Genomic DNA, 72089 nt, shown 5'->3' on the forward strand with positions numbered 1-72089 from the left:
ATGTCACTCCAAGGTTTCTTAGGAATAGTAATAGGTGTATAGAAACTAGTATTTTGACTTACTCCTTTTACAACTTGAAAAACTCCACAACTCTTTACAAACTTCTGTACATCCTTATACATTTGAGGCGAATAATACTTTTCCTTCAACAAACTCAATGTCTTATCAATTCCCAAATGTCCAACCAATCCACCACTGTGCTTTTTCTTAATAAGATTCAATCTCATAGAACTCTTAGGAATACACAACTGAATACCCTTAAAAAACATACCTTCTTGAATAAAATACTCATCAAACTTATTTGGTTGTTCTATCAAACTAGGTGCTCTGCACTCTCTCTACATCTCAGAAAAATCAAGATCAGTATCATATAACTCCTTCATCTCATCAAAACCAAGAACTTCAACCTTCATCTCAGTCAACAAAGAATTTCTTCTACTCTATGCATCAACAAATATATTAGTGACTCCACTCCTATGCTTAATCACAAATGTAAAACTCTACAAATACTCAATCCATTTCATATGTCTTTGATTTAGCTTATGTTGACTTCCCAAGTACTGCAAAGCTTTATGATTAGTATAAAACACAAACTCCTTAGGAATCAAATAATGTCTCCACTTCTTCAATTCTTGGACAACAGCATAAAACTCTTGATCATACATAGAATACTTCCTTTTAGCATCATTCAACTTATCACTAAAGAAAGCAACAGGTTTACCTTATTGAATCAATATAGCTCCTATTGTACTACCACTTACATCACATTCAACGTGGAATACCTTATTGGAATCAAGAAATGCTAATGTGGGTAACTCAATAACCTTTTGTTTCAAAGTCTCAAAACTATTATTAGGTCCATGTGTCCACTTGAATTCTTATTTATCTCCTCTCATTGTCTCAATCATAGAATTACAAACACAACTAAAATTCCTTATAAATTTTCTGTTAAAACTACCCAAACCATGAAATTTTCTTACCTCACCCACATTCTTAGGTGTAGGCCACTCCAAAATTTATTTAACCTTCTTAGGGTCCATCTTCAAACCATTAGAAATCCCAAACACACAATCTCCCCTTGCATAAAAGAACACTTCTTTAAATTAATCATCAACTTTTCCTCTTTTAATCTCTACAATACTTGTCTAACATTCTCAAGATGTTCTTCCTTAGTCTTACTAAATATTAGAATATCATCCAAGTAAACAATCATAATCTTACCCAAGAAGCACTTCAAAATTTTATTCATCAACCTCATGAAAGTACTAGGTGCATTAGTCAAACCAAAAGGCATTACCAACCATTCATACAAACCATCTGTTGTCTTAAAAGTGGTCTTCCATTCATCACCTTCTCTGATTTTGATCTAATGATAGCCACTCTTCAAATCAATCTTGGTAAAATACTTTGCTCCACTCAAACAATCCATCATGTCACCCATCCTCAGCATAGGAAACCTATATTTCACCATGATCTTGTTAATAGCTCTAGAATCAATACACATTCTTTAGTCTCCATTCTTCTTAGGTGCTAATATAGCAGGTACAACACATGGACTCAAACTTTCTCTTTTCAAACTTTTCTCCAATAGCTCATGTACTTTTCTGTTAAGTTCTTCATTCTTAGTAGGTGTCAATCTATATGGTGCTTTATTCGAGAAATTAGCTCCAAGAATCTGATCCATACAATGACTTATACTTCTCATTGGAGGTAAACCATTAGGTATATCCTCTTGAACAATTTCCTTATACTCATTCAATAATTCTACAATTTCTACTGGCACTCAGTCAATACTACCAGGCTTTGTTGTCACTCGGTTACATTTGACTAGCACTCGATTAACACTATTTTCGGATACTCAGTTGCTACTGGCACAACTCGGTATCCTAGGGATTATAGAAAAAAAAACTTGATTATTCTTCATTTCCTTTTCAAATTGCTTTCCATTAACCATGCAAATTCTCACAATAGTACACTTAATCTCATCTGGACTTTCAATCAAAGGCAACAATATTTTCTTTTTCTCATTCATCCAAATAGTATATTGATTCAATCTTCCATCATGCATAGAATATATATCATATTGCCAAGGTCTAGCCAACAGAATATGACAACAATCCATAGGCATAATGTCACACAAAACTTCATCAAAATAATGTCCAATTTTGAACTTTACAATACATTGTTTACTTACCAATATATTATGCTCATCTTTGATCCATCAAACATGATAAGGTTTAGGATGCTCCAACCTCTGCAACTATAAATTTATCCATAGTATCCACTTGCACAAAACTTATCTCATCTTGAATTCTAGATCTTAATCCACTTATGTATCTTACAATTTTTTCAACATCATCATCCACATGTCTAGATCTGATGTCCAATCTATAGAATTCCTTAGTATACTCCTTCACAATCATGTCTCTTTGTCTCAAATTCTACATCTTTCTCAACAAACTAACTTGGTAATCAACAGGAAGAAACATGTTCTTTACCTTTTTCACATCTTCAACCAAGTCCTAATATTTTCCTTTCCTATCCTTTGTCTATCATTTTGTAATGCTCCCACTACAGTGAGGCATGTCCTTTCAATCTTGTAACTAAAATTTTCACCATCCTATTATTAGGAGTGTTTTCATACTCAAAGAACTTTACCATTTTAGAGATCCAATCTAGCAAAACTTTGGTATCCAATTTCCCATCATAAGGAACAACTTCTATAGCATGCTTAGAATTTTCCCTAGACAACACTCTCAACAACCTTGTGTCATCTTGATCATCTTCAGGTTTTGGATTAGGGTTTGGTGTTGTTGTTTCATCATCACTCACATCATCAAAATGTGCTCCTCTTCTCTGGGTTGTCTCTACATCATCTAATCTAGCTACAATTTGTCTTAACGTATCCAACATGACATTGTCAATATTTCCTCTACCTCAAACCATCTTTACAATGAGGTTCCTGCAAGATCGTAACCCTCTACAAGTTATAGGTCGAAGCCATAGATCTACGACTCTACAACACAAATTCACATAGGGTTCTACACAATCCAATCTCTACAAGGATGAACCTCTGCTTTGATACCACCTTATGCAGGGAGGGAAGAGATAATGAGGGCCAAAGGCATACTCAGCTATCCAAACCACATACGAAAGCTAAACACAGTGGAAACAAACACCAAAATACAACAAACTCAAGAGATAGAGGAACAAGTACTTTCATATATTCATCAAAGATATCAAATACATGCCCACCTGTAAGGCCTTCTAGGTTATGACCACATTACAATCAAATTCAAACTTCAAAGATCAAACTTCACATCTTAGCTTTCTTTTTCTCCTACTACACTTCTACCTTCTAAGACCTTATATCCTAAAGCTCTACCAAAGATCTCTTTAAATACATGCACGACCACAAGTCAACCTATTGCAAAACAACCAAAATAAACTCTCATATTAAATGTTAGAACAAGCCACAAGTCAGCGCTTAGAAAAAACATATCACAAAATAAAATTCAAAGGTTGGCTCCAACAAGAAACTACACACAGACAACTCAGTAAACAAAGACCAAGAAAAATGCTGCAACTCGGCGAACTTAGTAATGCTTAGCAACCAAAGATACTTGACATCCAAACAAGCTTGATAGCCAAAGGAACTTGACACCCAAACAAATGCCAAAAGATAACTCAAAAACCAAGGAGATCTCAGAAACCAAAGAATGCTCAACAACCATAGGATGACTCAAAAACCAAAGAACAGTTAATGACCAAAGGATAACATGGTCGCAACTATGAACTCAACAACCACTATGAATTTGGAACTAGTTAAGAAACTTGGAAGCAACAAGAAAGAAGTAAAATATACATGATAGTAGTGCAAACTAGGATGCTCTTGCATTAAATCTGGTGCTCAAGCTTCAACAATGGATGAATTTGATAGATGCATGGAAATTCGAGTATTGCCAAATAGCGTTTTGAAATTAATTAGCTCTCAAACTGATATAAAATTCTACTCAGAAGATGGATGATATGTAAGGAGCAAAGGGTTTAACATATAGGCACTTGGGTGAGGAGGAGATAAGAATTTTAGATAGATAGTAAACTAGGTAAGGTGTGAGATAGACTTGAGCTGACTGAGATAAGTGGAGGAGATGGACTTCTACATTTAAAAATGGATGAGGGAAATGTGGCATGAGAGTGGACTTGGGCTTGAGTCAGAGGGAATAAATCATGTCTTAATTTATGTAAGAGATATGGAGAGAGATTTTAGACATAGAAGAAGAGGTGATGTGTTTTATTTAAGGTCGGTGAGGTGGACTAGTTAACTGGATGATGTGGGAGGTGGATGGATTTGTTAAAGAAAAGGTTGGTGGGTGAGCGTAATTAAATAAATAAATTTATTTAATTAAAATAAGAATTATTGTTGCGTGAGATTTAATTAAATAATTGATTTATTTAATTAAAAGAGGAATATTTGGTGTATGAAATTTAATTAAATGAATGGATCATTTAATTTAAAGAAGAATTATTGGTGCATGGGATTTAACTAAATAAATGAATTATTTAATTGAAAGATGAATATTTGGTGCATGAATTCAATTTGGGTAACTGTTGGTTTAGAGGATGAGTTAGCTTGTGTGGGTGGAGTGATTTAATTAATTAAATAGAGAGGGGTTATGGAGATTGCATTAAATGGGTTTTTCATTTATTTAATTTAATAGAGGAAGAGGGATTTTATATATAATAAAGTAAACTATTGGTTGTCTATTAATTTATTAATTAGGCTATAATTAATTAATTAAATTAATTAATTGTGGGATAGTACTAAAATAATTTAATTTTTAATATTAAATCAATATATACTTTAGAAGATGACTAAATTTGATTATGAATATATGTAGTTAGATTTAGGTGTCTACAAGTGGGTTTTCAGAAATAAGATGAATAAAGAAGGTGAGGTTGTGAGAAACAAAGTAAGATTGGGATGTAAAGGATATACACAATAAGAAGGTATAGACAATGAAGAAACATTTGGACATGTTGCAAGAATTGAAGCAGTAAAAATGTTCTTGGCTTATGCAGCAAGTAAGAAATACAAAGTGTATTAGATGGATGTGAAGTCAACATTTTTGAATGGGGAACTTGAAGAAAGAAGAGACATGGTATGCAAGTTGAAGAAAACATTGTATGGACTAAAGAAAGCACCTAGAAATTGGTATGCAAGGGTGGACAAGTATTTGGAAAAATTGATATTTGCTAAAGGTACTGCAGACAGTAACTTATATTTGAAAGAATTTGAGAATGGCTTGTTGATTATTGTGATATTTGTGGATGATATCTTTGGAGGCAATGATGAAGCAAGTGAAAAATTTTATAATAAAATAAAGAATGAATTTGAGATGAGCATGATTGGTGAGATGAAATATTTCTTAGGTTTATAGATTGTGTAGAATAGTGATAGTATTTTCCTATTTTAGACTAAGTATTTGAAAGACTTGTTGGAGAGATTTGGCTTGGAAAGTTGTAAGCCTTTTGGTAGATCTGATAATTGGTCACAACTTATTTGGAAAAGATGAGACACCTACATTTGAGAAGAAGTACAAATCCATGAGTAGAGGTTTGCAGTATCTTACTCAAATAAGATCAAATATAGAAAATGTAGTTAGTATAGTAACAAGATTTCAAGAAGATCCTAATGAATCACACTATGTAGCAATAAAAAGGATATTTAAATATTTAAAGGGTAGACCTAATTTTAGGTTGTGGTATGATAGATCAAATGATTTTACTCTATGTTCATATAGTGATGTAGATTGGGCAGGCAATATGGATGACAGAAAGAGTACAAGTGGTGGAGCATTTTTCCTTGGAGGAAGATTGGTTTCTTGGTTGAGCAAGAAACAAGATTATATTTCACAAAATATAGTAGAAGAAGAGTATGTAGCAGCAACAAACAATTGTAATCATATCATGTGGATTAAAAAGATGCTGAAGGATATTGGGATAGAGTTTTCAAAACCTATTATCATACATTGTGATAACACAAGTACAATGAGTGTGTCTAAGAATCATGTGTTATATTCTAAGACAAAGCATATATTGATTAAGTATCATGTTCAGAGAGAGAAATTTGCAAAGAAAGAAATCATATTAGAGTATTTTAATACAAAAGAATAGATTGCATATATCTTTATGAATCCTTTTCCTAAGGATACATTTGAGTATTTGTGAGGTATTCTTGGGGTTATGCCCCTACCTACTTCAGATTAGATGATGTAGAGATTGCATAAGTCCAATGGTACATAACACTATTGTTTATCTGGATTGAATGTTAATGCTTCCTAAATGGGGGAGTATCTATGGTTGAGCAGAGTCATCAAGGACTATTGGTAGCTAGTATGATGCAATGTCTTTGGAAACTTGAGTTGTTTGAAGACTTTGAGCATTTGATTGACATAATGATACCTTTTCATTGATGTCAATGGGGGAGAGAATGCATGAAAAACATCTCCTATGAATGAGGGAGAATGAGTGCATATGAAAACATATTTTGATGTTATGGAGGAGATGTATAATCAAATTGAGTTATATCAATGGGGGAGAAGTTTAGATTTGATTGATGAAGAGGATTTGAAAAGATGAGAGTAACAACAAATACAACAACAAAGATGAATAGTATTCATAGACTTAGATGTTTTTCATCTATGTTGCCATCAATGCCAAAGGGGGAGATTGTTAGCATGAAAGTTGATGGTATTCCTTTGAGGGAGTATCTTAAGCATTGCCGAAACATTTGGGAGATTGACACGTTGCATTCATGATGGTATTTTTCATTGATTTCAGCATAGTATTATTGTTAGAATGGAGTTGTCATTGCACCAATAGATAGATCTATCAATTCCCAATACAACCACTCAACTTATAGTACATAGGAGGCAGTTAAGCCCTTCTCATGAATCCCAAGGGGAGCATTGAACAAATTTCCAACAATCTCCCCCTCAGCGTTACCCAAGGGTCTAAGGATTCAAACCTGTGACCAAGATCTGATACCACTTGTTAGAAGGGGGTTGTCATTAAACCAAAAGATCGATATATCAATTCCCAATACAACCACCCAACGTATAGTACACAAGAGGCATTTAAGCCCTTTCATGAATCCTAAGGGGAGCGCTAAACAAATTTCCAACAATTATTTCTATAAAGACTAACATAATAGAAGATAGAGAATGAAGTCGTATAGACTAAGTATTGATGATGAAGTCGAGTGCAGTTGAGGATATTTTGTATAGTATGTCTTGATGATGTGGACAAGTGTGCATGTAGAATTCAAAGACATGTGAAAGTTATTTGTGATTTACAGAAGCCAATGTGTAGATAGAGTACTTAAGAAGTGGTTTGTGGTGTTTGGATTGTATCTCTTGATAGGGATAGAATCGTGATGAGCGAGGGTAGACAGTTATAGTAGACAACCTGATGATGATGTCAGTGAGAAAGAAATTAGAGGTTGCACGTATGAAAATATGTAATTACTGTGAGCCGACGGTATTTTGTAATTGTGAAAAGATGTAGTTAAATGTATCATTTTAATGATATCCTATTGTAATTAGTTGAGACAACCTCAAGGCCAACACAGTGAATTGTTTTGAGGACATGATATAAAGGAAAGTTAATTTTCTTGTGATGATAGATGTATCTATATGAGTTGTAAGAAAACTTTTATTGGATATGAGAAGTTCGTAAATGCAAGTGAGTAATCAAAGGGATCAACATGATATGAATTTGAAGTTTTGGTATTGAGATCTGAGAAGTATTTGGTGTGGTATTGGCATAGAAAGAGGGTAGAGAAAGAGTTTGAATTGTGGAGATCAACTTCATTTCTATTATTTTGAAAGGAATAATACAAAAGCTAGTTGGACAGTGAGTTTGTTGGTCTTTCTCCTGAAGTTATTGGACACAAATTCAAAGTCTCCTAATAGGGACTACTATGTATTGAATGTATTTCATTGGCTCCTAATAGAGTATTTCCTCTTACAAGGAACTTACATATTAGTACATCATTTTGTGAGCACCATCCCCACTAGGGTTTTCCCTCTAATCAAGGATTTCTCTAGTTAACATATCTGGTGTTATTGTGTATGTGTGTCTTCTTATGGTTGTTGGTTATATTGTTCATATGTTTAAGGTTTAATAAGGTTGATAAAATTTATATTGATCTGATAACTGATTCAACCTCCCCCCCCACAATTATCTTGGTGGACTTTACTTTCTAGCAAGGGGGGTACATATTTTGAAGTTTTGGAATGTCAAGTTTTGATCATGACAATTTTTTTTTGCAACTAATGCCAAAGGGGGAGATTGTTGACCCTAAAGGAAAATCTAGTATTGTCAATGAGTGAAAAACACTTAGTCATTTACAAGGCATAGGTGGTTGGTCATCACTGCGACTGAGCCACTCTATACAGGTTGAGCTATGTAAAGGAGAAGTATGAATATTTAGTTATTGTCGAGTAGTATTTACTGCCAAGAAAACTAAGTGTCATCAAGTACTCTAGTGGTTGTTGAGTTGTTCAAGTGGCAATATATAAGCCAAGTGATATAGATGTCAAGAAGAAAAGTAGAAGCAGTAAATAACATTAGCCGAGGAATAGCAAGAAGAACTAGTATGCATCAAGTGTTAGGAAGTTGTTAGTCCCAAGTAGCACAATTTTGTATAAATGTTTGGAATGACAGAAACATTGATGTAAATGTTTTTTCTAAGAGGGAAATGTGTTCTAAATATTGATGAGTTAATAAAGGAGTTAATTACATATGTAATTGAGGATCATTAATCCCTATGTAAGGTGACCAACCAATCAAAAAAATAAGACTAAGAAGAAAAAATGATGAATATAGATCATTAGTTGAGATCTAGAAGCTTCACCAAACAACTATTTCAGAGGTTTTTAGATATAATTCTTGTTTCTTGTGAGTTAGAAGTTTGGATGCAAAGCTGAAGGTGAATTTCGTGAAGTCAAGTGTTAAGGAGTAGTAAAGCGACTAAGAAATATAGAGAGGAGATAAAGCATATCTATCATAGAGAGATGATATCAGATTGTATAGAGGTGATTTGTCATAAGAATTCAAAGTGCATAGTAAAGGATCTAGGTACTGATACATTTTCACATGTGTTTCAGAATAAATCTCTTAACAAAGTGGTCCTAACAGACTAATGTAAATCTCCTAACAGAGTGCTCACTTAATTGTGTAGTTAAAATCCATCAAGGTAGACTAAATAAGTCTTACAAGCTCTTAATAGGGAAGATCCCTCATAAGGTAGATCATCATAAGTGATCAAACTTTGTAGCCCTAATAGGCACACTTTATTGCTAAACTAGTGAAGATTTTGTGGGTGTCATCCCCATTGCACTTTTACATTCACCTAGGAGGGTTTTTGTGTTACCATCTTTTTGTCATGTATTAATTTGTTATGTACATGTTTTATTCATGTTATTAGATGTTAGATCTGATAGTACATGTTGATATATGATGTTGCATGCAAAAGTTCAAGGTTAAGGCAAAGATTCGTGTGGTGACTTAAATGTGGATGCAATTTATATTTGAAGTAGAAAATTTTTTGAAGATCTTGATTCACCCCCACCCCCCCCTCAACATCTTACTTCCCCTAATATATTTCCAATGGGAAATTCCTCTGACACAGTTAGAAGAGATAGCATTGGCAAGAAAATACCCAAAACCTTCAACAACCATAAGATATAAAGCCTGAGCCAAAGGATATCTGTTATGGATAGATTGAAAGAGACCAATGGCATTAGATTATCGACCATTGATAGTGATATAGGCTAAACTATCCCTAAATAGAATTTCAACCAATTGAAGAAAGACAAGACCAAATCTAGGGGCTCGAAGCATCACAAGAGTGAATGGCCATTCAATGTGGTCATAAGCTAGCTTTTTTAAAGTCAATTTTGATTAAAAAAAGGGTTTGCTTCCTAAACCTACAAGCCCATTTCATACCTTCCCAAATGAAAATGATGTTCTCAAGAATATATCTAGATTTGATGATTCCAATTTTCTCTGGGCACACAATCAAAGGCAAGAGGTGTTGAATCTTGAGAGCCAAGGCCTTAGCTATGATCTCGTAGGAGACAATCAACAAGGTAATGGGCTCCCAATTATAAATGGCTTCTAGATTGTCGACTTTAGGTATGAATTTGATATTACCTTTATTAATAATATTGTTAAGGGATTTGAAATGAAAGGCTTCAAGGTAGACTTAATGCAAATCTGGCCCAATGAAATCCCAAAATGATTTATAAATTTGCAAGGGAAGCCATCACACCTAGGGGCCTTGTCATCTTCCATAGAGAAGATGACTTCCTTAAGTTCACTGAGGGAAAGCATTTGGCCAAAGAAAGCATGTTGCTCAACTGAAAGCTAGTTCAGAGTCACAAGTTTTGGTCATGACACTTTTTTTTTGCAACTAATGCCAAAGGGGGAGATTGTTGACCCTAAAGGAAATCTAGTATTGTCAATGAGTGAAATAAACTTAGTCATTTACAAGGCATAGGTGGTTGGTCATCACTGTGATTGAGCCACTCTATACAATTTGAGCTATGTAAAGGAGAAGTATGACTATTTAGTTATTGTTGAGTAGTATTTACTACCAAGAAAACTAAGTGTCATCAAGTACTCTAGTGGTTGTTGAGTTGTTCAAGTGGCAATATATAAGCCAAGTGATATAGATGTCAAGAAGAATAGTAGAAGCAGTAAATAACATTAGCCGAGGAATAGCAGGAAGAACTAGTATGCATCAAGTGTTAGGAAGTTGTTAGTCCCAAGTAGCACAATTTTGTATAAATATTTTGAATGACAGAAACATTGATGTAAATGTTTTTTCTAAGAGGGAAATGTGTTCTAAATATTGATGAGTTAATAAAGGAGTTAATTACACATGTAATTGAGGATCATTAATCCCTATGTAAGGTGACCAACCAATAAAAAAAATAAGACTAAGCAGAAAAAATGATGAATATAGATCATTAGTTGAGATCTACAAGCTTAACCAAACAACTATTTAAGAGGTTTTTAGATATAATTCTTGTTTCTTGTGAGTTAGAAGTTTGGATGCAAAGCTGAAGGTGAATTTTGTGAAGTCAAGTGTTAAGGAGTAGTAAAGCAACTGAGAAATATAGAGAGGAGATAAAGCATATCTATCATAGAGAGATGATATCAGATTGTATAGAGGTGATTTGTCATAAGAATTAAAAGTGTATACCAAAGGATCTAGGTACAGATACATTTTCACATGTGTTTTAGAATAAATCTCTTAACAGATTGGTCCTAACAAACTAATGTAAATCTTCTAACAGAGTGCTCATTTAATTGTGTAGTTAAAATGCATTAGTCAAGGTAGACTAAATAAGTCTTACAAGCTCTTAATAGGGAAGACCCCTCATAAGGTAGATCATCATAAGTGATCAAACTTTGTAGCCCTAATAGGCACACTTTATTGCTGAACTAGTGAAGATTTTGTGGGTGTCATCCCCATTGCACTTTTACATTCACCTAGGAGGGTTTTTGTGTTACCATCTTTTTGTCATGTATTAATTTTTTACTTACATGTTTTATTCATGTTATTAGATGTTAGATCTGATAGTACATGTTGATATATGATGTTGCATGCAAAAGTTCATGGTTAGCAAAGATGCGTGTGGTGACTTAAATGTGGATGCAATTTATATTTGAAGTAGCAAATTTTTTGAAGATCTTCATTCACCCCCACACCCCCCCCTCAACATCTTACTTTCCCTATTAGATTTCCAATGGGAAATTCCTCTGACAAAGTTAGAGGAGATAGCATTGGCAAGAAAATACCCAAAACCTTCAACAACCATAAGATATAAAGCCTGAGCCAAAGGATATCTGTTATGGATAGATCGAAAGAGACTAATGGCATTAGATTATTGACCATTTATAGTGATATAGGATAAAGTATCCCTAAATAGAATTTCAACCAATTGAAGAAAGACAAGACCAAATCTAGGGGCCCGAAGCATCACAAGAGTGAATGGCCATTCAATGTGGTCATAAGCTAGCTTTTTCAAAGTCAATTTTGATTAAAAAAAGGGTTTTCTTCCTAAACCTACAAGCCCATTTCATACCTTCCCAAATGAAAATGATGTTCTCAAGAATATATCTAGATGTGATGATTCCAATTTTCTTTGGGCACACAATCAAAGGCAAGAGGTGTTGAATCTTGAGAGCCAAGGCCTTAGCTATGATCTTGTAGGAGACAATCAACAAGGTAATGGGCCCCCAATTATAAATGGCTTCTAGATTGTCGACTTTAGGTATGAATTTGATATTACCTTTGTTAATAATATTGTTGAGGGATTTGAAATGGAAGGCTTCAAGGTAGACTTAATGCAAATCTAGCCCAATGAAATCCCAAAATGATTTATAAATTTGCAAGGGAAGCCATCACACCTAGGGGCCTTGTCATCTTCCATAGAGAAGATGACTTCCTTAAGTTCACTGAGGGAAAGCATTTGGCCAAAGAAAGCATGTTGCTCAACTGCAAGCTGGTCTAGAGTCACAATAGTGCATTCCTTCAAGGCTTGGTCTCTTTAAATTGAATTTCCTTGTGCTATAAACACCTTCTCATAGTGTTAGACAAAACCTTGAAGAATGTCAGGAAGCTGAGAGAAGATCTGATGGCCTTCCTTAATCTTTTAATCCCTAAAGAGGTATGACAAGATCAATAGGCTTGGAAGAATTCCTCAGAAGCTTTTAGTCTCCAACTTCAAGCGAGTGGAGACAACCTTTGATCTAAGCAACCTTGGCAACATAGTTGTCAACAATATACTTTTGGTGGTAGAGATTAGCAAGTCAAATTTGTAAGTTTGAATCAAATAGAATCAAGGCTAGGACCTCAAAAGTTGCACAAAAATATTTGGTGGTGGTGTCATAGGACCGCCTGTGGTACAAAGCAAGTTGTATGTCATAGATGCAGATAAATCTTATCATAGAGGGTCTAAGTTCTAAACACGTGAATGTGAGCCATAGTGGTATTGTGACCTAGGAATGACATGTTAAGGAAAAATTATATCTTACAAGGACACCTCTAAGTTATTTTCCAAGTGATAGTAAATAGGATGGGCTAGTGGTCTAACAATGTCACATCATGTAGAGAAATGATGAGTAATTCACTATATTAAAAAAAAAAGGAAAAAGATTGTGCATATATCATTGCACGATCAAGAATCTTAAAAATCCTATTGGAGTCAACTCTAAATTTAGACCAAATATGCCTAATTTATTGCACATGTAGTACTAGGATTCTTTTTCCCATGTTGTCCATAGAAAAGGTAAAATCCCATCATTATTAGAGGCCAACTCAACTATATTGAAGTCCCCATACACTACCCAAGTGGCCAATGGAAGAGAATCTGCCATCTAGTGCCATAGATATGATCTTTTAATGACATCATTGGGAGCATAAATATTAACTATACCAAACGAATGATTATTGAAGGATATAAAATCCAAACAATTCACTCCATGAGGTCAGAACCATGAGAAATAAATAAAGAAGTTAACAAGGGGAAAGGAAAGTTATCACACCACCTCATCCAGCTTCATGCTGGCAAGAAAAAACTACATTGTTTGGCTAAATAACTCGGCAAGCAACATTGGGCAAAAACCCTAAAGATTTTACTTCTTAAAGACACAAAATATCCAAGTTACCAAGTTGACATCTGGTCTCTCACACATAGTATTTTCAAGGAAGTTCTATGAGACCCCCCACATTCTATGAGAGGAAATTCATGACAAAATTTCTTACATGTCATCTTCATCCCCCAAAGGGGATAAATTGTTGTGAAAGAAAGACTGGTGGTGAAGGTAGGAGCAGAATATCCACTGAGGATGATTATCTTCTTCTTAGACTCACCATCAGGATCCTCTCCTCGGCTATGAGGTCTTCACAAAGGCTAATAAAAATCATGGAAACTACATGTGGAGTGTGGAACCAAGTAATCCAAGAGACTCTTGCAAACATCATCCCCTATCCAATAGGGTTTGAAATGGGTGGAGGCTCAAGAGCCATCACCGATCTGGAGCACTCACAGAAGTCACTAGAATAATCTCTAGTGAAGGTTGGAAGGATGAAGATGATGAGTATTTAGAAGGCAAGGAAGTTTTAACCTTGCAAACAATTGTTGTCCATTCATCTTTTTTACCATTCTTAGCAGTCTTAGCCTACGTGTGTTTGTTAGGAGTTAGCTTGCGAGGCACAACTAGTAATAAATCCTTGATCTTATGCTGAGTTGATTCACGCTAATAATAAGTGTTTAGCATATTCAAATTAAAAACCTTCTAGGTGAAGGTATGGGCTTCAACCTAGATGTCAATAGTTTCTTTAAGGTCACAAGAAATGTCAACTTCAATGCAGGCCCTCCTTTGAGGATGAGTGTTGAAAAACATTTTAGGCTCCATGCACACCACCCTACCAAGGGTTTGGGTAATGTCATGGATAAACGGCCAACATGGCACAGGGAGACTTGAGAGCTCAAACCATATAGGAACCTTCAATTTCTTGTCATCTGTGAAGTAAAATCTCAAGACTAGTGTTAGAAAAGTGTCATGAAGACCTAACTATCTAGGTCCCATGGTTGAAAATTGCATCGGCTTGGAAAGGGTTAGCAAATTGAAACATTAAAAAACCCTTAGTGAGGTTTTGAATGCCTTCAGGTTGGACCCCATGAGGAGTCTAGGCTTTGGAAACCATTCTTTGAGCATGCTTTCAAGAGGGGTCCACAAAGTATCCTATCAAAGTATGCTTCTCTGACCAGTTACAAGCATTATCAAAATCCTAAATGTTAAGACAATATCAAGGGGGCCTTACCTTGTGAAACACTTTTGGAATAAACTTGCGGGGGTGTTTGTTTGATGGAGGCACCATGAGAATTCATCACAACAACTCCAACACCAAAATCAACTGGGCTAAAGTTAGTTGGAGCCATTATAAAAACCCCTAATGATCCTAAAATACATAGAGATGAATAAAGAAGGAAAGTCATACTGCATGCAAAACCCTAGCAGAGTGTTTTCCATCATTCTTTTCTTTTTCTTTCCATTTGGGTTCTTGCCCAAAATTTATCTTTATTTGTATAAGATATAATGGTTTACATATGTACTTGGTGGTGTAGATCTTTTTTTTTCTTTCTTGATTAGGGGCATGAGTTTGGTTGGTTTGTTTAGATTATCTTTCCATTTGTGGAGATAATTATTTTGGCATGGTCATTCTCAACTTGTACATTTTCTCAATGAGTGGTTGTGTTAGAGGTGGGATTATTGGTCTTTTTTATTCTAAGACTAGTTAAGTTTGTTGACAACTTATACATTATAATTTCCTTAATTAAATATTAATAAACTAATGTATAATTACTAATATAATAAACAAATAGTGAGAAATAAATATTGTTAGAAGAAAAATAAATAGTATTAGAAGATTTCTTTAAAAGGGACATGTAATGTATAATAAATGAAAAATAAGCTTTCATAATAAACGCTATAAGCAAAAGGATCCCTCATTAATTGGAGACTGGACTCAATTTTATCTAGAGCTATGTCAAACCTTTGACAAGATCACAATCAGTCATAAAAATTGGGAGGGCAATCAAAGAGCAGATGAATTAGCTAATATAGGTATAGAAGTAGATAAGACATAAATATAGGGACTCCATATGAATTAGAGATGGTTTAGATTTTTTAGAATTTTAACCATAGTTTAAATCTCATTATCTTGGGGAAGATCCAAGGGTCTTTTTTTCAGCTTTTACCCACTACCTACACCTCACATCCCGAAATAGTATGATTGTATAGACATATTTATTATGGAAGATGGTGTTGGAGTTTGAAAAAATGAGTTTCAGGTGTATTAAGAGGTTTTGGAATCATCCAGTTTGGACTTGATGGACATTTAGAATGACAGGGAGCCTTTTTCCCCCCATTTTATGCGAATAGAGTAACATAGGTTTATTACTGATGTATTTTTATATAGCTAAGATAGAAAAACACCCTTCAATGTAACAAACCAATTATCATGTTGCTTAAGATATGTTTTCTCAGTCAAGGATTGACTACTTCACTTTATTAGATGTATTTTCTGATGATTTAGATGTATATTTCATTTTTGTTTAAGAAAATACTTTTATCACTTTATATTTTGTTTCTATGCCCTTTATGTATTCATGTTTCATAACTTCTCAAAGCTTTATATTTAACATAAATACAAGGTATAGTGCTTAGATTATAGATAGATCTTGATTAGAGGCAAAAAAAAGAAGGGCGGTATGAGGAACAACCTAGAAAGAAGGCAGAAAATTGTAACTTGGGACTAAAAACTAATTATCCAGATGTGTCTATGTACTTTATGATGTATCTATTGAGAATGACAAGTCCGTATGGTGGTTTTTCACTATACTATGAGATATTGTACTTGTACGATGAAAAATCGTACATTTCATTCCACCATATGGTGAAGGGTCTGTCATGACTTGATATTGTAGTATGCCTGGTAGTGAAGCAGGTATACCGAAGGAATTGATTGGATGTTGAAGGTGTCTGAGTGATCGAAGACATCTGCATCACCGAAGGGATTCGTGTGACTGAAGCATCCACATGACCGAAGGCATCCATGTGACAGAAGGCATTCGCATGACTGAAGCATCCGTGTGACTGAAGAATTTGCATGACCAAAGGTATATGTGTGACTAAAGGAATCTGCATGATTGAAGGTGTCCACATATTGAAGGCATTCACATGACTGAAGGCGTATGCATCACCCAAGGCATCTGCATCACCGAAGGTGTGTGATCGATGGCATCCATGTAACCGAAGGCATCCACATCACTGCTACACAACTGTCACCAAAGGTGTCCAAGTGACTAGAAGCATCTGAATCACTAGAGACATTTGATACCTAAAGGAGTGACCATTGAACATATGATTGACCATTGGATGGATGAGTTCCAAGGTTGCCAATAACCATTTTTTCTTGCCAATTAATACACTAATTTCCATAATGAGTTATATAATGTATGAATGTCTAATGGATTCATGAGGGTAATATTGGCTGAAATGGTGAAAGTCAGGTTGATTGTAATAAAATTTGAGCCTGTGAGCTTGTCTAGAAACCAAAGTTTGTTGTATGTAATTTTTTTTTACTATAATATAAATTTTCTCAGGGGTTTTTGGGTGGTAGATTTCACCCGAAAAGGTTTCCCACATTAAATTTGGTCTCTTGTGTTTATCTTGTGTGCATATTGTTTTTCAATGTTCTTGTTTTTTGTGTGCATCTCAATGTTCTAAATTAGCTATGAAATCTTTCTTATTTCCCCTATAAATTGATATTAGGAAGGTGTTTTCGCACGTTGCTTTCCTTACAAATGGTATTAGAGCCTAGGTTATCCTTATCGGATAAGGTTGTTTTCTATGTCAATTTTGTTGTAGTGGGAGTTGGGAAAGCGTTTATCTAGTAATTGAGATGGTGGGTATAGGGAGAGTAGAGATTGAAAAGTTCAATGGCACAAACTTTGAGTTGTAGAAACTTAAAGTTGAGGATATATTGGTTGACCAAGATTTGTGGATTGCTATATCTAGTAACAAGTCTTTGGGTATGAAGCCTAAAGATTGGGATCTAGCATATCCAAAGGCCAAAGGACTGATTAGGTTGTGTCTTGTGGATTATGTTCTATTGAATGTTCATGAGGAGGAAATTGTGCATTCTTTGTGGAAGAAGTTGGGAGATATCTATCAGGGAAAATCCTTGGTAAACAAGTTCTTCCTAAGAAAGAAGTTGTACTCTTTGAAGATGGATGGAGGAATGACTATGGAAGATCATTTAATCACGTTCAATATAGTGATTGCACAACTAACATCTATTGGTGTATCTGTTAGTGAAGAAGAGCGTTGCATGCTACTACTGTGCTCTTTGCTTGATTCATGGGATCATCTTGTGATGGCCATTAGAAGTACTACCACCCAATTTAAAATGGATGAAGTGGTTGCTACACTTCTGTCAGAGGAAATGCAGAGGAAATCTTTTGAGGTCACTAAGGAGGATCTCATCGTTCAATGCAAAGTGAAGGACAAAAGCATTCCAAAGTGGAGTGTTGGAATTGTAGGCAGACTAGTCATATCCAAAAGGACTGCAAAGAGAAGAAGAAAATGGAGATTTTTTCACATTATGTGTCTTCTCAGAGTGATGATGAAGATGAAAGTAGTGTTTCTTTGGCAAATCGGTCATCTGATGATGACTGGTTAGAGTAATTCAATCTTCATGTGGAAGATGTTTGTCATGATGCCATGTGTGACTTGGCACCACTATACAGTGGGAGTAGTTGGCAGTGACGTAGATGCCATGTGTAACTCAACACCATAGTTTAGTGGGAGTTGTTGGAAATGATGTAGTAATTGATCTTCATTGGTGTTGTAGATGTTGAAGGCGTGAGATTTTGATGTTGCAGAAGGATCTTTTCACATTTGTTGAAGTAATATTTGGAGATGTTAATCTTCATGTGACTGAAGATGTTGACATCTTGAGGGCTCAATGGAATCTTTGATAAGGGTTTGGTTTATGTTTTCATTTAACACGTTATGATATGTTTAAATAGAGCATGTAACCTCTATGGTTGAGATTGTTTAGATCATGTTGGCATGTTTATGTTCCTGAGACCATGGTTGGAACTTTGGCATGTTGATCTTGGTTTAGTTTCTTTGTTTTGAGTACATTGATCATTTCTTGGATACTTCATGATATTGTAATTTTGCATTCGAAGTTGGCATGGATTGATCAGTTGCAAGTGCTCGTGGAAACTTAGAGATGAAGATGATGATGTCATCTCTCGTGATTAGAGATGTGTTTTTTGGAATGGTTGAAGGTTTCAATAGGAGGATTGTGCAGTATTTAGAGGTGTAAGTAGGACATGGTACATGGGTAGTGTATTGTTTATGTTCTTGATGCTACAAGTTTGTTGTTGCAAATGGACATGGTTTAGTTTATATGATGGACATGGTCCTTTGAAGTATCTCTACGAATATTAGTGTGTACTTGTCAAGTGGGAGATTGTTGAGAATGACAAGTCTATACAATGGGCTTTCACTACACGGTGAGATATTGTACTTGTACAGTGAAACATCATACATGTGATTCTACTGAATGGGGAAGGGTCTATCATGACTTTGTATCATGGTACGCCTAGCAACGAAGCAAGTATGTTGAAGGAATTGACTTGATGTCGAAGGTGTCCAAGTGATAGAAGATGTTTGTGTAACCAAAGGTATTCGTGCAACCAAAGGTATCTATGCAACTGAAGCATCCGTGTGACCAAAGGCATCCACAGGACTGAAGCATTTGCATGACCAAAGGCATCCATGTAATAGAAGGCATCTGCATCACCGAAGGTACATCCACGCCACTGAAGGCATTCATGTGACTGAAGGTGTTCACATGACTGAAGGTGCATGATCGAAGGCATCCACATGACCAAAGGTGTTTGTGTCATCGAAGGCATCCACGTGACTAAAGGCGTTCGCATGACCAAAGGCATCTATGTCACCAAAGGCATCTACATAACCAAAGGTGTTTGAGTGATTGTCATCGAAGGTGTCCAAGTGACTGGAGGCATTCAAGTGACTAGAGACATTTGATACCTGAAGGAGTGATTGTCGGATGGATGAATGATCATTGGATGGATGAGTTCCAAGGTTGCTAGTAACCATTTTGTTCTTGAAAGTTAATGTACTAGATTCCATAACTAATTACATAATGTATAAATGTATGTGGGATTCATGAGGGCGATAGGGGCTAAAATGGTGAAAATCAGGTTGATTGTGATACAATATGAGCCTGTCTAGAAACCAGAGTTTGTTGTATGTAATTTGTTTATTGTAATACAAAGTTTCTTGGGGGGTTTTTGGGTGGTGGGTTTTTCCCAAAAAGGTTACACACGCTAAATCTAGTCTCCTATGTTTATCTTTTGTGCATATTATTTTTCAATGCTCTTGTTTTTTGTGTGCATCTCAATGTTCTAAAGTAGCTATGAAATCTTTCTTATTTCCCCTGTAAATTGATATTAGGAAGGTGTTTCCACACATTGCTTTCCTTACAATATCAAGGCTTAGGTCATTTATCTATTTTAAAAAAAAAAAAAAAAACTTTATAGGCTCATGGGAAGAACAAATTTCATCTTAAAAGACTTCAAATCTGTAGTGGTGACGATAGCCTTATCACCTTGTGTATAACAATTAAGCTAAATACAAATATAGAATTCAAGTCTTATCTTTTGGTGATTATCATAGATAGTGATTTTTTTTTTAATAAACATACAAATTTCAATTTTCACCATTATATTCATTTATACAATCAATCAAACAATGATATAAAATTATAAATGCATGTGAATAGTTAATTTTTCCCACCTAAAAATAACATATGGATATTAATTTCAGTTTCCACAATTACATATATATAAAAAATTAATAAAATAATTATATAAAAATGTTTTTATATTCTAATATGACACTAAATTTTAAACCCAAATATGAACTAAGTTTGCAATCATTATTCATTTTTAAAAAAAATGAAAAATATCAATTTAAAAGAAGATCCAAATTAAATTAAATTAAATTAAAAGAAAATTTGGAAAATATATGAATACATGTTTTTTGGATTCTCATTTTATAAGAGTTTTTATCATTAATGTTTGAGATGGGAAAACTTGATAAAACTCTTACAAACTCTAAAACAACTTTTAAGCATTCATGTGAATTGTAGAAATCTAATAGCTTACTAGATGATAAGAATTTTTGAAAACTTTCATTAATTTTAATTTTTAAAAATATTTGAAGGATAAATTTCTTTTATTTTAGTTTCAAATCAATTCATACACATTATATTCACAAGCTTTCAAATACAATTGAAAAAAGGAGAAAAAAAATAGTGAGTTTCAATCGGCCTTTACAATGGAAAAAAAACTCAAAAGTGACCTAACTTTACCAAGTCAAAATGAAGTTACTATAAAAGAAGTGGAAAATGAGATATTTGAAAGAGGACTCATTCTTTTAGGTTCCAATCAATTCATACACATTTTATCACAAAATTTATAATTAAAATTAAGAAGTGACCCTACTTGACCTATCAAAAATTGAAATTAATATAAAAATTTACTCGACTCAAAAGGACTCCTTCTAATCCAGTGAAAGTTAGGAGGCAAATTGTAGTAATGTAATAGCTTACTATATGATAAGAATTTTTAAAAGTTCTCATTAATTTTAATTTTTTACAAATATTTTAATTTCAAATCAATTCATACACATTATATTCACAAGCTTTAAAAAAATGGGAAAAAAATAGTGAGTTTCAATCTACCTTTACAATGAAAAAAAAATCTCATAAGTGACCTAACTTTACCAAGTCAAAATGAAATTACTATAAAAGAAGTGGGAATTTAATACCCAAAAACCCTATATATATATATATATGGAAATCTAATAGCATTAAAAAATAGATGATAAGAATTTTTTAACTTGTCATGAGATGTCCAAGTTAAGGGCATGATATGCCCTATGTACAACACTTGTGGACTAAGCAAAGAGATAAAGTAAAAGAAACCAAAGAGATGATATGGACAAGTGAACACTTCGTTGACCAAGTTTGTAGTCAAGTGATCCAAGTGAAATTCTCAACTAGAGACAACTTCTAACCTACTAGAATAGTCTAAAGACTAGAGAGACCAAGTATAGGCTTCCCTAACCAACCAAGAACAAGTTTCAATCATAAGAGACTCAGAACAATAGTCATATGATAAACCAAAGTGAACTAGGCAACAAAAGGACAACAATATGATATTTTTCAAAAGGGAGATGATGAAACTCTTTGGGGAAATATTTTGGATAAAGGCCAAATGACAGATCGCTAGAAGGAAGGTGATAGACCCCATAACTACCAAGGGATAATCTACATTATCATAAGGCATACATTAGGTCTACAAGTGATAAACAAATCTCAAAAAGAAAAATGACCAAGGTTTTTACCACAAGACCTAGTCTGATTCATTGTTTTGATGTTTTTAGCAATGTTGGTTGATGCGACAATATTTAGACTCAATAGAAATAACAAGTTTGATATTTAAATGTAAGTCTTTCAAGAAAAATACTAACACATGGAGTAGTCTTCAAACAATAATTTAAGGGACAAAGAAACCGTACATGATACAAGAACATGTGAGGTCTCAAAGTGTAATCCCTAATACTTCCATGATGTGTAGTGCTAGAGGTCACAACTTGCATCAATACCTTGGCCTACAACTTCATGCTCCCTTGCCTGATATTGGTTTTTTGTGGAGTGCTATTAACACATCCAAAGGAACACATATAGTGAGTTAAATCTTGAGGTGATCTAAACAGTCCACTTGAAAATTTAATACCCAAAAACCCTATATATATATATATATATATATATATATATATATATATATATATATATATATATATATATATATATATATATATATATATATATATATATATATATATATATATAAAATTAATGGAAATATAATAGCATTAAAAATGGATTATAAGAATTTTTCAAAATTCATTAATTTAGTAAGATCAAGTCTTGTTGAATGCCTCAAGCAAATTTGGAGAATAGCCATTAGAGTGAACATTCAACTAAAAAAATTAATTAAAAACTTTTATCCAAACACATAAATTTTCTTTTAATTTACAATCAATTCATACACATTTTACTCAGAAGCTTTCTAATTAATTTTATTTTTTAAATGGTAGTTCCAATGAAAAAATTCTCAAAAGTGACCTGACTTGACCTAGCAAAATTGAAATTACTTTTCGAAAAAAAAGCAAATATTGAAATATCAATGTGAAATAGAACTCAAAAGGAGTCGCGTGTTCGAATCCCACGGCAGCTCGGACGTAAATTGAGGGATGAAGGAAATGTACCGGAAGGTGTGAGAGGATTCGAGGGCCCAGCAGTGAAATGACATTCGCGTGCTGCAGCCTCCAAGGACGCTGCGCTGCTGGGCCGTACAGCCATCCGCGTAAACACGGCGGATCCCACAGCAACGGCGTCGGCATTTTCACACTGCAAAAACGAAATATCTTTTATTATCACCTGACTCACCCTGGCCCGCGCCTTTTTCTTTTATTTCTGCGCTCTTGTTTTTATCCCGCCGTAGAAGGATTCATCTCTTCCGCGCGTTTCTCTGCGCCGAAGATCGAGACGGCACCGTAGGGTTTGTAGATATTATTATATTTCAACTTGCACTCCGGGCAGTGTGCAGTCACTGTACGCTTTATTTCCATACCACGCCTGCTACAGATCAATATTCTTCCCCAGGGTTTGGCCGAAACAGGAAACTTTGCCTAAATAATTCGAAGAAATTTTATTTTATTTTTCTCCAAGGACGCCGGTCATAAGTTGTTAAGAAAACCGAAAATACGAACAAAGAATATCAAGATCTATCTTTATTCAAAACAAAATCCTTTCTTTTCTATTTTGAATGCTTACCTGGTTTGCTTGATATTCGTGGCAGGGTTCCCAGAAATGGCGCCTGAAGGAAGTCTAGGGTTTTAACTTCAGGCGAAAGAAATTAAGAAACTCTCACAAGTCCTCATTTTATTTTACTATTGCGTGAATCAGAGACCCTTCTTTTTAAAGAGTTATTACGTCATATTCTGCAGCTACATGATAAAATTTCCTGAGGCAAATTTGACATCTTCCTTAAAAACTGTAGATTTAGACTGGTGAATGATTTTTTTGGTCCAAGGACATCGTCACTTCTTTTTTATTCCTCACAAATGCATTTTGTCCTTATTGCATTCAATTAAATTTTCAAAAATTCAGTCTGGCGTAAAAGTTTAGCATAAATTTTTTAGTAGTCATTCAAAAATTCTCAATACTAATGCACAATTGTCTTGACCACTTTAAAAAACTAACTATGGATAAACAAGTAGTTGGCTAATGGGCTTTTAGTTATTATTATTATTTTTTTTGTTTCATGAAAGTTAGTAATTGGGGTGGTTAGGGCTCATGTAGTGTTATAATTTTGTTAAAAGAATAGTTACCTCCAAGCTTAGGTGTATCCATTTTAGCAAGGTTGCCTAAGATATGATCCTAGTCTCGTTCCTTTGAAGTGTTATGTATCATGTAGTTTATAAAATTTTATCTCTGGGAGACTCTTTGTTAGCCATTTTAACTTCACCAATACAATCACTTGTAAAGAAACATTTCCTTAAAATATATTTACCTTCAATTACTAATAGTTAGTTAATATGGATATGTAATGGTAAAATTTATATATTATGACACTTTCTATTTAGTTGTGTGTTAAATTTAGAGAAAATATCTTTACATAGTACATAATAATGTTGGTTTTATTCCCCCAACCTTTTACCACTTTGAATACACTACATCCCGACAGACTATGCACTTACCTTATCATGTATTAAGACATATCTACACTTCCACCTATAAATCCAACATTTATTGCATGTATTTGTAAACTTATTTCCATTTAATCATTAGTCACATAGGTCTAGTTGTTTGCAAACTCTAGAATATTGTTGTGGTTGCTAACTTGCCAAATCAACCCATTCACCTTCCTACACTAGTTCAATTAAACACAAATTTGATACATTTTGATGTTTGAGTACAAATATTTAAATATATTTGATGTGTTCATTTGTAGGAGAAAGACTACAAAATCTATATAAATCATCTTAGGAGGCTTACTTTTTATCTTCTAATATAGTATACATGCTCCTAGGGTTGACTTTAAGAAGTTGTCTTTTAATGTAATGGTAATATCATATAATATTATTAAATACCAACCTCGCAAAATGTCAACAAAGATAAGAAATATAAGCCTACATTGAGTGAACATAAGACTAGAATTTCATCGTATGTGAGGATGATTATTCAAAGGTTTCTTATAGCTCCTATGATGGTATTTTCTTATTTGGTCATTAGTTTTACATTGGTTTATATTCTCTTTGAGGAATTTTGAATTTTACTATACAATTAACAACTGGACCTAAGGAATTGTATATTCTATGTCATGTGATACAATCTTGAAATATATTTGAAATATTTCTTTTGCTACTATTGATGGATTAATTTAAGGCAATTCCTTTGGTTTTTAGTCAATATCCTAGATTTTCTTTTGAAGTAAAAATACTAAATGTTAAAAGAATTCATCACAAGCTAATATTTGATACTAGTAATTTTATATTGGATGACAGACCACATTGAAATATCAACTCCCGCTAGAGAAGATTCATCGAGTTTGTCATATCATCAACGTTTGGCCACGTTGAAATATCGACGACATCAAGAGATGATTCAAAGGGCTTTTCATACCATCGACAACAGGCCACGTCGAAATATCGATGACAACGAGAGTTTAAAAAAAATATCCAATAGTCTCACTATATATGAGGCTAATAACATCATTACTAAACATTTATGATTGTTGAATCTTTTTTTTGGTTATAATAACATCATTGTCGACATTTATCATTACAACACCTCTCAATTTTACCACCTTTTGAAACTCATATTGTGTTACACGTAAGTGAGAAGTGGACGATTGTAATTAGGTCTCTTTTAGGCCTAAAGTATAGAGTTCAAATCTTGGAGGAAGAATAGTTTTGGGAACCTTGGTAGTTTGCATCCAAATGACTGAGAATAGGAGCTTGAGGGTCTACCCATACCTAAAGTACTAAATTCTTATTTTACCACTTAGTGGAGAGGAGTATACACTCAAGGGATAATGATATTTGGATCTTGTCACACAAATAGTTAAGGGGTTGAACTTTGAGTCTTGCAGTTTGAAAGAGGGCCCAATAAAGTTGTTTGCATCTGAATTGGCTTTGAGAACAATTGGGTTTTGAGTTACCATATCAAGGGTTGTGAACCTAGTTACCTATATAAGCATGTTTGAGGGCCCATTACTCAAGTGCACATAATTTCCTAGTCTAATTATCTCCTCATCCCTATGAATAGGAGTACATCATTTTGAAATGAGTTATAGAAGAATATAAATAGGGTGAGGATAGGCTATGTTTAGGCACGATATATGTGGCTTATAGCTCAAGATAGAGCTTCTCATCGGCTATGGATAAAAATTCTACCATGAACCAAGTATGAATCTGGCCACATCGGTAAAACCACCAAATAGACATTTAGTGAGGTTTGTTATAGGTTTGTTGATAGATCCATTCAAAAGGAATCCATGGATGTCACAAATCTTTAAAACATAATGCACAAAATATTAGCATAGCCTTATAGATATTAATATTAAAAAATCTTTACTGGGAAAAAATGCATAAAGATAATTAGATTACACCAACAATGAAGGGAAGAGAAGACAATTAACCTCTTCTATATCAATTATAATTTGACCCAAATGTCGAGCAACCTTAATGATGAGATCTCTTTAGAACTGAAACCTAGCTTCCCAGTCCGACCTTTATCTTTGTAATCTATGGACTCATATGGATGAAATACAAACTAATTTACATTACACTAATAGTGACAAAGAGTGATTTGCACTCTTAATTTATCTCCACAACTAGGAACATAAAAAATTCTATAAGTGAGTTACTAGGAAAATATTAGCTATAAGTGAGTTACTGAACCTATTTTTGTAAATCATGAACTGAAATGAGATTTAGGAGCAATTCGTTTGTTCTTGTAGAAATATAAAGTGAAGCTGAGATGTAGAAATCATGAATATAATCCAAAATATTCGTATTAAAAACTGACACAACTAAATATGAAAATAATGTAAAGTAATATTATATATTGTAAAATCTTTCTATCAATAAAAGAATCATCATTTTTTATAGTGTGTTTAATATTATTCAAGGATTAAATCAAATGTCTACCAGAATCCGTAGTGAGAGAAAATTGCAGCTTGGCCATTGTTAAATATCTTAACATTCTGAGTGCCCCATGCAATATCTATTTCATCATTGAACTTGGCATTAACTCTTGAAGATACAGATGTGAGAAAGAAAAATAAAATGCAATGGACAAGGTTGGAGGTAGCCATGATGAAACATAATTAGATGAAATATCTTTTCCCTTTCTCTTCATTTTCATATTATAAAAACGTAAAGGAATAATATGAAAAGAAAAGAATAATGCAAAAATAACAAAGCACGGAGCTTGATACCATAACATAAAAAGAAAACAATTCTAAAACTCTTCGACCAACAAATATAGAGGAAAACCCAAATCTTGCAGTGGGAGAGGAGAATATCATAGCACAAAAATTTAAAAATCTGACATTCCCAAACCCTATGCACTACAAGAAGGTAAACCATAGATTTTGCAACAGATGACCATGTTTAGACAATAATACGCACTCACCTTAAGAACTTTGGATTAAAAACTATGCCTACCTAGTTGAACTATATGATTTTCAACTTCAAAAACTACAAATCCACATATCTACTAAAGTTCTCAGCTTCCAAAATTTTAAAAATATCTTGTATCTTGAACTTAGGACCTTTATCAAGACCATCAATAGTTGTATCATCAAGTCCTTTGATTACTTTATCAAGATCGTGTTACAAAACATATGATACTCATTCAGCATCAAATTGCAAATTATGCACCATCCACACTCAACAAAGAAACCAAGCAGAACAACCATTATTGAATGTGAAAAAATAAGTCAAAAGAATACATCAGACATCAAATGTGTTAAAAAATGTTGTAATTTTATATCTATCAAACTATGGCATCAAAAAAGAACAAAGCATACTTATGACAAATTATTGTTGTGACATCTAATTTTATACTTACATCGCGTGTCAAGAAGAGAACAAAGGCATCATGCACATTACTCTTTCTAGATATAGAAGCTCTTTCTAAGTGCAGCCACACAAAAATTATCCCAACAACCAGCTAAGAAAATTGACCATTGTCAAATTTTCATTTTATAATAAATAATGAAGAAAAAACTATACCTTCCCAAAAGGTTCAAACAGCTTTCTTAAAATTGTTTGGAAGATTGCTGAAAAAAACAATTTTAACTTGCATTTCAAAAATAAAATCATATCAAATTAGAAACATATGATAGTTGATATAGAATTATTTATCTCAATCATGTATGAAAAGCATATAACCTAAATTGAGACCTTGAAACACATAACGCAAAACAAAAAGTGTCTAGTTCACTTTCAACTTAGTCCACTATCGGATGTCACTTGGCTCCAAGCTGAAAGTCTTGTTTTCTTCCAACTTGATAGGTTTAGTTTGAGCTTCACTTGGTTTTGAGAATCCTTTCATATTATCTACTTAACAAGGTCAACCATGTGAAGGTGGAAGCTCATTTGGCCTCTCCCCCCACCCCTATAATCACTCTAAATTCCCCATTAACAACTAACTAAATATTTCATTCATTCATTTTAGAAGTATATCATTGAATCATTATAATCACATAATATTCATTAAGATGACATACAATTAATTAATACATTCATCAATAATTTGTGAACACATCAATTGTTATATTCACATAACATTCATTAACACGACATATAATTCATTAATACCTATAAACATTCATCAATAATTTGTGAACACATAAATCATTATAATCACATAACAATATTCAATAACATGACATGAAATTCATTAATAAGCAACATTCATAAAAATTCATCAACCCATTCATCATCAAACAATGTTTTTAACATTCATTTCTTCTTGTTTTTTTCTTTTGTTGAAGATAAAGGCTAATAGGCACATCGTGACTATCTTTGGCATTCTCCTGTGGCTCTTGTGGTTATGATCTTATAGCATGAGGCTTCCTCTTCTTTTTTCGAGGACAAGGCTGATGCACCCCTGCAATAAGAAATAAATGGGTTTAGTTGTAAACATTTATTTTAATGTTATAAGTATTTCATTAATCTAAAGAACATAACAGGGTTTTTTCTTTATCTGATAGTGCCACATCATCTACTCTCACATTTTGTTCAACCCCAACCTCAACATGCTCAACACTAACATCACGCTTTGCATACTCACAAATTATCACATAAAGGTTACACCAATTGCAATTTAAGATGTTAAATTTTATTAATAACTACATGATTAATTTTCAATAGAAATTGAATATGTACCTATATCATTGTGATGCACATAAAGGTCTTGGTCATGTGTAGGATCTGTGCCTTCATCATCATGAGTAAGATCTGTGCGGCTAGTAATAGGTTGCAATGAAATATCATGCGTGCATTGTTATCATTGTTCAAAATTAGCATCAAATAGATTATTTCCCATGAAGTTCTCAATTACTATTATTATTCATTAGGCCTATTTACTTGTGTCTGAATTGGTGCACCAAAACCTTCTACATCTGTTTGGCCACTGGAATCTGTGTAGTGGCGAGAAACTACTGCTTTATAGCCTTGCTTGAAGCCAATTTTTTGTCCTCTTCTGTGGGCGCTAGATTAAAATCAATGCCATACATTTTTTGCATAATATCATCAATTTTGAATGTATTTCTTATTAGTAATTTTATATAAAAAGTTTAATATGAAATTTCATGTACTGCTACTAACAAAGCGTGATTGAATTTTCATATATCTACTAGAGCCAAGATGGTGTTGACCAACCTTTTCTTTCCTAGCTTGTGTCGCCTTTGACGTGTCCTGCAACTTGTATATGTAGACTTTGAAATATGTTAGATTATATAGATCCACAATCACACTTCTACAAATATCTATCAAAATCCACAATCCAAATATCTAGCAAAAACAATCTACAACACAACCATTTGAGAGGTTGATGATATGAAATATCATTGTTTTGTGAAATTGTATCTTTTAATTTCAGTCAAATATCTACCACAATGTGTACAACTATGCTTAAAATGTGTTGCAAATGTGTATGTGTGTGATTGAAATCTGAATGTGCAGATTCATTTTCTCTTGATAACAAATTAAGTAATGATCTGATATTCATGCATAGAATAAGATTGTTTTCCAATATTTATTTTTGTTATCCTAAAGTATCTAATGGAATGGCTAATTAATGAGTGGGTGTAATGTTGGCAGTAGTACAGAGTTGATCATGGATGAATTAGATCGCTTTATTAGAGATTAGTCAGGTTTTGCATCAAATATGCTTGACACTCTACCTCTACCAAGTCATATAATGTTATTTGATTCTTTGGAGGTGCAATTGAGATATATTTTGTCTTTACATGGTTACAAAAAGGTGGCGTATAAAATGTCACTTTCAGATTTCATGGTTCTCATTTTCTTTATAGGAATTGTTTACAAGTAGATTCTAAACTCCAGGGTATGAATACAAATTAATTGATTGTTTTTCTTTCCACCATTGAAAAAATCCTATATTATACATTTTAATATAACATTGAATCTAATGTAGTGGAAGACCAGAGAATCCCCAAAGGAGATGTTCTAGCCCCAAGGTACTAGATGAGATATACAACCACGTAGCAGAAACACACCAACAAGAAGCAAAAATGCAAGATCTGATATATTCATTAAATATAATTGATTACATGCAATGTATCGGGTTGTAAGGCCTTCTCGATTATGGCCAAATACAAAGCAAGTAATAGTTCTGCAAGATCCCTCAAGATCCAAATAAAACTCTAGCTAGTCCAGATCCACACTCTGGTAGAAACCCCCAAGGAAGATCTCAACTTGCTTGCAAGCCCCCTAAGCAATCTCCTTGTTTTCTAAGTCACAACTACTAGCTCTTCTCCAAATTTGCTCCTCTACCACCTCCTCTTCTCCACAATAGATGAATAATCACAAAAGACTTCCCCGCAACCCCTACTTATACCAATTTAAGTCACAAGTCAGTCTAGAACACAAATTAAATACAAATACATAAATTAAATGCCACAAGTTAGCTTGCAACAATAATTAAATGTGCAAAATTGATATCTAAGTAAAATTGTGATATCTCCTAGCTCTGATTGAATTAGAACTCACACTTCAAACCGTAGTTAGTACTCCAAGCCCTATTCAATCTCTAAAATTTTCATCCTCTAACTCACTGTAAAAATTTTAGTTACACGGCCTATAACAGGCACCAAATTCCTAAGCAAGGCCAAGCTCCATAGACCATGTCGAGCAACCAAAGACCATGTTGAGCTCCAAGAACATGTTGAGCTCCAAAGACCATGTCAAGTCCCATAGACCATGCCAAGCTCCCAGACCATGTCAAGCTCCAAAGACCATACTGAGTCCCATAGATCATGCCGAGCTCTAAAGACCATGTCGAGTTCCATAGATCATGTCGAGCTCCTAGACCATGCTGAACTCCAAAGCATGCCAAGCACTAGTCCTTCTTTGAAAAAATACCAATGCAAAAACCCTTGAAAGAAACTGTGGAGCCTTCTCCCATGAACTCCAAAGTAGTTGCCAAGCAAACCCAAGATGCTCCAGCCTCAAAATCCCCAAGTAAATAGAAAAGTTTGTCCCCACACTTTGATACCCAAAGAAAGATCAACAACCAACTTCATCTTTACCAAAGGCTTCCACTCCAATAGGGACAAGAAAAGAAATTTGTACATCATCCACACATGTATCATTTTTCCAAACACTAGAATCTCAACCATCTAATTAGCATGCTCACACCCAAGAACAAACTGAACATGATGCTTCAACAACAAACCTTCCTCTACATTAGCAACTAGTGAATCCATACCAACAACAACAAGGCCCATGTCAACCACAAAAAACTCCATATTAGTAGCAAAAAACCCCACATTAGTAGCTACATGTAGATCTCCATCAACACATGCCAAACTCAAAACACTAGCAATCTCATTGCTCACAACAAGATGCTCTACAATACATAACTCATCACCAACAACAACTGGATCACCCATGACCAAGTGCTCTGCAATTTCCATGTTAGACTCAACCAACTGATCATGAAAACCAATGTCCATCTCAGCATCAACAAGGTTAGGAATATCCTTAGCAACAACCTCTAGCTGCTCTACAAGTTCTGTATCAAACTCCAAAAATTGATCAACAAAACCAACCTCTACCTTACCATGTCATCTTCTCTCACAAACAAGTCTCTTAACCAGCCAAACAACTCTCTTCCGAATCGGTAGACTCCAGCTCAACAAACATCTATGAAATTCCTTCCTCACCCCATCCTTAACTTGATAAGCCAAGCTAGCTTCAAACCAAGCAGACATCTCAGAAAACCTCCTATCCACCACATCACAGAGATTTGCAATCATCTTAGGGTCCAATCCTCTTGGAGCCATCCCCCAAGGTCTTTGTAAACCCTCTACAAAAAATCCTTCCCACGCTCCTTGTGACAAAATTGAATTGTTTACAAGTCAAATCACAACCTGCCACCTCACATGAACAATCAGGAACCACATCACAAGTCTATCATCGCGGATTTGCAATCCATAAACTCTCTACAATCATGCCTCAACAAGATTAGTCTTCCATCTTTGCATCCATCGATCCATTTGTAAGCCCTCTACAATTTCAAGTCAAAACCACAATCTTCCACCTCACAACCAAGAGATCTAAGACTCTAGAAGAAAATCCATCACCAGTTCAAGATCAACTGAGATCTACTTCTCCAACCAAGTCCTAGTGCAAACTGCCTCAACTTCAGCAATTTATCTACACACTCAAGAACAACCTTCTCTTTAATACCATATGATGTAGTGTAGGGTAGGAGAATCACTAGAGGAGATGTCCTAGCTCCTAGCTATACAACCACGTAGCGAAAACACAACAACAAGAAGCAAAAATGCAAGATCTGATATATTTATAAAATATAACTAATTACATGCAATGTACTGGGCTGTAAGGCCTTCCTGATTATGGCCAAATAAAAAGAAAGTAATAGTTCTACAAGGTCCCTCAAGATCCAAATTAAGCCCTAGCTAGTCCAAATCCACATTCAGGTAGAAACCCCCAAGGAAGATCTCAACTTGTGCTCGCAAGTCCCCTAAGCAATCTCCTTGTTTTCCAAGTCGCAGCTACTAGCTTTTCTCCAAATTCGCTCCTCTACCACATCTTCTTCTCCATGATGGATGAATGATCACAAAAGACTCCCCCACAATCCCTACTTATACCAATCTAAGCCACAAGTCGACCCAGAATGAAAATTCAATATAAATACATAAATTAAACGCCACAAGTAAACCTACAACAGCAATTAAATGCCCAAAATCAATATCTGAGTAAAATTGTGATATCTCCTAGCTCTGATTAAATTAGAACTCATTCTTTGAATTGTAGTTAGTACTCTAGGCCCTATTGAATCCCTAAAAGTTTCATTCTCTAACTCATTGTGGAAATTTAGTTTCACGACTTGTAATAGGTACCAAATTTCTAAGCAAGATCGAGTTCCATAGACCATGCTAAGCAACCAAAGACCATGTCGAGCTCCAAAGACCATGCCAAGTCCCATAGACCATGCCGAGCTTCTAGACCATGTCAAGCTCCAAAGACCATGCTGAGTCACATAGATCATGCTAAGCTCCCTGACCATGTCGAGCTCCAAAGACCATGCCGAGTCCCATAGATCATTTCAAGCTCCTAGACCATGTTGAGCTCCGAAGCATGTTGAGCACCAGTTCTTCTTTTACCGAATACTAGTCCAAACACCCTTGAAAGCAACTACAAAGCCTTCTCCCATGAACTCCAAAGTAGTCGCCAAGAAAACCCAAGATTCTCTTGCATCAGAATCATATACATGTTAAATATATAACTGTAATCTTTTTTAAAGGTGAATATCTAACATAGAATATTATACATGTTAGATATATGATTAAAATTATTGTAATCAAGTCAAGCATGTTAATGAATAACTAGATATCACTAATTTGTGCATAATGATATTAATACTACCACATACCTATTTTTGTTGGGTAGTGGGTTAATTCCTTTATCTTTTATTCTCGTCTATTTTGCATCTTCAATGATTTCATACCACTCTAGTTTTGGCACCATATGAGGATGCTTGTACTTTGGGTTGAGCTTTAGAGCCCTTCTATACTGGTCTCTCACAGTCTTTAGATGTTTGCAAGTTTTTTTAGAATTTGGGCTCTGTTCAAAATATTTTGACCAAAAAACTCCTCCATAGTTTTTATGAGCTAATCTTTTAATTCAAGGCCTTGCTCATTCCACCTTTTAACAAAAATAAAATTGTTAGATAAAAAAATTAGTTCAAGCTATGCACATTGAATATATTACAACAAATGGATGAAAGGAAAAATGTAGCAACCAATTATATCAAGCTACATACTTTTTACGTAATGTGGGCCCAAATATCTTTAATATTAAATCATAAAAAGTATAATAATAAAAAATTGTTTCCTACAAAATCATCACGAGATCATTAATTGAAAATGAGTTAGGAATAAGTAAAACTATAATTACACTCTAAATAATTACAATTTTAAAGTACCTAGAAGCTTAGGCAATTTTAAGGGAATCATATGTTTCTCAGCCATCAACAATGATGCCTCCAATGATCCAATACGAGTAACATGGGCTACTCTAGGAAAGGTTGTTAAATTATCACTAGTACAAGTATCAGTTCTATCACCATGAGAAGGTGTACATGTCCTTGCACAAAGTTAATCAATGTCATACTATACTCAAATGAACAAGAAAGTACAAATCAAATCATATTTAACATATAACAAAATGTAGAAAAACAAGGATTTTCCAACTCTAGTTGTAGCAGGTGTTGATGTTTGCAAGCTCCTTGTTGGTGATCCTGCAGTCAGCAATCTCAGAGTGTTGGCCATCCTCATTGAAGTAGGCATATGGAAATCATCAGCACCTAAAAAATAGTCACACACACACACACACACACACACACACACACACACAATGTATTATCTTTTTAAAATATAGATTGCAAAAATATGACAATAGTAATATAAAACTTCAATAATAATCACGAAGAAAATAATGTCCCTTCTAATGATTAATGAGAATTGAAATCACATACCTTTAGGACCTACACAGGTACCCTCGTTAGGTGGAACAACTCGGCGTGGTCTCAAAAAATCTTGTAACAAAACATACATATTGTGGTTCATGATCCATAAATTAGTATAAAACATAAAGCTTTATTGAACTATTGTCCTGGAAAAAGACTCATTGTTGCTTACTTCCAAACAGCGTGCTCTACGACACAATTCATTTCTTGTGGCATGTTTCTCTTATGTTGGATTTGGATCCATCACAAGCCCAAGAATTTGTATATTGATGTTCTTGAGGGTTTTTTTACACAGGGTCACTACTATATGCGATGTCATCATTGCATAATATTGTGGCCACCATATCAACAAGTAATTGCTATTGTGTAAGATGTTCTTTTCCCTTTCCCTAAGAATCAAATTATGACCAAAACATTAGTAAAACAATAAAAAAAGGTCCAAAACCTTAATGAAAGTAACATAATAATATGACATTTTGTAAAATTACAAATGTGTAATTTTTTATACAAAAGGTTTACCTACGTTGGAGAAGGGGTGGGAGCAACATCTCTGCCTCTGTCATCCAATGGATTGACCATGTTGCTCTATGATAAATAATATATATATAAACATCAACTTAATGAAAGGAATAGTCAATTTAGCAAAAAAAATTATTATTAAAATGGTATATTGTATATTGGAGTTCAAATTGGAAGTAATTAGTTTAAATATTACATATATAGTATTACAAGTCCCATGATACTAACTTTCGTTGTATATATGTGATTCAAATTGTAATCTATTACCAACTCTTCTCCTGAACTTATTGATTTTATCACACGTACAAAAACGTGATTTCCCTCACGCACCTCGAAAATGTAATTGGGTCACTTATTTGTTGACCCAAGACACGTATGATTTACAAAACTCACAATTTTCCCTATTGCTTTTGATCTTCCATCAATGTACACAGCAAGTCTTTTACTTTGATCATTTTAATTCCATTGTAGATAATTTGCTAATAGTGCATACCAACACATACTTTTTTATATTGAACTATCTACATCCAATTATTGTAATTGTAACAAAGTCCTGCATACTCCATTAATTCAACAACTTTTTTATAACTGACATTTATGCTATCCATGGAAAATAGACCCAAACCATGTAATGATGATGGAGTTATGCGATATATACTCTCATTAACACAAAAAATAGTGTTAATTAGAGGTAATTCCTTGGGTACCCATTCTTTCTCAAGATGTGTGTACCTCAAGGGAACCTTGATGTTGCCCTTTGTCTCATCATCATAAGAACATGACCCCCCTAGAGCAAGGAAAAATTGCATGCATTTATTGATTTTTCTTTTAATCTTTTGACCTCTAGTTTGTCTCGCTTTCATAGACCTACTACATGTCTCACTATCCTCTTCTATTCTCATATTTGCCTCACTAAAGGAAGACAAATCTAACAGATACCTATTTGGTGGTACCTATAGCCCATCAAATGAGACATATAGTTGAAGGAGCAAAATATTTTGCTATAAAATGAGGCTAATATTGATGAAGTTTGCCTAAAGTTAATGTTGAAGGTAAAGAGAAAACAAGCATGTAATAAACTTATACCTCCCGATCCATGTCACTTTGTATGATCCTCATTTAAGAGGTATAGTTTTCTACATATGTAAATCATTTTCTTGAGTTAGTTACAAATTACATGATGCTTATGCTAAAAATTACATAGAACATAACATGAAAAATAGGCATACATCACAAAAAACATAATATTTTATATTTTTTAATTGGTTACCTCTACAAAAAAAATTATTTTTAAGTAATCAGCACCAAGAATTGAGCACCATGACAAATATTTCAACCTAATCAACACCTAATACATTTCCATTGATCATGTCATTGATCATCTTCTTTGTCCATGTCATCATCATGTACATCATCATTATCGCCATCATCATCCAAATCGTCAGAATGACCATCGTCAACATCATGATCATCACTATGACCATCATCATCATCATCATCAACATCACCATCACCACCACCATCATCATCTATTTCTTCATCTTTGCCATCATCATTAACTACTTTGTCTTCCACTTCTTTGGTATCTTCTTCTTCAATCACATTATACTTTACTGATTTTCCTCTTGGATCGTGTCTAACAGCAAATGACCAACCTAGTTTATGTGGAACGCCAAAGTAAAACACTTTCTCACATTGGCTTGGAAGAACATAGGGCTCATTTCCAACTAGCTCAAACGACTTGTATTAATCATTGTAAATCCATTATCATGTTCAATAACATTTCTATCAAGATCATTTTGATTCAGTCTTAGCCTATACCATTTGACACTGAATAGAACTTGTTTGAAGGAATTAAAGTCACACTCCATTATATCATCCAAAACTCCATAGTATCTATTTTCAAATTGTTGAGGATGCATGTTGTTTCTAGATCAAATATTAGTGACCTTGAAGACTACAGTTATCCTAGAATCACAAGTTCTCTTAGTCTCGTCCACCTTTTTTATGCAAAATTTATGGCCATTGTAGCACATAGATCTATGGTGCTTGACTTGTTATTTTTCAAACATGTCAAAATTATGCATCCATCCATGAGTTGATATTAAAAAAATGGGCCATGATAGATTAGCTTATACATACTTTTCCACCTCTTAAACCATTTGTTGGATCAATTACCATTGGCGTAACATTGGGATCACCATTACGATGAGCTTCTTTAACCAATGAAGCAACACCTTCCAATGTTAATGAGTGACCATTTTGTTGAGATCATTCAATCCATAACATCATCCAATCAAGATTGTTTGCAATATACAAATGAAGTACATCCCACTCATGACCAACCATATAAAATAAATAGATCAGTTAGAAACAACTTATATTGATGATGGATAAGAATTAATTAACTACAATAACATCTTATAATTACCTCTCACTTTCTTCAATCTACCTTCCCCCATCGAGTACTCCCCTTTGAATTTGTTAATGGAGTTGGGATCCCAAGTGCGATCTACATGGATCTTTGATGCAAAATTGGGAAGATATTCACTAATGTACACCATGGTTTGGTAGACCATATATCCCTCGACCATGGAACCCTCAGGACATTATCTCTATTGAACCAAGCCCTTCAAAAATTTGAAGTGCCTCTCAACCATCCACATTGACCTAATTGGTACAAGTCCACACAATTTGATCTCCTCAATTAGATGTATGAGGTAATTTTCTTGTGCATTGAAAGAAGTTGAAGGTATGCACTTTTGCATCTCACACAAAATCTGAGGAATTTTTCCCTTCTGTTGCTTTATGTCTTTTTATCAATTTCTTTAGATAAAAACCAACTAGAAGATATTCATCACACAAAAATATATTAATGAGACTGATAACACTTCTATACAAAAAATCTAACAAATAACACTTCTAAACTCATGTATTTCCTAAGATCATATATAATGTGTTTAACACTCATGTTCTTGAAGTTGTGTGGGAGAGATAGAGGTAGAACGTACTGCAGTAATAATAAAATGATCTTTTCAATATATTATAAAATAAAAAAATCAAAAGTACATGGATGTTTTACAAATTTATTGTAAATAGAGAAGAATATGACTTACCTTGACGAAGGTATGCCAATCATGCATTTTCAACCTTAACCAAAAATTGCCTTTCTTTGATATGAGAGTGCTTATATTTGCAGCATATCTTGTGGGTAATTTAGTTATTTTTTCATGGATTCGTATATTGCATCAATTTTTTGTTGCATTAATAACCAAGGAAGGGCGCTTGTATTAATCTAGTTTCCATTGCTATTTGGTTCAAGGGAAAACTTCAATGCATGATTCGATTCATCAATGTCATTGCAAATTTTGACCAATTCTTATTTGTCACACCTTCTATACAATATTTTTCGAAGTGTCTCTACAACATTCTTTTCAATATGCATAGCATCAAACAAATGCATGATTGTGAGGTGATCGTAGTATGACAACCTACTAAATTATCTAGGATAGCTTTTAAGTACTTTTGAAAGTTGTTCATCAATGCCTTGACGACCTTCACGAACATTAGTTATATCATTAGTAAAAAAAAGACAGTATCCAAATTTAGATTTCATATGAAAACCTATGGTGCAGAGTCCCAATTTATCTGGTTCAAAACACCCTTCTTAGACTTAGAATGGTTAAAACAATTACAATGTTATCTTAGACAAGATGAGGCTCTACAAGGCAGACCACTCCCACAACTTCCCTTTGTATTTAGTTACAAGCACCAAATTAGGAACATGAGTCTTTAAGGATTAAATGGAAATTTTAGGGTGGAATCCAATCCCCACACACTACAAACAACTCAAACAATCAAGTTCTACAACTTCACAATCCTTTTCGCAAGTTTATGGCACAATTGACAATTTTGTCCTACTAGGAGGGCTACAAGAAAAATTATTAGCAAGTTGATCTCCAGGGCCTACAAGGGCTTGACCAAACCCAAATCTAGGTTCAATTGGACCCTAACAACTACCCTCAATCATCCCCAAAGGGAGAACAAACCAATCTTCCAACTCCACTTTTCCTCAAGATTTCCAATTAGGAACTAGGCCTAATTAGGGCTGATTAACAAAGGAAGTACCCTAACTACAACCTCTTATACACCATCAATACTTGGAACATGCCAAGGACCATGAAAAAGTCTTAAGTATTAGTTTTCAACACTAGACACCACCCCCAACTCATGCCATGCATTGTATTGCCATAGTATGAAACCAAAATAATCTTAAAATACATCCTTATACCTTGAAAATCACCAAGAATTAGGTTTTTCCCATGGTGGACTTGCAAGATATGGCCAATTTTCCACTAAAACCCTAGGTGCGGCCTATAATGCAACACCCAACACAAAAATGAGGATAACTTGCTTGATATGATTGATGAGGCCTTCAAAACAAAATAATTAAAGATTTGATTCAACCCTCTATCCAACCATGTTAGAATTTTACAATTCCCAGACCATACAAATTTGTACAATGCCAAAAACCAGTCAAACTGCTTCAAAAATTTAGTTTCTTTTATCGAAACAATGTTTTCTCCATACAAGATATTCTCCAATCTTTCTTGGAACTTGATTTCCATAACCATATGATAAATCCTAGTAGTTCCTACAACCACAATGTGGTTTGGATCATTTTCTCACTAAAACTTGCAAATTTGCAAAAAGTTACTAATTTACAACTTGACAACTTTTTGACAACTTTTTCCAAAAAGAAATCAAGAGAAAAATGCCAATCAAGAATTGATTCTAGGATGAAAAAACATGTTTAAAGCCTTACTAAGGCCTCCTAACACCTATTCTTGTATTCCTAGGATGAAAATGCAAGAAAATGCTTTTTTTAACCAAGGTGGATGACAAGGTTTATATTTGCACCTTGTGTCCCTTGGTCTCAAAAATTGGGCTTATTACATAAATGAGAAAGAGAGTTTGAGATGTCCTATTCCATGGATGGGGATGTTTTAGAGTGTGCTCCTACACCATACTCTTGGGGTTGATTGATCTCAAGTCCATTTGAGATGATTTCTTGTAAGCTTGTGCCATGCTTTTTCATATCCACCTCATCCATCCAAACAACCTCTTCTTCAGGATAACATACTCAAATCACCAAGTAATTCTTATGGACATTCTTCCTACTTTTATTGATGATCTTAGTGTCCAAGATCACCTCTAGTTTTTTCCTTGCATGTGTAGGTAGGGCTGAAACATCCTCTTCAAACTCTTCCATGTGTGTTTCCCTGTCTTCCTCTTCACCACCTTTATAAGGTGAGATTTGCTATGTTAAAGATTGGTGAGATGCCAAGGTGAGTTGGGAGCTCAAAATAATATGCATTTGTGCCCAAGTTTCTTAATACCTTGCATGTATCAACCTTCCTCATGAGTAACTTGGTGTGTTTTCCCTTAGGCAACCTTTCTTTCTTCAAGTAGACCCACACCAAATAATTATGTAGTGCCTCTAGTGTTTGAAGTCTGTACCTTTTTATATTTTGATCCAAGAGATACTTGTTACTCATTTTATTATGTTATATGTTGGATTCAATGCTATGGTGATTTACTTCATTCTTGATTTGCTATGCTTTATGTGAACATGAGTGATGTAAATGGATTATTTTAGTATAATTAAATAAATGGTCAAATTAGGTTATTTAATGTATTTATTGCTTCGGCTAAGTTATTATATATAATTGCACTTGATCATGTGTTTTAGTTTGCCAGATTTATATCCCTAGCAGTGGCACATGGAGTTAGTGATTCAACTGTTAATATTTTACCAATGTCATCCCTATATGGTCGACATATCTTATTTAAGTGTTAAATTAAACCTTGTGGTGATTTGATAAATCCAAACTCACGTGCATTATGTGATTAGACCTATGAACGTGTTTGTGCATTTAGAAGTTCACATTTGTCACGAAAGTTGTTAAGGAATTTCTGTGATTTTGGGTTTTCAAGCTTTATTTTTAATTGATTTTAATTTTTGGCAGCTTTTTCATAGATGAATTCCAATTGCTTGGAATAGCCTATTTTCATTTCAGTTGATTTGAGGTTTAACTAGGTTACCTAGTTATTTGTCCTAATCGATTATTTACTCAAAAAGTGAATAAGTATCCAAAGAGGAAATTAATTCCTCACTTCTCACTTTTAGAAATTACAAATTTGAGAGCTTTTTCAAAAATCCTCTTTTGGAGGATTGCATTTATGTTCATTGTGAGAGCTGCTAAGACCAAATAGGTTTCAATTTTGAAGTTCTTGAGTTTTGAGGTTTTTACCTTGTTTTGCGTGTCACACAATTTTCTCGAGTTTTCTTGGCATGATGATGGTCATGGACTTGGACTATCTATAGGATGTCAGTCAGGCCATCATTGCACTTTTATGTTCCATTGGGATGTGTGTCGCATCTGTTCTCTCAAGCTTGTATTTGGTTGAGTGTGATTTTGCCTGTGTTCTCATCTAGTCCTTGTGTTATGATCTTCATGATGGTGGTGCACCCCACATGAGCACATGGCATGCATTTTTTGGGAGACTTGTGAGGCTCGATCTCCTGTTTGTATTTTCGTAAATTTATGATAATTTGGGGTTTGGTTAGGAATGTGCATGCCTACAAGAACTCATCGTTGGATGAGCATGGGTAGGGTAGGGTAGCACCACATGGACAGGGCTTCTATCTCATAGCCTGGTGTTTATTATGCCAGAGGGTTGGTGTGAAGAAGTTTTAATCAAGTGATAACTAAATAAAATACTGGGTAATAAAATGAAGATAATAAAAGGACATAGAGTGTGAGAGCCTTATGTTGCGAAGTTGAGTTTGCATAATACTAAGCTTGGGCTATTTGATGCCAAGTGACTCTCCATGCAACAAGTCCCTACATAGCTACCCATTGAGTGTCTGACCAAGACCTATAGTACTTGCATTGCCTCATGTTCTTGGTTTTCATCATCTTTACTATCTGGCGTGATTGTTAGCCATGGACATTTTATTTATGTGTGTTTTTAGTTGGTTCATTATCTCCATCAGCATAGTGGGAGTGGACCTATAGGTTTCATGTGGTTGGGAGGCATAGCTACCTTCACCACTACTGGGAACTAGTGTACAGAGACAGTCTATTATTCCAGTGTGACTGGTGCTTGATGTTTCACTTGGTATATTTGGGATTCTAGAGTATGTTTCCTTGTGATTTATGCTTTCATTGGAATGTATGGATATCATATTTAGATGATGTTAGTTTATTTGATGCATTCCTATATTATGATGTTTAGCATATGATTAGATTATGTGTTTTGATTAGTTGGAATATATATTGCTTTACTTGTTAGCATGTTAGATTTCCATGTTCTTGTGATGTTATTATGCTTTAGTAGTGACTCCCTCATAAGACAACTTTGACTATCTAGTTGGTAGTGACTCCCTCATATGAACTCAAGTAGGGGAATATGACGGTGGATCAATATGAGAAGCGGTTTCTTAGGTTGAGGTAGTATTCAAGTTACCATCATGACGAAGCACTCCTCACCCAACATTTTTTTATGGGCCTTAGGGACTTTATCATTAGAGATGTCTATGTTCACCAGCTGAGGACACTTGCACTTGTTGTGAAGAAGGAAAGAATTCTCGAGAGCAGTGTGGCTAGGGGATTTAGTAGAAAATTAGGCTCTTAGGGCTATAGTGTACAAAATTTAGGGTAGGATGTACAAGCTCCTCAATCTGCAAGAAAGAGCCAAGCCCAATCAACACCCTCTCAGAGTGGTAAATGGCATGGTCATCAGCGAGGGTATTGGACCAAGGGTGAATAGTCTTTAGGTACCTCAGGGAAGAAAGGGGATGACCAGAGCCATTAACAAAAGTCTCAGCAGGATCACCCTCCTTAGAGTAGTCAGCAGAACTCTAGCAAGGGAAGTACACCATATTCCAGTGCAACTCAGGGTGGTCATGGAATTATTTCCAGCTTTGTGGGAAACTATTATTCTTGTGGCCAACTTGACCATAAAGCATTAGGATGTCCTATTAAACCATCTTCAGGATGTGGTAGAGGTGTAGCTAGATCAGAACCTACTATGGGAGATGCAAGTAGAAGCCATCAAGTTTTTGCAACAGTTGATAACTGTCAAACTAAGCATCAAGGTATCATAGTTGAGGCTACAAGTATATTGCATGGTATTTCATCTTCAGTATTATTTGACTCAGGTGCTTCAAATTCTTTTATTTCACCATATCTTGTTCAACGGTGTGGGCTAGTGGTAGTTCGTTAGGTCGATAGGTGGTAAGTTGAGTTAGCCACAGGATCTAAAGTGATGGTAGACTCCTTGGTCAGTGGTTGTAGATTGAACATTGGTACCTTCACCACAATAGTGGATCTTTGTATCCTACCTCTAAGATCATATGACATTGTGTTGGGTATGGATTGGTTAGCTGCCCATTAGGAAAATATAGATTGTCGCCATAAGTTGGTATAGTGTGTTGATGACATAGGTAGGCAAGTGGAACTTTTAGGAGTCCAAAGACTAGTCTCACTTTGGATGATCTTAGCTAATCAACTAAAGTGGAGTGTGCAAAAGGGATGTCAGTTGTTCATAGTTTCTGTCAGTGATCTTGAGGAAGTTGAGAGTCATATAGTGACACTTGATGATCATCCACTCCTTTAGGAGTATGCAAACATATTTCCTAAAGAAATATACAGTATGCCAGCACAACGTGACATTGATTTTTGAATTGATCTCATACCAGGAGTGGAGCTGATTTCATGAACTCCTTATTGCATGACTACTCAGGAGTTGAGTGAGCTTAGATTACAGTTGGAGGAATTGTTGGCCAAGGGCCATATTCATCCTAGTGTATCCGTATGGGGTGCACCAATCATCTTTGTGAAGAAGAAAGATGGATATTGCATTTATGCATTGACTACCAGCAGTTGAATAAGGTGATGATGAAGAACCATTAGCCTTTGTTGAGGATAGATGACTTGTACAATCAGATGAAGGGAGTGTGAGTGTTCTCAAATATTGATCTTAAGTTGGGATAGCATCAACTTTGTATTTAGGAGGCTGGCATTCATCAAAGAACTTTTCACACATGATATGGGCATTATGAGTTCATGGTTGTACCCTTTGGGTTGAACAAACACCGATCTGATGAATGGAGTATTTCACACATTCCTCGATCAATGTGTCATAGTATTCTTGGATAACATATTGATCTATTTGAAGATTTTTGAGGAACATGAAGTCCATTTACACCAGGTGTTGCAATGCTTGTGAGATCATTAGTTGTATGGAAACTTGGGTAAATGTGGGTTCTTCCAATATGAGGTGAAGTATTTGGGGCATGTCATCACTGGTGAAGTTATTGTAGTGGATTTAGAGAAAATTTGAGCTATCATGGATTGGTCGGTACACACTAATGTTACAAAGGTTCAAAGTTTCATGGGATTTGTAGGTTATTACGATCTCTTCATGAGGGATTTCTCACATGTGGCTCATCCCATCAATTCTCTTTAGCAGAAAGGGAAGAAGTTTGTTTGATCAGACTAGTGTGAGGCATCTTTTAATGCTCTTAAGGACTGTTTGACCAGTGCACCAATCCTTGATAGTGCCTAATCCTATAGGTGATTTTATGGTTTGCACAGATCCTTCATTGGAAGGCGTGGGTACAGTGTTGATGCAGGATGGTCAAGTAATTGCATATGAGTCTAGAAAACTCAAGGACCATGAGCTTAACCAACCTAATCATGATTTAGAACTCACAATTGTGGTGCATGCTCTTACTTATTGGAGACATTTCCTTTTGAGATATAGGTTTGAGTTGCATAGTGATCATAGGAGCTTACAATATATCTTTACTCAGCCAAACTTGAATGCACAACAATGCCATTGGATGGAGTTCCTATGTGAATATGAATTTGACATTCACTACATTAAAGGGAAAGAAAATGTCTTCATGGATGCCTTGAGGAGGAGGTGACATGGGATATTAGTTTTGTGTTTAGGTGTAGATTTGTGAGGTTGTATCTTGAAGGCCTTTCCTAGAGACACATGGTATCAAGAGGTAAGGGTGAAGATCGAGTCTAGACGTACCCTTGAGGGGAGGATTTTAGGATATGTTCTCAAGTTCGATAGACTACTGTGACACTTGGGGCATATCTATATACTAGTGTCTAGTGATCTTCGTACCTTGGTGTTGTTGAAAGCACATTGTGCACCATACTCCACACATCCCAATGTCAATAAGTTACATTCTGACCTTAAACGGTTGTACTTTTGGGTAGGGATGAGGCATGATGTTGTTGATTTTGTTGCTCAATGTCTCAAGTGCTAGAGAGTGAAGGCGGAGCATCAACATCCAATGGGTCTTTTACAGCCACATACCATTCTAGAATGGAAGTGGGATATGATATCTATTGTTTTTATCATAGGGTTTCCTATATCATTGTGACAACATGATTGTATCATGGTGACAGTGGACAAGTTGCTCAATGTAGCACATTTTTCACCCATGAGGACATCCTGCACAACTTCTTTTGTAGCACATGTTTTCTTGGAAGATATTGTTCATTTGCATGGGATCCCTCGTTAGATTATTGTGGATAGAGATATAGTGTTTACTTCAACATTGTGGACATTTCTCTAGCATGCTTTGGGCATGCAGCTCAATTTTAGTTTGGCTTATCACCTAGAGACTAATGGTTAGATAGAGAGAGTGAACCAGGTTCTAGAAGAAATGTTTGACATGTATGTGATGGATAGGCAGGTGAAGTGGGAGGATTATTTATAACTTGTTGAGTTTTCTTATAAAAATGGGTATCATAGTTCTCTTTGCATGTCACCTTTTTAGGCCTTGTATAGTAGACTGTGTCGTACCCATTTGAGTTGGGATCTTTTAGAGGACCAAGTACTTCTAGGTCTAGAGATGCTTTAGGATATGGAGTAGTAGGCTATTCATATTAGACAGTATTTGGTTACTGCTCAGGACATGCATAAAAAGTATGTTGATGCCCATAGGTTGGATTGTCATTATTCTATTGATGAAAGGGTGTTTTTATGAGTGTGTCAGAGGAAGAGCCCCATTCATTATGGGAAAGGATCTAAGTTAGCACCATGTTTTTTTGGACAGTTTGAGATCCTCGAGAGGATCAGTCATGTTTCTTATCGACTAGCATTGCTATCTAGCCTATTGCACATCCATGATGTTTTCCATGTTTTTGTTTTGTGAGAGTATATTTCCAATGTGACCCATGTTCTTAATTGGGATGCTTTACATGTGGAGGACAAACAACTTTCTTTGGAGCCCATTCATATCCTTTAGCATTAGAGACTAACTTTGAGAGGTTGGTACATAGAGTAGGCAAGGGTCTAGTGGGACCCGAGCAATGAGACCTTTGTTACTTGGGAAGATGCTACACAATTGAGAGATTTGTACCCCTATCTTTTTGCAAGCTTCTAGGAGTAAGCTTATGCCTAGTGGGCAAGGATGTAGTGCCTCTCATGTTTGCAATCTGTACCTTGTTATATTTTGATCCAAGAGATACTTGTTACTCATGTTAGTTTTACATTTAAGATGACCTAAGGGTCAGGTGTTATACTTTGATTTCAATATCATAGATGTTAGATTACTATGATGTTCAGTTGATCATATTTGCATGATGATGCCATTTTGAGGTGACAATGTGTTTTATGATGCTATTTGGTTGCCTGGTATTTGAACATATCTTTGATTATGTTACATGTTGGATTCAATACTATGGTGATTTAACTCATTCTTGATTTGCTATGCTTTATGCGAATGTGAGTGATGTAAATGGATTATATCAGTATAATTGAATAAATGGTTAAATTAGGTTATTTAATGCATTTATTGCTTTGGCTATGTTATTACATGCAATTTCACTTGATCATGTGTTTTAGTGTGCCAAATTTATATCTCTAGCAGTGACACATGGAGTTAGTGATTCAGTTGCTCATATTTTACCACTGTTGTCCCTATATGGTCAACATATCTTATTTAAGCATTAAATTAAACCTTGTAGTGATTTGATAAATCCAAACTCACTTGCATTATGTGATTAGACCTATGAACGTGTCTATGCATTTAGAGGTTGACGTTTATCACGAAAGTTGTTAAGAAATTTTTGTGATTTTGGGTTTTCGAGCTTTATTTTTAATTGATTTTAATTTATGGTGGCTTTTCTGTAGATGAATTCCAATTACTTGGAATACCCTATTTTCATTTGGGTTGATTTGGAGTTTAACTAGGTTACCTAGCTATTTTTCCTAACTGAATATTCACTCAAAAAGTGAATAAGTATAAAAAGAGCAAATTAATTCCTCACTTCTCGCTTTTGGAAATTACAAATTTGAGACCTTATTCCAAAATCCTCTTCTAGAGGATTCTATTTTTGTTCGTTCTGAGAGCTATGGGTGTGTGATCTTCATAAGGTCGGTCTCGTTGGATCTAGCTTGGTGAGACCTTGGTTTTTCATAACTTTTAGAAGCTTGTACAGGATATTTATTTTATTTGGTCGATTCCCATTTTAGCCCATTTGGCTATCAGGTAGGACTCTCCCATTTTCATGTTTTAGCTAAGTTTCTATTTCCATTTCTTGTAGCTTTTTGTTAGGAGGCTGAGAACTAGTGTTCCCCTCTGTTTCTGATTGTTGGTTCTGCCCAAGTGGTTGGGTATGAACGGTTTCCCAAATTTCAGGATGAGGGTTTGGGGTTTTGCACTGTTATGCTGGTCATTTATGCATACGATGTTCAAACTTGAATTTTATTGGATTTTCATGGCTTTTGTGCCCTAAGACCAAATGGATTTAACTTTCAAAGTTTTTAAGTTTTGAGGTTTTTACCTTGTTTTTCATGTTGTCTAGTTTTCTTCAGTTTTCTTGGCATGATGATGGTCATAGAATTGGACTATCTGTAGGATTTTAATTAGGCCACTATTGTACTTTTATGTTGCATTGGTATGTGTGTCACATCCATCCTCTCGAGCTTGTATTGGGTTAAGTGTAATTTCTCTTGTGTTCTCATCTAGTCCTTGCGTTATGATCTTCGTGATGGTGGTGTGCCACACACGAGCACATGCACGTGCATTTGTCAGTTGACTTACAAGCCATGATATCCTATTTTTATTTTAGTTGAGTTATCATCATTTGGGGGTGGGTTGGGAATATGCATGCCTAAAGGCACTCATTGTTGGATGAGCATGGGTAGGGTAGGATAGCACCACATGGAGGGAGCTTCTATCTTGTAGCCTGGTGTTTATTGTGCCAAAGGGTTGGTGTGAAGAAGTTTTAATCAAGTGATAACTAAATAAAATACTAGGTAATAAAATGAAGATAATAAAAGGACACAGAGTGTGAGATCCTTCCATTGGGAAGTTGAGTCCACATGATACCGAGCTTTGGCTATCCGATGCCAAGCAAATCTCCATGCAGTGAGTCCCTACATAGTTACCCACTGAGTGTGTGACCAAGACCTATAGTGCTTGCATTGTCTCATGTTTTTGGTTTCCATCATTTTTACTATCTGGTGTGAGTGTTAGCCATGGACATTTTCTTTATGTGCGTTTGTGGTTGGTTCATTATCTCCATCAGGATAGTGGAAGTGAACCTAGGGGTTTCACATGGTTGGGAGCCATAGCTACCTTCACCACTACTAGGGACTAGTGTACAGAGATGGTCTATTATTCCAGTGTGACCGGTGCTTGATGTTTCACTTGATATATTTAGGATCCCGAAGTATACTTCCTTGTGATTTATGCTTTCATTGGAATGTATGGATATCATGTTTAGATGATGTTAGTTTATTTGATGCATTCATGTATTATGATGTTTAGCATATGGTTAGATGATGTGTTTTGATTAGTTGAAATATCTATTTCTTTACTTGTCAGCATGTTATATTTTCTTGTTCTTATGATGTTATTATGCTTTAGTAGCAACACGCTCATAAGACAACTCTAACTATCTAATTGCCAGTTTGGGATGTTACATATGCGGGATGGCTAGGGCCTTTGAGGTCTCATGATGCTATTATGGTTGGGAGGAACCACACATGAGTTATGTTATGTTCATTCATTGCGATGTTTCTTTTAGTACATTTCCTTTACTGCTATGTTTTAGATGGTTATATGTAGTTTCCATCTTGTAGTTATTGTGTTTGACTATCTAAGCCTCAATTTGTGGATCTGGTACTCCCCAGTGCAAAGGAATTTTTTTATCTTTTTTTCTCGTCTTGTGTTTACCTTGCTTGTTTTTGTAAATACTTTCACGAGATAGTATTCTCCTTACACAAAATTGTACTCTCTCATGCACGAGACTTGGTATTTCCTCATGCACAGGCTTGCATTTCTTCATGTGGGGTCTTGTACTTCCTTACATGAACCTTGACATTAGTGTAATAGTTTAGATGTTGGGCCAAGTAGTTCTTCATGCGAGAGGGTAATTTATCATGTTGCATGTTGTGCTTCCTTGCACAAAACTATCTATTTGGTTTTTCTCATGTGGAAAATAGGGGGTATATCCACTATTCTTTGGAGATTGCAATTTGGTGTTTTGAGTAACCTTTGGGATTGATTGAATCTCCATGCTTCAATAGATCAAAGATTTTATGTTCTGTTGTCATCTTTGGATTTCATTTTCTATTCGAGTGTATTTGTTTGGTACCGGTGTTTGGAGATTTGTTGGATGCCAGGATTTTTGGTTAAGTCTTCCATTATGATCTTATTGATCCTCATATGTTGATCATCGTGTGCATCTATACTTGTTTAAAAAAAAACTATTTTGGATGTTATTTATCCTTGTTCCAAGGATCTCTGGGCAGGGCATTACATCATCCACTTGAAGTTGTACATCTCTTGTGCCTTTATCTTTGGCTTCTTTCTACTTCAAAGCACTCTTTTCCAATGCCTTCTTTACCTGATCATGAACATCCTTCATGTGATCTACAAATTGTTCACAACTGATTGGTATATATAATGGAATATCTTTGAGTTCCAATATGTCCTTTAGGTTGTAGCCATATACAACTTGAAAGGGACTATTCCCCATACTCCTATTCACTGAGTCATTAAAGGAAAACTCAGCTTGGGGCAGTATTTGGTCCCACTTCTCACCATGTTTCTTGGCAAGGCATCTTAGAAAATTTCCAAGTGATCTATTGACCACTTCAGTTTGCCCATCCGTTTGTGGATGGTAGGCAAAAATAAACTAAAATTTGTGCCCAATATCCTCCACAATGTCCTCCAAAAATGCCCAAGAAACTTCACATCCCTATCTAAAATAATGGACTACAATAATCCATGTAACCTTACAATTTCTTTGAAAAACAAGTTAGCAATATAGGTAGCATCACTAGTGCTTTTACAAGGAATGAAATGAGACATTTTACTAAACCTATCAACTACCACATATATTCTATCAAAGCCTTTTTGTGTCTTGGGTAAACCCATAACAAAGTCCATTCTATAACTGATCCAAGGTCTAGTTGGGATAGAAAGAGGTTGGTACAAACCAGCATTTGTTGAAGTCCCCTTGGTCTTCTAACATATAGTGTATGCCTCCACATACCTTCTTACATCATTTTTAACCTTAGGCCAAAACTAGTACCTTCTTACCTACTCCAAAGTTTTGTCCAAGCCAAAATGGCCACTCATGTTGCCTGTGTTTCTCTTTTATGATATTTTCCCTCATTGAGCATTTGGGAATGTATAATTGGTGCCCCTTGAGCAATATACCATCTTGAATCAAGAAATCTACATATTTGATATGGTAGTCCTCTAAAAAATTAGAACATGTCTGATATATCTCTTGGAAATATTCATCCTTCTAATACATTCGTCTCAAGGAATCAATTCTTGCACTTTACAATATGACCTCTTGCACTACCAAGTTCCTCCTACTCAAAGCATCCGCCACTTTATTAGCCACTCCCTTTTTTTATTTTATTGAAAAGGTGAACGCTTGAATAGACTCAACCCATTTCATGTGTTTATGACTTAATTTCTCTTGGCTATTTAGAAAGCTAAGTGCCTGGTTATTAGTAAAAACCACAAATTCTCTAGATAGCAAGTAATGCCCCCATTTCTTCAAAGATTGAACTAATGCATACAATTCCAAATCATAGGATGAATACCTTTTCTTGGAGGTATTCAGCTTCTCACTAAAAAATGCAATAGGCCTACTCTCCTAGCTTAGTACCACTCCCACTGCCACATTGGATGCATTGCATTCCAAGGTAAACACCTTTTAAAAATTAGGGATTGCAAGTACTAGTTTCTCTATCACCTTCTTCTTCAACATTTGGAATGCTTCTTTAGCCTCCTTATTCCACACAAACTTGCACTTTTGACCACTTTTTTATTACGTCCAAAACATGAGCACAATAGGGACTAAAATTTCTTATAAATTTCCTATAAAAAGAAGCAAGCCCATGAAATCTTCTTACCTCAAACATGTTCCTTGGAGAAGGCCAACTAAGTATGGATACTACCTTATCAAGATCCATCTTTATATTCCCTCCTAAGATGAACCCAAGATACACAAGTCCTTCTTGTAAGAAGACATTCTTCTCCACATTGATGAATAGCCTTTCTTCTTGCAACCTCTTCAATACCAAGTCAAGATGCTGCAAATGATCCCCTTATGTTTTACAAAACACTAGTATATCATTAAGATACACTATAACACACTTTCCAAGGAATTGTCTTAAGACCTCATTCACTAGTCTCATGAATATACTTAAGGCATTTGATAGCCCAAATGACATCACCCTCCACTCATACAAGCCTTCATTTATTTTAAAGGAAATCTTCCATTCATCCCCTGCCCTTATCCTTATCTGATGATACCCACTTTTTAGATCAACCTTGGAAAAATATCTTGCTCCACTCAATTGATCAAGAAAATCTTCAATTCTAGGCATAGGGAACCTATACCTTATGGTGATCATGTTTATTGATCTGGAGTTCACACATAACCTCCATGTTTCATCCTTCTTTGGAGCTAAGAGGATTGGAACTGCATAAGGGCTCAAATGTTTTGCTATCAACCCTTTGTCCAAGAGTTCTTAAATCTGCAATGTCATCTCCTCATTGTGCTAAGGTGTGAGTTTATAAGAAGCCTTGTTTGTCAAGGTTGCTCCAGGAATCAAGTCAATATTGTGGTTCACTTCTTTGACTGGTGGAAGTGTGCTTGGAATGTCTATTGCTAGAATATCAACATACATATCTAGTAGGTCTGAAACCTCCTTACGACCCACTCTCATCCTTGGTTCTTCTATCTTAGGGGATTCCACCTTCTTCCTCTTGTCCTGTGGCTTTATCACCAAAGAAAAAGATGGAGATCTATCCTTCTTGATAGTCCTTAGGAACTCTTTCTCACCTACAAGAAAAAAAAAATTCCTTTTGTTCCTCTTCATTATCAGAGATGGGAAAGAAGATTATCTTTTCTCCATTTTGGTTGATGGTGTAGGTGTTCAATCTCCTAGCATGGTGTGCTTCCACATAATATTGCCATGGTCTCCCAAGAAACAAGTACCTTACCTCTGTATTTTCCAAGTTGCCGCTCCAGCCAAGCTTGTTCTTCAATAAAAACATGTTGACCCTTTGTGAGCCATGACACCTTGTAGGGGAAAGGGTGAGGTACCCTCCTCAATTTTAGTTTCTCCACTGTCTCTGTTGACACCATGTTGTCAGTAGATCCACTGTCAATTATCATTCTGCATATCTTGCCTCCAACTTTGCAAGTTGTCTTGAACAATGACTTTCTTTGTGGTGGTTCTTTAGGTGTAGGTGTCCTTAGCAAGGTCCTCCTCATCATCAAATTCTCTTATTCCTCAGGTGGTGCATAGGCATTTGTGTATTGTTCCTCTTGACTATCATCCTCTCTTATTAGAGAAACTCTTCTTTCTACTTGATTGCTTAGCTTTTTAGGGCACTTTGAGGCTATATGCCACATTTGATTGCATCTATAGCATCTTGGAGGTCCTAAACTTCTCCCTCAAAATCTCCCTCTAGAGTCTCCTCTTCTCCCCCTTGAATATCCTCTAGAACTTCCTTCAACCTAATTATTCTCTTGGTTACTGTCACCAAATTGTTTGACATTTTGTCCTCTCCCATTATTTGTCTCTCTTCCTTTATTGTTGAAGTCCTTTTGACCTCTACCTCTTCCACTTTGGCCTTGTCTTCTTTTCAATTTCCCTTCAACCTTTAATGCTAATTGAAAGCATTTTTAGATAGTATTAGGAGAGCATAGACTTAATTCATCTTGAATGTTAAGTCTCATCCCTTACATGTACCTTTCAAGTTTAACACTCTTAGGCTCCACCATGTTGGATTTCATGGGAAGTTTATGAAATTTCTCTGTATAGCTAGAGACATCTATCTCCCTTTGCCTCAAGTTTTGTCTCTTTGCATGAAGTTGCACTTCATAATCCTCAAGCATATAAGCCTTCTTTACCAAGGCTTCCATCCTGTTCCATGTGCCAATAGGATTCTTATCCAATTTCACTACCTCTGATTGAATGAAATTCCACCAAGTTAGGGCTGATCCCTTCAACTTGGACTCTGCAATTTTCACCTCTTAATGTTTAGGTATCTCCTCATAGTCAAAGAAACTGTTAAGAGCATCAATCCAATCAATTACTTCTTAAGAATCCATCTTACCATTGAAAATAGGTAGGTCAAGCTTACCATCCATAATTCTTCTCTCAATGGACTTCAAAGTCCTTATAAGTAGTCTCTGATCAGTAGGAATATCCTCTTTTTCCTCATCCTTTAAAGGTTCTTCTCCTCCTTCACTAACCTACTCTTCAACACTAGAGTTTTCACTACTTCCCTTCTTGACTTTTTCCTTAAGCTTTTCCATGTCCTTTCTCATTTTTTTTCCTCTCAGCATCATGCTCTTTAACAATCTTCAGCAATTCAACATTTGTCATATTGCCAAGTAGTTCCACATCTTCATTGTCTGCCATCTTAGAAACTTTCTTCTTCCAAAGGCCTCACATTTCTCTAATACCACTTCATGTAGAGCCCCAAGTTATCTAGTTCAAAACACCCTTCTTAGACTTAGAATGGTTAAAACAATCACAATGTTATCTTAGACAAGATGGGGCTCTATAAGGTAGACCATTCCCACACCTTCCCTTTGTATTTAGTTACAAGGACCAAATTAGGAACATGAGTCTTTAAGGCTTAAATAGACCTTTTAGGGTGGAATCCAATCCCAACTGACTACAAATAACTCAAACAATCAATTTCTACAACTTCACAATCCTTTTCCCAAGTTGATGGGACAATTGACAATTATGTCCTACTAAGAGGGCTATAAGGAAAATTATTAACAAGTTGATCTCTAGGGCTTCCAAGGGCTTGAACAAACCCAAATCTAGGTTCAATTGGACCCTAAAAACTACCCTCAAGCATCATCAAAGGGAGAACACCAGACCAATCTTCCAACTCCACTTTTCCTCAAGATTGCCAATTAGGAACTAGGCCTAAGTAGGGTTGATTAACAAAGGAATTACCCTAGCTACAGCCTCCTAGACACCATAAACCCTTGGAACATGTCAGGGATGATGAAAAAGTCTTAAGTCTTAGTTTTCAACACCACACCCCACCCCCAACTCATTCCATGCACTCAAATGCACACTTTATGACAATCACATAGAGATGCTTGTCCTAGGGTTTTGTGGATTTCTCCCATGGAATACATTGCCACAATATGAAACCACAAAAATCATAAAATACATCCTCATACCTTTCAAATCACCAAGAATTAGATTTCTCCCATGGTGGACTTGCAAGATATGGCCAATTTTCTACTAAAACTCTAGGTGTGGCCTATAATGTAGCAACCAACACAAAAATGATTATAACTTGCTTGATATGATTGATGAGGCCTTCAAACCAAAAGAATTAGAGATGTGATTCAACCCTCTATCCAACCATTTCAAAATTTTACAATTCCCAGACCATACTGATCTGTACAATGCCAAAAATGAGTCAAATTGCTTCAAAAATTTAGTTTCTTTTATTGCAACAATATTTTCTCCATACAACCTATTCTCCAATATGTCTTGGGACTTTATTTCCATCACCAGTCCTACAACCACAAAGTGGTTTGGATTGTTTTCTCACTTAAACTTTTCAAATTTGCAACTTGACAATTTTTTCCAAAAAGCTATCAAGAGAAAAATGTTGATCAAGAATAGATTCTAGGATGCTAAAACATGTTTAAAACCTTACTAAGATCTCCTAACAGCTATTATCCTATTCCTAGGATGAAAATGAAAGAAAAACCCCTTTTTAACCAAGGTGGATGACAAGGTTTATATTTGCATCTTGTGTCCCTTGGTCTCACAAATTGAGCTTATCACATAAATGAAAAGGAGAGTTTGAGATGTCTTATTCCTTGGATGGAGATGTTTTCAAGTGTGCTCCTACACTAACCTGCATCAGATGGAATGGCATTACCTCAATGATTTATTCTATTGTATTCCAACTGCCACATGTGAGGTGTTATTGTTCATGGCTTTGATGTTTTCTCTTCTTTCCCATTGAAAAGATGTTTTTTGGCAATTCTATACTTATGATTTTTTGGAGAAAGTGTCTATGCTCATCAAACACCTACTTTCCTGAACTTTTTGAATGATGAGATTTTATATTTGGACCACAAATTGGACATGCAAATTTTCCCTTTGCTTGAAAACCTACAAGATCGTGTGTAATTGGATGACATGTGTACTATAAGATTCATATTTACAATTATCACACGCAACTTAAACATACAAAAAAAATGTGTTGGCACTATTACATACCAAAATATGCATAAATAGTTCTACATACCACAAAAATGTGTTAGTCCAAGGGCATCATGTATTGTCCATACAAGCATTGCACATAATAGAAATTGCCTTTCACCAATTGGTCTAGAGATGTCATACATAGTGACCCCATTCCATAACTCCAGCAACTCATCAATCAAGGGCTCTATATATACATTCATATCTTTCACTTGGTACTTACCTAATTGAATGAACATAAACAAAACATAATTATTACAACCATTTTGATACTAAGTTTATAAATTAATTTAGTTGACTATTAAATGAAAAAAGTCCTATTATAATCATTCCCAACATTATGTGCTCCCTCTTTACAGATGCCCAAGGAGGAATGTTATTGTTAATAAAAAAAATAGGCCAGACCAAGTAAAAAAATCTCATCTCTCCAAATGGATTACATCATTTTCTGCCAATGAAAACTTCAAATTATGAGGTCCTTCTTAAAATACTGGTCACCTATCTTCTATGTTCTTAAATGCAGAACCATCCATAGGCATTCACATAATTTCATCTTGACTTCTGTTGCGTGTATGTAATCCATAAATTGTGCCAAGCTAGTACACCTGAATAATTGTTGCAGATGTGGAATAATAGGAATGTATTGAAGAACCTTGCAAGGCACCTTTTTCATTATTTGATCTGATTGATATCTACTAATGTGAAAATCAAGGCATTCTATTACAAATTCATATTGTTTGTGATATATAATATGATCATTGGGACATGCATGTATTGTTTGATACTCCATTCCAATATCTTTCATAATGGCTGATAATTCTCGGTAAAAGCGAGGTAGAATGTTTGATGGTGGTAACAAAAACTCACCGATCAACCTATGGAAAAATATTATTAATATAAAGAACATTAATGGTATGCTAACATAGAAGATGGAAAAAATGATATTGTACCTTAGCATACATAAGATTGCTACATTGGATATACCATTCATAACCTTGAAGTTTACTAGCAAAAATTCAACAAAGAGAAGTGTTATTTGGGAGCCTTGGTATAGGGGCTTGTATGCCTTTTCAGTTACAAGTATATCAAGGTTCTCTTCATCATCATCATTAGATGCACGACTATCATCATCTTCATCTGTTGCACCAGTAACATCTTATTCAATCAAGTTCTCTGGCACATTATCAGTTGCACCAATAGCAAAATCTTCAATTGTGTTCTCTACCTCAAGATCTTCTTCTTCTATGGGATCATTACCTTCTACTTCGATATTCACACCTCCATGTTCCACTAGCTCAAAATTCACATTCATGAAAGGACGAAAATCCTTTCCCCCTTCAATATGATCATGTTTCCTACAATGTCTCTGAGCTATTGTGATTACAATTCTTCAATTCTTTAAGCCCTTGCATTTTTCATAAGGACAAAAACATTTTTCATCATCATTTTTTTTTGAACTAAGACCACAATCTAGCAATTGTCGCCTTATTTTATTCTGGGTTCATATTGTTAGGCGTGGACTTTCTTCACAAGCAAATATTCAGGCTATAAAATTATATCAAATATAAACATACAAACATTAGTAGTATCTTGTATATAATCAATAATATTTAAATATTACTATCTCTTTAGTAAAGATGGCATCTAAACAAATCAAATGAATTATACAATATAAATATTGGCATTGATTTTGAACAAAAATAATTTGTTTATGTATGTTGTCACTCAAAATATGTTGCTACAACAAATGTGAGTAAAGGTATGGATGGTTTTAGCAAGATCGAGTTAGGATCAAGAAACATTGGGGGATGGGGTTTAGGGGGCGTGAATAAGTGTTGTGGCAATTTCAAACCAATCAAGAATTTTTATAATCTTGATTTTTATTTTTTAAATCCTTTGTAATGTTTGTGGTGGGTCCATATTCCTTTCTGTCCACACACTAACCATTTAATTGCTCCTTTGTACATGACTTGTTTGATAAAACGTCAAACAAGAGGTTTCATACACAAAACTCCATGTTAGACATTTTCTCTTAATCAAGTATGCAATAAAAACAAGGTGTGTGGGTGTTTATCAAGGTGCTATAGAAAATAACCATTGCAAACTTTGTGTATAAACTATTTGACCAAATTCCTAACTTTAATAGAGCCCTATTTATCATATTTTTTATCACCCTAAGATAAAATTAGTCACATTGATGTGTTGGTTATCTAGATTAGAGTCATGCTTACATATTTTTCCTCTCTGCATATGTAATGGTTTCTAAAAAAAATGAAGGATTTTTCTTCATTTGTTTCTTAATGCATAAAATAATTTATTTTCTGCAAAATAAAAATTGGGGATAGCAAGAGCCATACGTGGATAATGAGGGTTGGACAGTGAAATATAAATTCCAGAACAGTCGAACATAATATAAAAAGAGATCAGAATTATATTCCAAAACAATGAAATATATTGAGGAATCCACCATTTCTGCAAGGAGCAAAGGAGATGTAAACTTTGCCTAAGTTTATGAAGGAAGAGATGTGTATGGAAAATTGAATCAATGCTCAAGCCTTTGATGTAGGGAGATTCAAATAAATGAAATGAATGTTTAAAAAAGAATGAGCAGTAAGGAATAAAAAAGTGTCAGTAGTAAATTATATCCAAGCCAATGACAATAAGGAGATACATTTTTTTTTATTGAAACTATTCATGACCAAAAAGGTGAATATGAACAATGATGACAATGTCTAAATGAAGGAGTCTCAGACAGGGGTTGACCCATAGTGAAGACCTATCTTGGACAACGTCAACAAGGGAGGAAAAAAGGAAGAAAGATTGGATGGAGGAATATATTACACACATTAATATACACCATATTGACATAGAGTATGTGCCAATAAACTAATTATTGTGGGGATTGTTCATGTTGAAGGAAATTATCGTATACTCAAAGCATATGAAATCTACATACATTCACAAAAGTCTTCCAATTCAAAAAACCTACAAGTTGGGAATATGAAGACCAATGATATGATTTTCTATTAGTAGTTTGAATTGAAGAATTCAATTCTAAGAAAAGAAGACGATTGCACACAATTATAATAGACTTTATTAACCATTGTGGCAAGGATCATAAATTTATCCATAATCATTAGAAGAAATAAACTTTGTTTAATGAATACCTATATCATTGATGGTAATAATTTTATCAGGGGGTCATAATATTGTTTGCATCAAATTTGCCTTTGTGGTATGTTAAATGGTTATTGTGTTTGATGACATTGAGACATATACAAATCAGACAATTAGTAAAGGCATAAAAGATATCAATGACATGGAGAAGATCTGGATCAATTGGTGGAACTACAGAACATAGTGTGAGCAATATGCATCATATCAATGACAAAGATAAAGAACTTTCAACTAGCTTTTCTGTAAAATCAACACTTGAAGAAGAAAAAATCATCACATGCATGAGTAGATCAAAACAACGTATTGGCATTGCACATTGCTATGTTAATTGTCCTTCATGGGATTCATATAAGAACATAGAGATATTAGAATTGGTTAGATATATTTTAGATCAATAGTAAAACTCTCAATAAAGAATACCATATATACATTAGAGAAAGGCTTAGTTATGTCAACAAAATGGGTAGTACTTCTATTGTATTAAGGCTAACATAAGGAATACAAACACATATGAGATCAACTTATTACAATATTGATGTAGGAAAAGGATGAATAACTAGGGCCAAAGGCTCACCTAGCTATCCAAAACACCCTACAAGAGTTAACACAATGAAAGCAAACACAAGGAACAACAACCAAAGGAGGAAAGAAATACTTTTATTGATTCATCAAAACATCTTCATACATGCCCAACTGTAAGGCCTTCTGGGTTACAACCAATTACAAATACATTCATATTCAAAGATCCAACTACAAATTTGCACTTTCAGTTTTGCTCTCAGAATTCCTCTTCTCAAAAACTTGCCTAACTCTAAGCCTAAACACTTTATATGTACTTGTCAAAATGGCTTACAGATTATTCTAGAACATTACATAAGAGGAAGGCTGAACCAACAATGCTCTAGATGCATCCCAAGAAAAGGTTTTAACATAAATCTTGCATTCAAAATAAATCTCGCAAGTCAGCTCACAGAAATCATGTCCAAAAGTTGACGCTCAGCAACTCGGCACATGAAGAGTCACTCGACATATACTAGGTAACTCGACACATGAAGGAATTGCTAAAGTAACTCAACACATGAAGGAATTTCTAGGCACATGAAGGAATTGCTAAGCACATGAAGGAATTTCTAGGCACCAACTTGTAGAATGAACAAAAATGAGCAGGATAGCAAGGCAACCTAGGATGCTCCTACATCAAATATTATTTACATTGGATAAAGAAATTGGGACATGAAGTCAATCTTTTTTATTGGAGGAAAATTCCATTATCAACTATGGATCAAAATTATTGTTGAGCAACATACTCCTTACAAATTAGTCTTCATCAATATCAAAACACTTATTCACGATATATAGAAAAGCAGTATACAAGTTATAGATAGAAAATAAGTTCCTTATAATTGGAATCTTAAGAGATACAAAAATAGAGTTTTTTATCTAAAAAATTATAAATTTTTAGGGTGAATATATGCTTTATTCAACTCTGTGTTCGTTGCCTTGTTTTGTTTGATTTGATTGTTATACTTTTCTCTACTTTCCATTGTAAAAATAATACAATTAGTCTCTGCTTCCTGTCATTTTCTTCATGGAATTAGAGTAGACTTATATTTTTGGGATTGTAGACACCTAAAATTGTCCAAACCCATTTCCTGACCAATTAAATAGATATTTATTATTATTTAATTACTCTACCTTTAATTAAATAAATTTATTTATTTTTAATTATATTCACCTTTCCTTTATTTAAATAAACTAAGGTTTATTTAAATGCTAACTCATTCACTTTAATTAAGTACTTCATTTACTTGATTAATATTTTGCCTAATCTCACTTGGAATTAAATATTAAATTTAATTCTATTTGAGCACATGGCTCCTAACTTTAACCCTCGCCTAACCTCACTTTCCTAACCTAACCCATCCTTCTAACCTAGGTCAATCCACTTATCCACTAATTAATCTTAGTTCCTCATCTCATCATATCCTTAATCATTTGCACAATCCTAATCAAAGGATTAGCAAACCCTAGTCACATGTGACATGTGACTCTTACACACTTACACACTTGTCCCCCTTCACATGTGAACCAAATGTGTCTCACACATGTGTGAGGAAACATGATCTTACACATGTCACTGAATCATCACTTTCAAAGGTGTCTCACACATGTGTGAGAAACGTTGAGCCTCCAACCCTCTTACACCTATCATTGACTTGTCACATCAAAGGTTGCTCACACATCTGTGAGCATCTTTCCCCCTTTGAATGGTCAAAAACCCTACTCCACAAGGAGTCTACTTGGTCTCCACCTCATTGAAACCTCATCGATCCTAATAGATCCTAGCCCTCCATCTCACATTCAATCTCAACCATCCATTTCATCTCTTTTCCTATAAAAGGAGAGCCCTCTCCTCATTTTCATAAAGCACCATCTACCTCATGTTATGTTGTTAGATTTGTGAGCAACCACATCCCACAACAATGAAATCATCTACACTTGATGATTTCATGAGGTTTGCATAGTGCTACTTTGATGTTCATGTTATGCTTCTTACATGGTTACCTTGCATATTTTGAGGTTTGCATAATCATGTAGGAATAGATGTTAGTTGCTTAGCTTCTATTCCTTTAGTTACATTTTTATGCAATACAGAGATATGCATACATGTAATTCTTGGAATGAATCTTTAAATTTGTAGGTTGCAATATAGGAGTTAGAAGCATCAATATTTTGGCAAAAGGGGAATATTGCAGCAAGGGAAAGAGTTTCTTCAAACCAATTAAGAATTTTTAAGTGGAAGCTAATGAATAATACAACCCTCGAAAGTATCATATCAAACTCATCTATATGAGATGTTATTTCATATAATATCAATAAGTTAATTGCAGGGGCAAAAAAGACAAACTCATAACATAGATACTAATCCATCAAAAAAAAAAATAGAAAGGATAAGTTAAAGAAAGAAAGTCATGTAAAGAAATATTTAGGCCTACATTTTTGGGTCCAATGTTGAGGCTTCAAGGGAAATTCTCCTTTTTTCTACCTTCCATATTAAGAAACATGTAAATTTTAGTAAATAAGAGATAATACATCGATAATTTTTAAAACTAATCCATAGCATATACATTCCACCATATACAATAGTCAAAGTATAATGTGAAACACTTAAAGGTAGGAGTCATAGTATGAAGGATAAAAAAATCTAGACACTGTTATTTCAAAGCATCAAACTTCAGACAATGTTGACATTAAGGAAAAGGACAAAAAATAGTGCATGTGATTCAAGCAACTCAACTTCAACATTATTGAGTGAGAACTTTCATGAAATTTTCCATTGTGGTGTAGAAGCACCTAAAGTACAAGAGAAAAAGGAGGTTAAGAGTCCTTATATCATATATTAATATTTTTTTAAGACATTTATAATGTGTTTGAGTCCATAAGTTGAAATGTAAAGGCTGGAGAAGCCATTTGTAATAAGTGGCAAAATTGTACAAGGAGGTCTCAAAGTGGTCAAGAAGGAAAAAATATGAAAGATTGCCTTATAAATGATTAAATTGATGTAAAATTTTCATTTAATTCCATTTTAGGGTCCATGCAAATATTTATCAAATTTGGAGTTACACTTGCAAAAGTTGTAATGTGAAAATGTAGAAAGTGCATAAATATTGTCAAAGTTGCATAATGATTTAAAAGAATGTAAAGAGATGGTTTAAAAAGTGGTTTAGAAGTTATAACCAACCACAAAAACTATAAAAATGGATTTATGGTTGAACCAAAGAAGAATGGAAGGAAAGAGATACATTTGAAACAAATTTGGTGAAATTCTGAGTTGTTATTTTGATTGACTTTCAGTTTTAGTGTTGGTTCTACGTCTTGTACAGCCATTTGACTTGGAAACCAAGTATAATATATATTTTTGGATATAATTCTGAATAATCTACCTTCTCTTTTTGGTTTGGATTAGTTTTATTTTTTTTTGAAGAAGTTATGCATATTTTACTAAAAGTGGTTATTTATAGATTTCATATTTCTTGATAGAAGTCATGTTGCAACACTTGGTACTCACACATATAGAAGAGTTATGACATCTAAATATATTCATTGGATAGAAATGTGAATCTAATTTCATTTCCTTTTGGATTGAGTTGTTTTCAATCATATTTAAGGAAGTTAAGAATTTTTTAGTGGAAACTAGTTTTTTTATATCTTCAATAGAGTTGCAAGCATAGATTTGCATGCATGTAATGATTTATAGATCTGATTAATGAATGAATTACATATTTTAAAACTAGAATCAAAATTGGTCATTTTATATTGGTTTGGTTTCATTTGGAGTTATCGTGAGAAAGATATCAGATTCCCTAGGCAGGGTTTTGAGTTTTACTTCTGCATTTTTACAATAAAATTGGGTCTTGATACAGAGATCATAAATTATAATTGGGTTGTTGGATTGGGTTGAGCTTTAGATATGATTCAAAAAGACTAATTTAAAATAATTCCTCCAAAGTTTTTGGTAAGAAAGTTTTCGTATCAAATGTTATGAATAATGGAACCCGAAACAGGAACCAAGCTATGGGAATGAAAGAGTATTAAGCTTGATTGTGTTTAACCTCATAAAATGGTTCTATGTTGAATGTTTAATGTCAGTGATATGTAGATTTGGGTTTGTTTGAAATCCTATTTGCATCAGATTAGTATCAGAGTGAGTGAAACATTTAGGTAGACAGATATTGTGATGAAAGAACTTGGCCCATCTAGTTGCAAGAAGGAAAGAAGTTCATGAAGAGTTTGTGGGTAGGTAAGTAAGTTCTGTCCTAACCATTCTTCGACAAAGATACGTTTGGAGTAGGGTGCCGAAGGAAACCACCAAGCGAGAGTGGGAAGTGCATCATCAGATCGAGTCTACTATTGGGTAAGATGGATGGTTCATGTTGGATAGTTTTTTGTTATGCAACATTGCAAGAGATGGAGTCATTTATAGCATTAGAGTGAGCAGTAGAAGCATGGAGAAAAGCTTGTTTGCAGATTATTCACAAAAGCATTTCCATGGGACATGAATTTTTTTCAAAATTAGGAGTATGGTGCAGAAGCACCTAAAGCACAAGAGCACAAGGACATTAAAATTCCTTATATCTCATATTAAATTATTTTTTAAGACATTTATAATTTTTTTGAGTCCATAAGTTGAAATGTAAAGGCTAGAGAAGCCATTTGTAATAAGTGTCAAAATTGTGCAAGGAGGTCTCAAAGTGGTCAAGAAGGAAAAAAATAATGAAAGAATGCCTTATTAATGGTTAAATTGATGTAAAATATCCATTTAAGTCCATTTTAGGGTCCATGCAAATATTTGTCAAATTTGGAGTTATACTTGCAAAAGTTGTAATGTGAAAATGCATAAAGTGCATAAATATTGTCAAAATTGCATAATGATTTAAAAGAATGTAAGGAGGTGTTTTGGAAGTTATAACCAACCAAAAAAACTATAAAAATGGATGTATGGTCAAGCCAAAGAAGAATGGAAAGAAAGAGATACATTTGAAACAAATTTGGTGAATTTCTAAGTTGTTATTTTGATTGACTTTTCAGTTTTAATGTTATTTCTAGGTCTTGTAGGGACATGTATGGAATAGAAACCATGTATAATATGTATTTTTGGATAGAAGGCTGAATAAAATTCCTTCTCTTTTTTGTTTGGATTAGTTGCATTTTGTTTTGAAGAAGTTATGCATATTTTAGTGAAAGTGGTTATTTATAGATTTCAGATTTCTTGACAAAATGTCATGTTGTAGCACTTGGTACTGACACATATGGAATAGTTATGACCTCTAAATAGATTCATTGGATATATATGTGAATATAATTTCATTTCCTTTTGGATTGATTCATTTTAAATCATATTTATGGAAGCTATGAATGTTTTAATGGAAATTAATTTTTTTATATCTTCAATAGAGTTGCATGCATGTAATGATTTATAGATTGGAATAATGAATGGCTTACATATTTTAAAACTAGACTCAGAAGTGGTCATTTTTAAATTGGTTTAGTTTCATTTGGAGTTATTTTGAGAAAGATATTGGATTCCCTAGGCAAGGTTTTGAGTTTTAATTTTGCATTTTTATAGTAAAATTAGGTCTTGATACAGAGATCATAAATTATAATTGGGTTGTTGGATTAGGCTCAACTTTGGATATGATTCAGACGGACTAATTTTAAATAATTCATCCAAAGGGTTTGGCAATAAATTTTTTGGAACAAATATTATGAATAATGGAACCCCAAAATAGGAACCAGGCTATGGGAATGAGAGAATATTAAGCTTGGTTGTGTTTAACCTCATAAAATGCCTCTATGTTGAATGTTTAATGTCAGTGATATGTAGATTTGGGTTTGTTTGAAATCCTATGTGCATCACGTTGGAACTTGAAATCTTCTAGAAATAACCTTTTGAATGACGCTAGTCATCTTTTTGAGAATTTTTTTATTTAGAAGTTAATGGTATGGTTAATTTTGTTGTTTGAGTTTCTGTGGATTGGGATAAAACATGTTGTTCCAAGATACATTTCTCATACGTCTCTATTATCTTCTCTCTGGGTCTGCAACATCTACTTATTGGTTTCACGTTATGTTATTGACAGAGAAAAAATATGCCTCAAATGACATTGAGATACTTGATCTGGCATGAAATTTAAAATGCTTATAGAAAGTACAAAGGATTTCTACTTTTATTTTAAATTCAATCAAATAGACCTTAGAGAAGCAAAATTAGGAATGCCTAAGGCTAAGATTCAAGAGTTAACTTATTTTTAAGATTGTTCAAGCAATATATTTGGGTGATTGTGAGTTTTTCAACTCTTCTATTCTGAATCTTCTTGAAATAGAAACTGTTAAATTTATGCAATAATCTGTCTACAAGGGTTGTTATATTGATGACCCATTTTGTCACCTATTTGTAGCAGTAAAGATTCTCCAAATATAAATTTTAAATATATGATCCATTTTTCTTCTGGTAATTAAATTTCAAGAAATTGAATAATATTTTGAAAAAAAAAAGGATTAATGCTCATCTTGAACTTGGTTAGAGTTTGGCTAGATTAGAGAGTTTAATATTCCCTGATATTCTACTTCTTTAGGATTTCAAGTTAGCTAAGATTTCACGAGAGCAAAAATCAACCTAGATACTTCCAGAATGGAAGAGGATATTCACAAGAAATAATTAGTACCTAATAACCTACCATCCTCGCTAATCATACAGTTTCAAGTTGATGAATGAAGTGAAGGTGCCCAATTGTCCAACCATATTAGCCAAAACTCCTTAGATTTGTTCACTTATAATTACAGTGTTGAAGCTTCTTCTTTTTTTGGATCTAATGAAGCTTCTACTGAAGATCTAGCCTTTAATTTATCACATCATGACCACCATCTCCCTATGTCAAGGTAATATTAAGAGATTTGTGCTTCCTTTTACACTTGGTCATAGATTTCATAGGGTTCCCAAATGGGTCGCGAACACTTCTAGGATGAAAATGGACCTTGTTAAGGGGTAGGATCCACATCTTACAACCACTTGATTTTTAACAATCATCCATTGTGGATTTGGTCAAGGAAATTAAAGCATCCAAATCTACACCCTTACTATCCAAGATATCCAATTCACTTCTTGCTAAGCATGTCTATAGATAACTTTTTCAAATTTCATTGTTAGGCTTCTAGCTTCTTTCAAAATGTGATCAATGATGTTGATGCACTTTTTGAAGAGCAATACAATGACTTATTTTGAGTTTCTATGTGTCCTATGTAGTTTGACAAATGTGTATTATCCTATATTTACTAGGAGATATAACTTTATAAACCATTTTATTTTTTTGGCTCATAGCATTAGAGTGTCATCCTTTAGTTCTATTTTGTGGTTGAATTTGTTTATTCAATGTATACTATCATTAATTTTGTTTACATGGCTAGAATCTTTATAAATATTTGTATAGTCATGACCAAGTCCTATGGAACATGGGACAAAACCATTAGCGAACCACCATACCATATCCTTACACATGTAACCAAACCCATATACTTAGACTGACAACTTAGCTAGAAGATCTTCCATTCATATTTTAGTTGGTGGATATTTTGACACAACATACATTGAACTTGTTTAGAGAAATCTTTGTCTTCTAAAATAACTCCAAATTTGCATAACTCCATAAAATCATGTGCCATTACTAATTGTTGATTTGCTAGCCACCTACTGGTCTAGTAGACCATATTCAGTAATTGTCAATTTACTAGCCACCTATTGTTCTGGTAGACCATATTTGGTTAGTAAGATGGAGTTATGGCATGTTAGCAAGCCCCAGACAAATAGCTAAAGAACTTCATGGCCTTAACAATGTTCTAAGCTTGCTACTATGCTTCCAATGGTTTGGGCTTTAGCAATATATTCAATTTTATTGTTTAATATTTTTGAGGATGGAAAGGTTTACTTAATATTAATTTAATAGTGTGTGCTTTTGTGACTAGCCATTAAGCAATTGCGGTTGAAAGTGTTTATCAGCTTAATAGTTAGTTGTGAAAGTTAGAATTAATTGACTTGTTGATTCATTAAGGGTGTGTAATTTTATCAAGTTACTAAATAAAAGATATTAATGGGTGTGATAGTCTACCAACTAACTGAATGAAAGAAAATAGTGAATCACGGGGTTGTCAAGCAACAGTTTAAAAAAATTATGGTTATGAATGACTATCAATTTATGGATATAATATTAATTCTTATACATTATAGAAGATAGAAGCATAGATATCTCAGAAATACCTTATTATCTAGTAACTATCCTAGTAAAAAACTTCTCTAAAGCATGAGTTGGGAATAATGAAATCGTCTAGTAACAACAAAAGGGTATGGACATTAGGCTATTCGTCCACACTTTTATTAACTTTCCTACTCAGTACATTCCAAGGGTTTTTAACGCTCCTTAAAAATCTATCTAGCTCTATGAAAAAATCTAGCAAAGAATGGATGCCGACATCATCTCTTGCCTGTCTAAAATACTTCCCAAGAAAATTAGAGAGGGTTTTTTTTGGTATGGGCTAAGGCAAGGCTAAGAAAGCTTGTGTAGCGATAGATAAATTATAGCGGAGAGGAAAATTGACATAGAGCTTTGGGTCAAAACTAGAGGAGCCTAATTTTTGTAATGTAGATTGGTGTAATTGTTGTAAAAAAAAACAACAAAGCAGAGGAATTTGCGACCAGGCCATTTTTAGCTAGGCAACTACCCTTTCCTCCTGTCAGATTGAAAATAAGTGCCAAAACAACAATTATGGTAGTTTATCTAGTGGAAATGAAAGTTAATCCATGAATCCTTACCTTGAAAGAAAGTTCCAAACAGAAGAGGATGAGAATGAAAGTTAATCCATGAACCCTTACCTTGAATGGCACTAAAAAGATCTCTGTCACACCTCTGAAGCCTCCTGTCAATAATTTGCTGCATGAATAAATGAAGTTTCACTTTTATTTTTTTAATTTATATCCACGACAACGTCACCATTTTGATGATAAACTTAATTGTCATCAAACTTTCAATGATAACCTTATCTTTCGTCAAACTTTCGATGTTATTGGGATCCTTTTTTTAAAAGAATGAAATTGACAAGCCAAATTGGTCTGCCATCAAAATTTAGGTTGAAAATGACCCCCAAATGTACTACTGACTTAAGCAAAACTTTGGGCATATAAGAATTGATTCTTTTATTAATTATTGTCATACAACCTAGGCTAGTTTCTTATTATGGTTTTGATCTCCTTTTATAAGGATTGATCTCTTTGTAATTATTCATTTACTTTTGATTATAGCAATTTCTCTTTATGCTCATTAAGAATGTCTCATTTGTGGATGTGGGAATTCTAGCCTCCATAGCTTTTGCTTCTCACTTTCTATGATAGGTGTTTGCATGCAGGTGATTCTTGGGAGTTGTGGGGTTGAACTTTCATCAACTTCAATAGAAACATATCTTATTGGCTTGCTTCTTTGAATTGAGAATCTATTTTATTGAGGATAAAACATGAAAAATGCCTAAGTCCAAAGTAGGGCTTCAATATACAATTAAATAGTTTTGGCTAGTGAGAACAATAGAGCTATTAGATATATCTACAACTTTGGAAATATGATATATACAATGTATATATTCTTTTAGTATGATCTCTTGTGTTTTTGTGATGATTGACATATGGTTTGGTAGTGTGAAGGATAACTAATGTAGTATAACAATGGTTCAAGATAGTTTGTATGATCTGACAATTTGGCCTAGCAAATTGAATTGTTTGGATAATTCAATTGCTTAGTAATGCAAGGATGGCATCCAAGATATTAGCCTATGGATAGCAAAATTCTATATTTCTTATTGGAGTTTGTGCTATACATTTGTGAAGAGTGTTTTCTAAGCCAACAAGATAAATAATATTGAAGGGTATAAAGGAAGGACTTGTTTTGTCTGCGAGCATGGTAATAGGTTTGGATAGTAATAGAAGAAGTGTATGGTATATGATGTGCAAGTCTTGATGCTGGATCAAATCATATGTGAGCTCCATTGAGAAAAATCAAACTTTGTGATGTCATGTATAGTTTTGTAATTTTTTTAATACTTTCATTGTACTTGGACAGTGAGTCCAAAAGGTGAAGTCAACCTTCATCCCTTTAGCAATGTGCTCTTTTTTTAATCAACTCCTAACATAGTTGTAGGCCTCTAATAGGGTCTAGTCCTTTAACATGGACATATGTACTAAATGTTATGCAATGACTCCTAATAAGATCAAGCCTCTTAACAAATAATTTTCAAATTAGTACATCATCTTGTGGGTATCATCCCCACTGGAGGTTTCCTTTTGCCAGAATTTCCTCATGAAAATAATCATGGTGTTATGAGTTCTCTCTAGATGTATGTTTTACTTGTACACCATGATCTTTGTGGATTTTTATGGTTGTTTTATAAAGTATTAAATTGAATACATCATTAATTCACCCCCTCCCCCTTTGCTCACCCAAGTGTTGCTTGGTCCTAACAATTGGTATCAAAGCTTAGTTCCTTAGAAGAAGTATTACAACTTGAGGAGGATCCTAATTGATGCAATTAACTTATAGAATAATTTCAGTGCAACACTTGAAGATCTTGATAAAGAAAATGGAGATAAAGAAAGGTTTAAATTTAAGCTTAGAGATGTGCAAGAATATATCAAAAAACTCAAGGATCAATTGATATTTCAAAAGTAAAGAGGGAGGAACGTATTAAGTAGATCAATGGGACAAAGTCATATTAAGATGAATTAGGTCTAGTTGAGAAACATCATAAAGGTAAAGAAATACTTAGACATGAATTTTAGATTACTACACTTTAGATGTCCAAAGAGATTGAAGATGGGAAATAACAGATAGAAAATCTTGAAGTGGATCTAAAGAAGAAAACATATGAATGCTACGATTTGAGTTCTTAGCTTGGATAGGTAAAATAGGAACTTGAAGATCCAAGATCTAATTATTGGGAACTTGAAAAGTATACAAACATTTTCAAGGATGAACTTGTCGAAGAAAAGTTACATCCTAAGAAGCTTTATTCAAGTAGTGGTAACTTAGAAGAACAATTGCAATAGAAGAAATCTTACTTTTATTGAAGTCCTCAGTGAGACCCCATATGACCCCTTGGGACACATTACAACCATCAAGTGTTCCTTAAGGGGTATTACAACCCCTTAGGTCACACTTGATAGATGTAATGCTATTCTTCCACCAAATCTAGATTTCAACCATTTTGTGCATCTATAGGCTCAATCAAGAGCGTAAAGGATTGACCAAGAGAAATTTGTGATTGTATATCAATTGACTACAAAATATTCAGTTGTTGAGAAAATATTGTAGTGATCAAGAAGAAAACTCACTATGGAGAATCTAGTTATGAATTCTGTTAAGAATGAAACTATTCATGAATTACTCAAGATTAAAAGACAAAGCCGACCTGGTTAATGGAAAAGAGTGTGAAGGGCTTCATGGACCTATCACAAAAATTACAGATAAGGACCTCAAGAGCTAGGAAGGGGAAAGAAGTAAGATATGATTGTGAGCCTATGTCAGTTGATGATGATAATGATGATGAATACTCACCATCTACTAGTAGCTCAGGTAGTGAAAGAAGGTCTTTAGTGCACTTGCACTCAAAATTAAAATTTTGTAATAAAGAAGTGACAAGTGTTGTGGAATTATCCATAGAGCAATGTGAACTCTCTCTCTCTCTCTCTCTCTCTCTCTCTCTCTCTCTCTCTCTCTCTCTCTCTCTCTCTCTCTCTCTCGCGCACACACACACACACACACACACACACACACACCCTTTCTATATATCTCACACTCACTGCTTTTGGTTCTTCATAGCCCGATGGGCTTATGGAGAACTAGAACCAATGCTTTGAGTTCTTAATAATGCAACCACATTTTATTAAGCA

At 34.5% G+C, this 72089-nt stretch overlaps 1 long non-coding RNA gene across 1 annotated transcript; it reads right to left on the minus strand.

Moving 5' to 3' along the window:
* Window positions 1-22809: 22809 nt before the first annotated feature.
* LOC149564502 (uncharacterized) lies at window positions 22810-23862 on the minus strand. The gene is made up of 2 exons (XR_016361437.1): window positions 23594-23862; window positions 22810-23448 (listed from the first exon to the last, which is right to left on the minus strand). It is a non-coding gene; the product is annotated as an uncharacterized LOC149564502 (long non-coding RNA).
* Window positions 23863-72089: the final 48227 nt, after the last annotated feature.

This window comes from Cupressus sempervirens, chromosome 3 (genome assembly GCF_028749045.1).
Source record: "Cupressus sempervirens isolate cs-2001-9-10 chromosome 3, ASM2874904v1, whole genome shotgun sequence".
NCBI classification, from domain to species: domain Eukaryota; kingdom Viridiplantae; phylum Streptophyta; class Pinopsida; order Cupressales; family Cupressaceae; genus Cupressus; species Cupressus sempervirens.